Genomic DNA, 72,089 nt, shown 5'->3' with positions numbered 1-72,089 from the left:
ATTATTACAACACTTGCCGTATTGAAGTATTTGAATATATTGATTAAGAAGGTATAGAAGATTAATGCACGCACACTATTATCCACCACTGGCCTAAATAGTTAGTCCGCAAACAACGAGGGTCATAAAAACCCAGCACTTTGAACACAGCCACCGGCATGCCGCATGGTGTGAATCTGAAAGCTTCCCACTATCCATTTCTACCCATAGAAAACTTTTGCCTTTCATTTATCAAAAATGAAATATGTTGATATTAATGGTATATAAGAATTATTGGGGAATTCAAACCATTCCTATTGTAAGTGATAAAACTAAATTTATATCAGGGTGATTGAAATGAGGAAAAAAAAGGGGGAATCAGGAGTTCAGGGCCTCCTGTTTGGGAAAAGAATTGGTTGATTATATATGGAATCACTGAGTCATGGCAGGAGCAGGCCCCTCTTAGGCAGTCGGTGGGCCCCACTTATGAAAAATTCTGGATCCACCACTGTGGTCATGGTGGTCTTCAGTTGTATTATCTTTTAAAAAAAAATTACACCTGTATAGTGTATATTCTTTAGTGTAAATCAAGGGAAAATACTGTGAACTATCTGTGCATTGGGGCTTATTAAAAGGTATTTCGGGGGGAAGAAAGAAGGGAGGGTGAGTCCATGGGAGGTAATCCCCACCCCTTTCAATTTGAGAATATGCTATTATCTTGTAAACGGTCCAGATCCCCATCCCTAAACCATATATATTCTTGAATGGGACGATAAAACAAATCAAATGAAATTAAAAGGAGGTCTTTGGGGGTTACCCCACTCTGTTCAATTTGAGAATGTGCTATTATCTTGTGAACGATCCAGATCCCCACCCCTAAACCATATATATTCTTGTCGGGGACAATAAAATTAATAATGAAATAAAATAAAAGTGAAGTCCCACCCCCTCTAGTTTGAAAACTTGTAAACGGTCAAGATCCCCACCCCTAAACCATATTTATATATTCTTGTATAGAACAATAAAACAAATCAAAGGAAATATAGGGAGAGTCCATGGGGTTCACCCCCACCCCCACATGTTTGAGAAACTTTTAAATGGTTGAGATCCCCTGTCATCCAGTGGTTAGGTGAAAAAATTTCAGGATTCCTGATCCCCACCGTCAAACCATATATATTCTTGTATGAGACAATAAAACAAATCAAATGAATATAGGATCATCCCCTTTGTCTTGGGTTGGGAACCCCCCTTTTTAAAATGGCTGGATCCGCCCCGGCATACCATCTAGCTAGCTATAAAGGCTTTAAAAATATGAAATCAAACAAGGAAATTAACAGTGTAGGCAACTGTTTTGAATTTAAAAAAAAGTCTTTTACATATATATAACAATGTTAAATTTTTTGTGCATTTATTTTTGCTTATCGTATTTTCAATAATAGACAAAATTGCATGATTGAATATTGTAATTTAAGAAAAATCAGCATACATGATATAAAATGGGAAGTGGAAACTGGGAATTTGACAAAGAGACAACAACCCAATCAAAGAGCAGACAACGGCCGAAGGTCACCTATGGGTCTTCAATGCAGTGAGAAAAATTCGGCACTGGTCTTCAGCTCATAAATATGTATCAGAAATGAAAACGAGATACAGCTTTCAGTTGTATTAATAAAAACCTCACAATAAGTTCTGAATATCAAAATATACAGTATTGCAAGATTCTCTCAAAATGTACACATAGAGCTGAAAAACTGTCAGTGACTGTAAAATTAATTATGCTTACATTAAAGTCCATGGAGTCCATCTTAATATGCATACTCTCGTAAAAAGGAATATAAGTATGCAATAGACATCAAGTTTTCAAAAATAAGAGTATCTATGCCATTAATTTACGACAAGATCTTAATCAAGTAATAATTTCGGTTTGTTTAAATATTTCGGAGGTTAGTATGACCTCCTCTTTGGTGATGATGATTTCGTTTTAAAGTTGGAAAAATTGTTTGTACATGTACCAACAAAAATAAAAACACAAATTTAATCTAGAATTATGTTTTTATCATTTTTTTATGTTTAGGTTGTCAGCAAGATGAAAAGGACAAGTATGCAGTTCAAAATTCAAAATGTGGATAAGTTGAGGTTCTAGGTCTTACCGTTGCAGATTTTCATATTTTGCATGAATGAATTCAAAGGTTATATGATGGACAGCAGAGAAAGAAAAAAACAACTTTTCAATTATCCTGCTCCTGGATAAATGTAAAACATCTTGTTTTTCGGTAAGTTTTATGCTCTGTTTTGATAGTGTTAGTGCATTCATCTTTCCAGTCTTTCCTCTAAATTGTAAGTTTTTGGTGAGTGTTCACCATGAATTTCAGTAAGTAACTTGTGGATTTACATGTATATACTCAAAATTTAGTACTAATATTAATGGGATTTTAGCATGACATCCTGCCAAATGCTTGTTAATCATGTTTATGTTCCAGAACAAACAAGTAATTGGACTGTACGCATACAGTCTGCCCAATTTTAAGAAGTTGATCAAGTTTATTACAAACAAATGTACAGTACAGATCAACATAACTGAAATCTTTAATAGATTAATACAAAAAGTTTAATTGCAGTTAAAATAAAAACACAGGTTTGGTTGAGCTGGTACCAGACAGTACAAGTATACTTAAATGGTCTGACTGTACACATATGGTGGGACTGTAAGTTCTGGACCATAAAAGTAAGATCCGAATACTGATATGGTCTGGAACATTTATACATGTCTTAAAATTGATATCAAACACATTGGTGTTTTTGAACTTGGTAATAAGTTATGTGATAGAACTATAATGTGTTGGGATATCAAAATCAAAAATATCCCATTTTTACTTTTAATAAAGAAGAAGATTATTGATGTATGTTTAAATGTATATTAAAATGAGACAGCAAGCCAACAACACAAAAAAAAGAGGATAAAACATACATATTTTGTTTGTATCAATGTTATAATTTCCAATATGTTCAAGGTATTTTTTCATTGAAATAAAACACAAATTGAAATCTGTCTGAACTTCAAAAGCTTAAAGAAATATTGTTTCTGTTGTCTGCATTTTGTATAATATATTGCAAATTCTTGTGAATAATGGAATGTTATTATAGTTGTCTAAAGTTTTAACTTTTAACATTGATCTTTATACTGTAAAATTCATAAATTATTGCGTGCATTTATTATTGCGATTCTGTCATTTTAGACTTAAATGCGATTTTAAATTTTACGATTTTGAAAAATCCTGTTTAATCCATATAAAATATTTCATAATACGAGTTTAAATTATTGCGTTTACAACTCCGTTGCATTTTTCGCAATAAAAAAAACTTGCATTAATTCCGAATTTACAGTATATATATATATATTATGTATATAACTTGGGAAAATACCCAAATTTTGTAAAGAAGAATAAATTAATTGATTGTTATATGGTATTAGAATAGGAAGATGTGGTATATTGCTAATTTGACAACCCTCCATCAGAGACCAAAGGATGTAGGCCGTTAGCAACTGATGACACTGGACAACCTTTAACAATCAGTAAAATCCATACCGCATAGCTATTTTTATTGAAAATCATATTATTGCTACATGTATGAAAACAATTTTGTATAATCCATTACTTTAGATTTTATTGGTTCTTTTTCAGAAGGATTGAAATTCACCACCTAAAATAAATGGAGAAAACATAGAAACAAGACCAGAATAAATTCAAAGAAAAAAGTTGGATCAGTTATTATTTTCATCACTCAGTCAATGATTTGAAGTTCTTTTAAATTCAAAAAAATATTGAAACCACAATAATATCAAAGTTCTGTGCTGAATGTCCAAAAAGTGGACTATACCATCAAACAATGCTGGATGATAAGAAACTATTAATGTTTTGTGTTGAGGGATATTGTGAAAAAAATAGATTTACTTAAATAGCTACTAGTATGTTAAGCCTAACAATAGAGTTTTTATTGATTTCAAATGGCAAATAATTGTGTTTCAAGAAAGTATTCTATAATTCATGAATAAACATATATTGATACTTACATTATCTGCTTTGTTGTTTAAAAGTTTAGTTTTGAACAGTTAAAGAACAATATGCTAAAATAAAATTAACATTTCCCAAGAAAAAAAGATATTCAATTAAAAAGATTCATCTTATAATAATTTACTACCAAATAGAATACATTGTAACATACACATTACTGTTTATTTATATCTATATATTTACAATTAGAATCCCATAGGATTTTAATTTGTCCCATGGGATATTAAAAATCCAATGGGATAATAAAAATCCCATGGGATTTTTTTTGTCCCATGGGACAACAAATATCCCATGGGACTACAATAATCCCATGGGACAAAAAAAAATCCCATGGGATTTAACCAAAATCCCATGGGATAATGGTAAATCCCATGGGATTTTGCCCTGTCCCATGGGATATTGAAAATCCCATGTTTTTATAATTCAAATTGCAAAATAAATATGAAAGTAACTGTAGAAAACCAATGAAATTATTGAATCCCATGTAATTCTGCACATTTTGGTTATATACATGATATTGTAGCTCTTGTTTGAGGCGGCGGCGGATTTGCAAATGAGTGTTTTGCAAATTAAAAGTGTCCAGTGTTATAATGATGAATAAAAAATAACGATTGTTTAAGACAACACAGAATTAATAATAAAATATAGCTACACGGATGCATTACTCCAAGAGTTGAAAATAGACTATTTTCAGATCCAACAGTGCGATACCCCATTGGAAGCCAAAGTAGTTAAACACCACCCTAGTAGTATTTACAGGTGACTGACTTATACTCTAGAGAGCAAGATGTATCGAATGGTTACCTACTCTGGTACGACATTGTGGTGCAATTTAGAAACCAATTTAAGGTATATTCATGGTATACCGCCATCTTTGATTGTACAATCACAGTACAAAACCGATCTAGTTATTTGCCCATATCTACAAATTTGGAGACGTATTTTCAATTTAATGGTTAGACTTTTTATTTATATAAAGAAAACTTTGTGATTATTGAAATATTCAAAATATTTAAATGAATATAATTTTTGTTTGTTTTTAGAATCATTTTTTCAAATGAGCAATTTAAGGGGAGATAACTCTTTTAGTAAAAAAAATATACTGGAATAATATAGATTTGTTTTAATTTTTACTTGTAGCAAGAAAACAAGTGACACCAATTTTTCTTTTATTTTCTTAAAACATATAATAAACCCTATCTTCTCACAATTTATTTCAAAAATCTATCTCATAGAATTTTTTTATGCACACATATGTGTTTTTTCATGAACTAACCAAATTTTGGCAATTTTCAACGACTCAATGAGTCATAGCTTTAAAAATAGCACCGTGACCCATACTTTTTATTATATTTTTGAAAAAAAGCATAGTAAAATCTTCATTTTGGCAAATTATATGAAAATTCTGTCTCAAAACGTCTATACTTATGATCTACCTGAACTGTTTCATGTTATCTACATACGACAAAGCCATCAGAAAACAGTCCATATTACCAAAACGTTGCACCAGATGTTAGATTGAGTTTACTTCTTTAATTAGTTCTTTCTTGACAGAATACTAGAATATTCCTACATAGTTTGCCATGTCTTTATTCGAAAAAATGTATTTAATGTTTTGTTCCTTTTGACAATTAGCTTTGGTTTATATCAGAGATACATTACACAACTCCTGTGCTTTGTTCATTTTTTAACATACACTATAACAATATATCATTCTACCAGACCACGGTTTGCGGAAGTAGTCAAGAAGACAATATTATGTTTTTCAGGGGTTGACAGGATACACGTGATCGTTGTTAGTTTCAACTTCAATATTATTATGCAAGCAGATGTAATAAACAATGATTTCATACATTATTTTTTTTGTTTACACTCTATATAGGGCTTTATTTATGATCTTATTCCAGAGTGCACAATTCTTATTCTACATATTTCACCTTTATCAAAATTAGGAAATCTGTTTGGTCGTCCCATTTTGTTGTAGGGATGTTTAGATTAAGTGTCGAGTTAATATGTATATTATTTTGTGTTGTCTGCGAGAAACAAATCATTTTTCTGATCTAGTAACTAAATTCAAAACCAATATAGATAATGTTAACATATATATTTTATTGAACTGTGTAAATTAATCGGAATGCGAATGACAACATGCACCTACAATTCTTTTGTGTGTTTCCCGTCCCGTTTCGGTAACACATGACATTTGCGCGGGAACTTCTTACATAAACATCGTTTTTGGATTATTGAAACATGTGATTTTTGGAGGTAATGTGATATTATTTATTATTCAATAGTACATAATTTTACGTCAGGTTTGTACACATTAAGTCTCTGGTCAGTGGCGGATCTAGGGGAGGGGGGATTCCGGAGGTTGAACCTCCCTTTTTTGTTGACGATCAATTCATTTGGATAGGGATATCAGTTGGAACTGACCCTTTATCCTGGGTTAGGATCCCCTTTTAAAAATGGCTGAATCAGTCTCAGCTAGTCAAGTCAGAACCGAAACACATTAATGGCAGATCGAGCCATTTTGAAAGGGGGGTCCAACCATGTCCCCTTTAAATGCATTGATCACCCCACAAAAGGGGCGATTCCAACCGGGAACCCTCCTGCTGGATCCGCCACTGCACACTACTCGGACCTATGTTATTTAGTGAGTGATGCGAAAAAACTCAATTTACATTAGGTCCCCCTTTTTGAAAAATTACTAAATCCGCCTCTGCTTATCCTGGGTGAGGCCCCCCTTTTAAAAAATGGTTGGATCTGTCTCAGTTACTCTAATCTAAACTGAAACACATCAGTGGTGGATCCAGCCATTTTGTGAAAAGGGGGGTCCAACCATGTGCCCATTCAAATGCATTGATCACCCCAAAATAGGGGCGGTTCCCACTGAAAACCCTCCCCTGGATCAGCCACTGCACAATACTTGGACCTATATTAGTTCGTTACATGTAATTACTTAAGTGATGCGAAAACAACTCAATTTACTAATAAACTTCCTTATTAAAGAAACTTATATAAAAGTAAACATGTTCATTATATTTTGCTGTGTGAAATTGCTTATGCGGGAAAGACCCATTACAACCCGACCATAGAGGAGACAACAGCTGAAGGCCACCAATGGGTCTTCAATGCAGGGAGAAGCTCCCACACCCGGAGGCGTCACAACAAACCCGTTCTAGAAATAATTTGTGAATGAAATTGGTAAATACAGTTATTCTTGATCTTCATACAATTTAAGGGCATTTCCAAAAAGTCCTAAATATAATGCTTTATGCATCTGAAAAGGGTTGAAAATAACACTGGAAAATCATCGTTTTTCCTCTAGCATAGTTTGTACGTGCAGTATAGGTGTATTTTAAAGGCACAACAGTGAAGCCGCCGTATAATACTTCAATCGAACCGATTTACTTTTTGAAGGTCAATTACTATACTATATAAAAATATTAATTTTCGCAAACCATTTACATGTAGGTCACGGAAATTCCAAAATATGGCATCAGTAAGGAGAGTTGTACAAATAATGTAAATACACAGAAACCCCCATCCAATTCATCTTTAACTAAAAGTATTCATCATTTTCTATTTTATATGTACTAACAATATTCCATTTTTCTATAATTTGGATTAAAATGTGCAAAAATCTGAGTTAGAATAGGTCGAATGCCCAAAATAAACATTTCCTGATTGGTTGAAGCACTGTGGTGCCGATGTAAAGCATAGCAAGCCTCGATATAAAGCACACGCTTCACAGGAATAATTGAGGAGAGTTTTACAAATAATGTGAATACACAGACCCTCAATCCAATTTCTGTATTGCTAAAAATAATCAAGTGTTCATCATTTTCTGTTTTAATTCTGCTAACAACATTCTATTTTTTCTATAATTCCATTTGAAATATGTGAAACCCCGCAATGAAAATAGGTCGCCTCAATGATGTAAAAGCAACCCAAACAATTTCCGTTAATATGTTAACATCTTCAACTTCGACCCTGGGTTCAAAGGGTTAATAAACCGATTCACAAATAGAGATATCCTTTAGCTCAAGTGAAGTACAGCTGTATACAGGCAACTTCGTTAACAAAAATATATACACACTTTATCAGTAATATATTGTCATGCTTCTGCATATCCAGGTTTTTTTGTATGCTGAACTTCAGTCAAATTCAATTCTATACAAACTTTATTACATAAAGCAATAGGAGTAAGAATATTTTTTGCACCAATTTAACCGTGACCAGCATCATCGTCAGTATCAAAATTGTTTATCGTAATCATTGTGAAATTTCACTGACATAGGGTTTATTAATATAGAGTAATTTTGGTAAGTATGGCTTATTTATGTTAAAGTTCTCCAGATGTGCTTCTCTAGACATCTTTGACAGTCAGTTTAATCCCATTTATCTCAATATTATCCCCGATGACAGAAATGTCAACCCGACCTATTCATGTCAAAAGTGAAAATCTAATTTTTTGATGAACTAATTTCTTCTAAAAATAAACATGCATTATTTCTGTATTATTTGATAACCAATCACATTTGCGTTGCATGATAATGGGTACTGTTTGAGCGAACTGTCTAGTGTACTGCAAGATCGATGCAAATTGTGACGTCAGTGAGTGATCACGTGACATTATTATTTGTAAACAAACCAGCTCCTCATGTAACACGTGTCTCAGTCTGAACTATACATTCAAAGTGCAATCAATCTTTCAATCGCTATTTTATGATATTTTTGTGTCTGTTTTTTGGTTTGCATATCAGTAGTCGAAGTAAACTCGAGGTTATATATAAAATTATTTGTCTCTTTTCGTCTGTAGTACATGCGTTTGAGGTCCGGTTTAATTTGTACGAAATCGATAGTCTAAAATAGCTAGTGATAGAACCTTGACCAGATAAGCAACTGTCTAGGGCCAAGTAAGGAAGGTGGAAAAAAAACAGTGTTGGTACTATTACGCAGAACCATAAACAGATGCATAGACAGACCCAGGGGGTGGCAGTGGCGGATCCAGAACTTTTCATAAGGTGGGGCCCACTCCAGTCATGCTTCAGTGATTCCCTATATAATCAACAAAATTTTTCCAACGAAAAGGGGGGGGGAGGGGTCTGCCCCCTAGATCCTCCTATTGGTGGGAAAAATTTAGTTGATTATATAGGAAATAATCAAAGCTTGACAGGAGTGGGCAGCCCTTTGGAAAGTCAGAGGCCACCCCTTTATGAAAAGTGCTGAATTGCCACTGAGATTTGCAAGTTTTCTTTGTAAAGATACCTTAAAATATCAACAACTCTGACTGAGTACACAATTTGATTCATTTTAGCTCATTAGCTAGGCTCACTCGCTAAAAATATTCATTGCGGCTCACTGGCAAATATCGTACGATACTCATGTGTAGAAATACTGATAATCTATACATGTGTGTGAGGAGTAGTTAGCTTAAATATAGCTAAATTTGGAAAATTTGAAAATGACTTGGGGAATGAAGATGTAGTAAAGACCGAATATCAGTTTTGGTCTTATATATGTAGTACTTTAAAATTTTAGTCTTGCATGTATATATGTGTACAAATACGTCACTGTTTCAGTGGCAATGGTAAATAGACACTGAAAAGTCTTGGATAACATTTTATAGTTTTGAATGTTTCTTCATCAGTTGACTTAAATTAGGTGGAGCCAGGAGGTGTGTTCTTATTTCCAACAGAGGAGCGCTCAACCTATATCAATTTGTGCATGAAGCAAATTGATAGTTGCTAGATACTGAATGATTATACCACAAGAAAGTTTTAACCTGTGCATACTTAAAATACGATAAAAAAAAACATGTCTTTTTCAGGACTTCTGATCCAACCATGTAGTATGGCATTTTATTGAGATATGGTTTTGGTCAATGGATGTTTATGAAGAACCTGCAGTACAAAGTATATCACTGGATTTAGCTCTTTGTCTAAGTGTATTATTAAAGTACTTTGCTTTGAGCTCAGTTCATTGTTATGCAATTCATTCTTTGTGAAATAAAGATTTGACAGACAACTCTCATGTACAAGGATTTGTCAAAGTAGTATCACCTCTTTCTTCAATGTAAGTAATAGGGAGATAAAAGGCATATATCGATTTGAACCAAACCATTATATGTCCTTTGACCAAATTTTATAAAAAGAACAAATTTACCCGACAATGCTACTCCCGCTACTAGCAATATGATGCTAGGTTGTTTTAATGCATCTGTACTGCCTACTGATGACTTGGTCCTGAGTGTAAATGGTCATTCGATTATGTTTAAAAAAAAATTTAAGGCCTATCTGGCCTAATTGATTTCTAAAACTATGTTTCATTGTACATGTTCAACATTTTTCATTGTACATGTTCAACATTTTTCATTCAATTGTTTATTTCTAATAAATTTGTGTGAATTAACATTGTAACAGTAAATGTTAATTACTACACTTTCATACCACAACAAATACTGTACATGTATTTGTGGTACATGTATCACTTATATTTGTATCTATATAACAAACAAAAATGAAAAGAGAATAATTTTGCAATACCTTTTGAATACTATAACTTTTTAGATATTTAGACATATTAAGACTTATCAAGTAGATGTTGATAATATCCACTTGACATGCTTGAAATTCTATTAGATTACTTTTGGAGCAGTTTTGAGTCTTTAAAGCATGCTCAAAAAAGTTCTTTTGGTGAAATCATTTTCATATTTGTCAATTTTTTTTTGCTTCGACCAGCTTTGGAGGAAATATTATTAAAGAATTGATAAAAATCAGCACAGAAGTTTACTTCCTATCTCATCTAGCCCTAGCATCTTGTCAGGCATTGTCATTACTAAAAACCAATAAATGTATTCTAATCTGAGGAACAATTCGACCTTTTAACAATTTTTTTTACTAATGATACTGACGATCTTCCACAAAGTAATATAAATAGAACCATACAAATAGTAAGCAAATACATATAAAAAAAGATGTGGTATGATTGCCAATGAGATAATGCTCCACAAGAGACCAAAATGACACAGAAATTAACAACTACAGGTCACCGTAAGGCCATCAACAGTGAGCAAAGCCAATTCCGCATAATCATCTATAAAAGGCCCTGAAATGACAATTTAAAACAATTTAAACAGGAAGACTAACAGCCTTATTTATGTACAAAAAATAAATGAAAACGAATATGTAACACATAAACAAACGACAACCACTGAATTACAGGCTCCTTATATCATGTTCTCAAATCTAGATATCATCTCCCATTTACAAAAAAAACCACATGAAAATATGAACCTAGAAAAATGTATTATGTGTTGCTCTCCTAGCTACAAAATGTATCCAAAATCAAAGATGTGGAACATATTCTATCATAATCATTTGGTAACTAATGCAATTAATGTCTCTTCCATGCCCGTCTTGAACATAAATACTAAATAATAAATAAACAACACTCCTAATGCTCAGATTGTTTGTCATCGTGCAACACAACTAATAACACCATATAGGAAAAACATAGAACTCCTTTTGTCATAAGACACTGTCAAACATCCAACCATACTATCCACACTCATATGTGTCCACACTTGTTTCTAATCACAAAATGGTGTTTTTTCCTGTATAATCCATACAAAATGTGTCATTTTGTCACGTCCTATAGCTTGAGAAAATGCGCGATGACCTATCATTTTTTTTATATTTTTCAACAGATATCAATAGATACTATGTTTTGGCAAAGTATGAACGGTTACAATCCACTTCTCTTCACTCATCTCCTGGAGAGGAGGTAAGTGGATCGTAACCCTTGGCTAGCGAAGATGGGGTTAAGGAGTTTTCCCGTGTTATTTTCTTTACCTTTCTTACAAAAATCTGGAATATAATTCAAAACTCACAAGTCGAAGAGATAAATTTCAGCAGTAATACACAAACTCATAAATCATAAATATGCTTTGAAGAAAAATACGAGATCATTAAATATTTGTTTAGAATCAGTATATACAGTTAATGTTTTTAATTTTGATCTGGTTTTTTTTTCATGAGGGCATGCATTGCGCGGGTGATACGATGCTTTTTGTCCGCAATTTGCTTTTTGTCCGCTTTTGCTTTTTGTCCGATAATTTTGCAAACACTAGGTGCATCATTTACGTGCACTGCATGTGACAAAGGGTAGCATTCTTAACATTTTATATTACGTTTTATTTAATTTGTTTAATAGTTTATTATTATTTGGCAAAGCAATAACATTAACAGCAGAAATTAAATTTTGTAGTATTTTTTTTTTACTTTTATGCTAATGGTTTGACATGATACATTATTAATTCACATTTAATACCGTTAAAATAGTTTCTGATTTTTATACATGATATGATATCAATATTTTTACGACTTCGCCATTTTTTCTCCACATAAATTGGAGTTCTCGTATTTTTACGATTACATTTAAATTAACATTTGTAAAAAATGAAACCACGGTTCCATATTATATCATATATCGTAACTAAAACTTCCATCGTCAAATTGACTACAAATATTATTAAAGATGAAAAATCCTGATAAAATCCTGATATCATAAATGTGTCTGAGGGCAAACTGCATTTGACCAATTAAATTTATAGCCGTTTGATGACCATTTGTTAGCGTGAAGTGGCAAATCAGCCTCACAATCTAATGTCTCACCATAACCTGTGGCTATTTTGTTCCGGATTGACATAATTATTAGGTAAATCCTCGTTAATAGGTATATTCATGTAAGACTCATATAATTATATTTGTATAATACGAGTCTGATAATAATAAAAATAATGATTATGGAATTAATAATAATATTAAATGTAATAATGAAAAATTATTTGTTTTTATAAGTTATCTAAACCGTTACCTTCTATATTTACATATAAGCTGACACATTCTTTAAAGACAACAATTATACATAAACAAGAGAATGTTAGATGAGCAAAAAATACTGAAGCCGAGGAGGTTGCATAGATGTTTACATGATCGAGCGCGTCTATTCACAATATATATATGCATATTTTTGTTTAGGGGCCAGCCGAGGCACGCCTCATGTATGGTGCGGGATTTTCTCGCTGTATTGGAGACCCATTGGTGACCTTCGACTATGTTCTTCTCTTTGATTGGGTTGTTGTTTTTCAAGTTGACACATTCCCCATTTCCATTCTCAATTTATCCACAACTCGAAGAAAAAAAAACATATAAAAAGTCTTCATTGTTTTAATGAAACAAGGAACTGGAATTCAATTTCAACTTTAAATAAATGAACTTTATGGGGGAAAGTCACAGATAAATGAAAAAAGGGGATGGTGGATTTTAGATATCAAGTTTGATCTAGAATATATTTTGGAAAAAATTTGTATTTACAATGTGATAGCATAATTTATACGATGGCTTTAAATAACATTTGTACACATCTATTTAAAATTTACAAAATGTATACGGTAATTTCAATATAATTAAGAATGACCAAGGGGAATGTGTCAAAGAGTCAACAACCCGACCTAATGGTAGAAAACAGCCCTTGCAAGTTCATCAATGGGTCTTCATTGGGCCTTCGGAGACAGGTTTAAGTTGTCCCCTAAACAAAAATGCGTAAATATTTCAAGCGATATATAACAACTACAGGTGATTATACTGCCTTTCTGTGAAGTCTTGGTTAATCATGTTGCCCCTTGGTGGAACCAGAGACATATATACACATATATGTCTCTGGTGGAACATAGGCCACTAACGATATTTCTCCACCTTGTTTTGTTGTTTGCTAGCCTCTCCACAACATTCCACGTGTACCCTTATTTCTCCATCTTGGCTCAAACGTTCCTTCTCCAGGTGTATGTTGGTCTGCCCCTGTTCCACTGTAAGGTTGGCCTTGTAATGTTGTTCCACTGTCTCTTTTTTAACTCAACAACTGGAGATTGGTTGGCCTTTTCCCACATATCTTGATTTGATATCTTCTCAGTCAATCTGATGTTAAAAATGCGCCTGCGAAAGTTGTTGATGAAGACTTAAAGTTTTTGAAGCAGGTTTTTTTTTTTCCAAGTCTCAGCTCCATATAAACGTATTGTTTTTATTACATTGGAATTGAACAATCGTATTTTGTTCTTGAGAGTGATGTTTCTTGCTTTCTAATCTCCTTTATAAATTTTACGAAAAAAAGTTTCTATCTCAAGCAAATAGGATTAGTTTTTCTGTGTGTGTTCTTTTTACACTTGTCGCACTATATTTATTTATAAATCTCTGTAAGCCAAACTAGAGTAAACAAGTTGAATGTTAGAAGTCAGCTAGGGATGGATAGAAAAGGGTGGGATTAAAAAAGCCATGTGGAAATCTTTATGAATAATCCTGTATTCATTCAGCATATCATATTAACATTTCAACTTGCTTACTCTGTTTTTGCAAGTGATAAGAAAAAGATTTTTGCATGTACACTATATTTTTTAGATCAAAGTTATACTGTAAGATTTTTTAATGTTGGTTTCACAATTCATTCTCATTTTCATTCTTATTATCCACGTTTATTATTTTCCAACGAAATTGTTTTATTGACATCTATGGCTCTTACTGTAGATGCATAACAAACGAACTTTGACTAAAGTAATAGCTTAAGCGGTTATGAACTGAGAGCAAATACAAAGCGACAAAAAAAAATCTTCATGAAACCAAAGGGCTGACGATGTTAACTTACATAGGACAGTTACGGCTTCTTTTTCATAAGCTTTAAAAGTAACCGCATAACAAAATGTATAAGTAAACAAAATGAGACAACTTATTACCTGATTAATACTAAAAACAAGATTTAACAATGGCCATTAAAATTGAGAACACAGGGAATGAAATACGATTCAAAATATTTCATTGCAAAACTTTTGTAGAAAAGGATGGTATATCACGTTTTATGCTTCCTTATAAAAGCGGACAAAGTTGTTCATTCTAAACGATATCTTATTGATTGAACAACAAATAGAATTTGATAGATGGAATACATTTATTTGAAAGTGATGTATCATTTTTCAATTGATTTGTGTAAAATAGGTTTGGTTTCGCATAGAGAACATTCTAAACACCTAATTCTACGGTTAAATACTCTCGAATCTATAAAATACCGTCACAATTATATTGCCATTTTGAAACATTAAATATTTATCCCTACCCCTCTGGGGACCGGTGTTGAAGGGGATGGGTCGATTCGCGTGAGGTAAACTCTCTTACCACGAAATACTAATAATAAACTTGCGCTTTCAATATGTCGATGGCTATGAATTATTAAGGGATTTGATTGGCTGAGCGTATCCTTTCAAATTACCCTACTATTGAAATTGTCGTTATCTACCCATCATGGCAACATAAATTCTCGGTAAAATTACTTAAGTAGTCAATTAAAATTTGTACAAAATTAATGAATTCTAACTGACGAGTATGCTTGATTTTCGATTTATCCCGTGGGACCTGAGTTTGATGTGAAATATATACCAGGAAGTACCATCCCCGTGAAACGACATCAGACTGGTTCCTTTTTTTTTACCGAATACAATTATGTATATGTAAGGCTATTGTTTAATTTCTAGAGTTAATTTTTAAAAACAGACTATGAATCAATAAAAAGAATTAATAATTGCCCCATTTTTTCTTCTAAGAATTAATAATTCCCCTTCTTTTTCTTCAAAGAACTAATAAGTGCCCCGTTTTTTCTTCTTCAGATAACTGTTACACTACAATAAGCCGAAAAAGCAGTAAACCATGATAGGAAAAAAAAAAACCCAAAACTATTGTATATTTGTTATGCAAACGACTACCTATATGCATCTTCGTTCGTCATAGAATAAATGTTTAATCCATATACTTCAATAAAATATATTTGCCAAAAGTAGTACTGTTTCATGGAATATGAATTCATGAGATGTCACGACTTCCAAAACGTTTCAAGTTCTTCTTCTTTACTATGGTAAATCATGTTTTTAATGATATACTTAATAAATGATTAACTGGGTTGCGTTCAATATTGTAGCAGCTACATAGTGCTATGTAGTTGGGTTTTTTTTTTTTTGTCTATTGAACGAGTAGCTAGCCTTCCTGCTATCAATATCTATGTAGCAGCTAGTCTATAGCTACACGTTCAATAGTCAAAATGTACGTAGCGCTGTGTAGCAGCTACGATATTTATTGAACGCGGCCCAGCTAGGCTAGCTACACGTGCAATAGACAGTTATTTAGTCTGTATCTACGTAGCCCTATGTATATAGCCGCAACAATATTGAACGCAATCCCGTACTGAGTATCGGATCCTGCATGTTAAGCGAATATTTGCGACCGTCAACTCCATATTTACACCGACAGAGCTTCACAATACATTCGTGTGGTTCGTGTTGTTTATTCTTTAGTTTTCTATGTTGTGTCGTGTGTGCTGTTGTTTGTTTGTCCTTTTCATTTTTAGCCATGGCGTTGTCAGTTTGTTTTAGATTTATGAGTTTGACTGTCCCTTTGGTATCTTTCGTCCCTCTTTTACTATAATTTTCTTTATATTCTATTGCAACATTCTAAAAAATGAAACATTTGAAACACACCGGAAACGTTACCGCTCTGTGCGGTGTTGTTGTCAAGGATTGCGACTGAGTCAGTCACATTTAACTAAGATGTATATTAGCAGAGTTTTCAATTTTTAAAAACACATGTTCCCTTGAAATATTTAATCCTAAAACTATATTGACTAATAAGTGCATTTGAAAAGAATACGTATAATTACTTTTGGTTTCAAGTTCTGGATACACTTTCGTTTAAAATATTTAGCTTTTAACTTAAAGTATTTGACTAATAGATTTAATTCTATTCAGAGAAATTTTATCAGTTACATGACTTGTATGTGTTATTAAGTAATCAAGGGATAGTATTGATTATGCTATATTCAATGTCGAATATATCTGTAAAAGTTTGTTATCCTGTTGATTAAATGTTTTAGATGTTTCCATAGCGTTGGAATATCCAAAAGTACTATGGACCCAAGTATGACTACAAGAAATGCAGCTCCAACATATCCAATTGACTTGGCAACTTGTAATATTAACAAATTTCTAATCATATTGATACATATGTACATAATATTTTTTATATATATTAAAAAAATATATTCATAGCCCTTATAAATCAAAACTACAGCCGAACTAACATATTTTAGGAATGAGAGCTATACATGAGGGATATATTTTCCTTACTTTCATGTGTTCTCAAGACTTTAATATCTACAAGACAACAATATATCCGTATTTGCATTCCAGTACCAAAGTATAAGTTTATGGGCGTACATACAACAGTAAGTTTTACAGCCATAGAAAACAAACAGGGGGAAATCATTTATATAATGGGAAATACTAAGAGTATCGTTAAAATCAAATTTCAATAAAGAAGGGTATTTAAACTTTAACTTACTTTTCGTCGTGATTAAATTTAAATTCATAGCTATTTAGCTTACAAGTTATTCCATTTAAAATGCTTTTCATATTGCAGTGTGATCGATAACTCCATAGTTGATCAAGTTTTGCAGAAATATGACACTCACAATCAGAAAGATACCATATTACATGAGTTTTCTTAGTAGTGACACTGTCCTCCAAGACGCGTTTCTGACCTTGAACCGACCTCTCCTAATTATGTCTGCTTAATAGCAACAAATATCAAATTTTAAAACGTGTGTACCACTCAGCCAAACAATAAACCGACGAACGCGCATACTAGAAGATAGTTTACTATCTTGCATTATATAGTTTCTAAAAATTAAAAAAGGAATGAAAATAAAGCAGGAAGAAACTTTGAAAAAGGAATATAAAAAATTGATTTGATAATTTTAGCAGTTTTATCATATTTTTTTCGCTAATTTTATGATTGAAAAAATCGATTCATAATTCATCATAATTTAAAACCGCATCTATTTCGGAAAATAACATCAAATAATTGCAATAGGTAAAGCAGTCAAAAAATATAGGAACATGTGTAATCGAAGGGATAGAAATTAACTTTAAAATTGGTTTTTATTATCACAAAGCATGTTAACTTTTTATAAGAAGTTTTTTATGGAGACAACATGTAATAAAAAGTGATGTTACGATATATGACTATTTTTGTCTATGTTGTGTCCATAGCTATATAGCTTAAGTGATGATTTCAATTTTAACTGCCACTGGACGTTAAGCAACCAACAATAAATCAATCAATTTTAACTAATAGACAACATAATATTTATTAAGACTACACTTGTACTATTTCAATAAATGGTTATAGCAATTTACAAATTGAACGAACTAATACGAAATATAAAATTTAATGATAGAGAAAAATAATATTTATAGTTGTACACTACAATACATCAAAGTGTCCGCTCCAGCTTAAAACCTTCACGTTTAATAAAGAAATCATTATATAAACATTTTGCAGTTATTCCAGTTATTTATTTTCTTTTTTCAAATAAACTTTTACATTGTTACGTATCGGAATCAAAACTTGAACTTACCGCTGCCATTTTGTTGTTAAAGAGTGATACGAGGTTGAAAAAGATTAAAACGAGAGCGCCAATTCGAACAAGCGGAGACAGGTTTCACTGTTTTCTGTAAATCGAATAACCTACTTTCATGAAATAGTTTCAGTTACGTGGAAATTTCTTTGTATGATTATAGCCTTTGAAATGTTATCAAATCTCTTAAAAAAGGCGTGTCTGTTCTATGTTTAATATTCATGTATAGGTGTAAGCGCATTTATCTAAACTGCAAATTTAATCACCATGCATGTCGTCTACTTCATGTAAATTGTGCAGATTAGAATAATCTAATAACCTATTTTGATATTAATTTTGTTCAGTTCTTACAATATATATGTGTAAAAAATGATTCTTTAAACGAGAAGGTTTTTTGTCAGATAGGACACTACATTTTCAACCACTACGAATCAACAAATTATAATCCTGGTAACTTTGATAACTATTTACACCACTTGCTCGATGCCACTGCTGGTGGGCGTTTCGTCCCAGGGGGTATCACCAGCCCTGTTGTCAGCACTTCGGTGTTGACATGAATATCAATTATATATGGTCATTTTTATAAATTTCCTGTTACAAAACTTCAATTTGTCGAAATACTATTGCTTTACTAATCAGAGGAAAAGATAACCTAAGCCGTATTTGGCATAACTTTTTGGAATTTTTAGTCCTCAATGCTCTTCAACTTTGTACTTGTTTTGCTTTATAACTATTTGATCTGAACGTCACTGATGAATCTTATGTAGACGAAACGCGCGTCTGGCGTATTTTAAAATTATAACCCTGGTAACTTTGATAACTATGTACACCACTGGGTCGATGCCACTGCTGGTGGACGTTTCGTTCCAGGGGGTATCACCAGCCCTGTAGTCAGCACTTCGGTGTTGACATGAATATCAATTATATGGTCATTTTTATAAATTTCCTGTTACAAGACTTTCAATTTGTCGAAAAACAAAGGTTTTTCTTATACAAGGAATAGATTACCTCAGCCGTATTTGGCACAGCTTTTTGGAATTTGAGTCCTCAATGCTCAGGCTTCAACTTTGTACTTGTTTTGCTTTATAACTATTTTGATCTGAGCGTCACTGATGAGTCTTATGTAGACGAAACGCGCGTCTGGCGTATTAAATTATAACCCTGGTAACTTTGATAACTATTTGCACCACTGGGTCGATGCCACTGCTGGTGGACGTTTCGACCCAGGGGGTATCAACAGGCCTGTAGTCAGCACTTTGATGTTGACATGAATATCAATTATATGGTCATTTTCATAAATTTCCTGTTACAAAACTTTCAATTTGTCGAAAAACAAAGGCTTTTCTTATACCAGGAATAGATTACCTCAGCCGTATTTGGCACAGCTTTTTGGAATTTTGAGTCCTCAATGCTCTTCAACTTTGTACTTTTTTTGCTTTATAACTATTTTGATCTGAACGTCACTGATGAGTCTTATATAGACGAAACGCGCATCTGGCGTATTAAATTATAATCCTGGTAACTTTGATAACTATTTATACCATTGGGTCGATGCCACTGCTGGTGGGTGTTTCGTCCCAGGGGGTATCACCAGGCCTGTAGTCAGCACTTCGATGTTGACATGAATGTCAATTATATGGTCATTTTTATAAATTTCCTGTTACAAAACTTTCAACTTGCCGAAATGCTATGGCTTTACTTATCCCAGGAAAAGATTACCTTAGCCGTATATATTTGGCACAGCTTTTTGGAATTTGGAATCCTCAATGCTCTTCAACTCTGTACTTTTTTGGCTTTATAACTATTTTGATCTGAGCGTCACTGATGAGTCTTATGTTGCCGAAACGTTGACAGTGACAGTTTTTTATGTTTCTTTGTTTTTCGCCGTCACTTAAACAAATTGCTTTGCATATTTGTTAAAAAATTCATTCAAACCTTATGATTACTTTAAGTATAATAACCATTCTCTGAATAATTGTTTATTTGATAATTTTTGTTGTCCTGAATATGAACAAAAAATAGCGAATGAACGCTGTACAACAACAACCAAATATAAGGGTGTTACCATCTGAGTTATAAAAAAAAGCAGGATGAGCAACTTTACCAAAATATATATGATAATTTATGTGAAGATTGTCAGGATTAGACTAACATAAAAAGGACCGAAAAAATAAAATAAAAATAAAAAGGCAGAACAGAGATTACATCTAAAAAATGCAGGCATTTGTTTTATCCTAAACCCCTCCTCCTCCTCCTCCTCACAAAAAAAAAATCAAATGATTGCTCCCTAATCCTGCATTCGCCTAAAGTCTGGTTATACTAGCTTTGTGAATGTATTATCAATAAACTTTTCTTGTCTTCATCAGACAGTTCTCTTTGTGTGATATCTGAAATGTAAACATGTAAATTACTTGTTTCTTTGTTGTCACGACGACGAATGTCCCTATAATGAAAACTAAGTGATTTGTACTTAATAAAGATACATAGATACACATAGAAAATAAGTGATTTGTACTAGATAAAGATAAATAGATGCATATATGTGTGCATATGCGTGTAATCGATACCTTGACACATGTTTTGTCAACCTAGAGAAATAAGCCATTCTCATTTCAGCAAGTTGGTATTTAAATAGAATATTAAATGATGTTAGTATATCACTCTAAAATGTGTTAGAATAGCTTAAAAATTCAATTTATAGTTTAGGTGAATTTAATAGCAGCTTGTATTTATATATCGGTTTGGTGTTGAATACGACGAGCTTTGTCAATATCTTTACTTTATTAAAGAATTAGAATAAAAGCATTCTTTGACTCAATTACAGTTTTCTATTTGTTGTTCTTCTAATTTCATTGTGTCACATAATTCTTTATTTGATTAACCACAAAAGGTTCAATAATCTGAATCTTAATAAACAAACTCTATTATTTTTTTTTATATATGATATGGGTTTGATCTGTACCTTAATGAATCATTTGAAACAACCAGCACAGTGGGTAGCTTGTATGCAAATTTTCGTAAAAAAATCATTATTGGATCGAAACTGTATCGTATGCCCTTAACATGCTTAAGGAAGATGTCTGTTTGTACTGAATTAAAACCAGGTTCAAATTTTTTCTTAAAATATCCTGTACAAAGTCAGGGACAGGACAGTAGTTATCAAATAGTCAATTGTTTTGTTGCACTGAAATGTTTCTGTTTTTCATTCGTTTTCTTCTGATTGTTGGTTCCCTCGGTTTGTATTTTTTAAAGGAGTTTCCATTGTCACCAACAGACCAGCATTATAGTTGGATGATTTAACGACAATTTGAATGTCAATGTCCCCATGTCTAGAAACGTATGTAAATGTATAAGTGCATGTAAACCCCCGAAAATGCATAGAAAACATACAACAATTCCTTTTTTGGATGGTTATATAATAAACATTTTATAAATAGAAGTATTAATAAATCACATTTCAAAGTATTTGGACAACCACAACCACCTAGGTATACATTTTCTTGTTTGATATGCTTAAGTTAATCTATATTGCAATGAAAAATATATAACCGGGCGTTTTCCGTGTTATAGTGATTCAAAGACGGAATACCAATACTTTAAACTTTATTAGCAAGGTCCGGACAGTACCAGACCTAAGACCTAAAACTGACTACAAAATAACATACAAAAGCATATATAAAAAACAGTTACTATAGAAAAGGATTAGTGTCCAACGGATTAACTTGTCATGGTCAGAGTGATTTCCATCACGACAAACATATATTTAACAATAGAATTATTTAGACACAAAGAAATGTAAAAGGTTTGATAAAAGGATTAATAAATTGTCACTATAGCACTTAAAATATATTGTCTGAACTTGATTTATATCTAAGTCCTAATTGTCCAAATCTTCCTGGTTATATTCGCCACTACTCCACCTAAACTCGGTCTCCGAGTTGGCCGAATGAATTTTGTTATCGTCGTGGGTATCCTCCTCCACGCCGATGATGTTGCTGCGAATTGCCACGCGAGCAAATTGCAAGGGTCGAACGCACACCTCGGTTTGAATGTTTTATATCTAGATGTTGAATCTCGTGTCTACTGTTTACGTTCTCTTCCCTCAGTCTCTGAATTTCGCCTTCCATATCATTTAAGATGCGATTGTAGTGCATGTCAGTATTTTTAAACTCCATTGTTAAGCGTTGTCTGGCGTTGGTTAAATTTAGGTTTTCCTCTTTCAAATGCACTATTTCCTTTTCAAAATTTTCAGTTCTACTTGCATGTTCGGCTAACTCATGTTCGATCTTTTGAATTATCCGGCCATGTTCTAAACGTTCCAAATTTACTTTATCCAAATTGTTCCTTAATATCACATTATCTTTCACTACGGTATCCAATTTAGAATGTTCAGACTTGAGCGCAGCGATTTCTTTGATGTAGTTTCGGTTAGTCACTTTCAACTTGTTTATGTGCTGTTTCGTGGATTCGTCCTGTATGGAGCACGTAAATGAAGCGATTTCCTGGTCCTCAAGTCCTTGAAACGGAAATTGAGACATTTGCTTCTTCTCAATAAACGTTCTCATACGGTCACTGTCTCTCTGAATTTTGGATTTCGACTTTGATTTCTTCTTCGGTTTTTGGTTTTCACATGACTTAACGTGAAAATTGCACATACGGGCAAAATGCCCATGATGTCTGCACTTGTAACAATAAGCGTTAACTGCATAACACCGATGGTAGGTAAAAACATTCAATGTCTTACCGCAATATTTGCACAGAAAGTCCAAACAGGTATCGGCTTTTCTCAACGGAAACGGATGTCCATTTCTGCAAGGCTGGTAATTCCAGGATCCTTCCATATTGCTTCTTCTGGAGGTATTTATATATACTAGTTTGGGGGAACTAGCAAGATCGTGCCGCGGGTACCTCAACCAATATATAACCGGGCGTTTTCCGTGTTATAGTGATTCAAAGACGGAATACCAATACTTTAAACTTTATTAGCAAGGTCCGGACAGTACCAGACCTAAGACCTAAACTGACTACAAAATAACATACAAAAGCATATATAAAAAACAGTTACTATAGAAAAGGATTAGTGTCCAACGGATTAACTTGTCATGGTCAGAGTGATTTCCATCACGACAAACATATATTTAACAATAGAATTATTTAGACACAAAGACATGTAAAAGGTTTGATAAAAGGATTAATAAATTGTCACTATAGCACTTATAATATATTGTCTGAACTTGATTTATATCTAAGTCCTAATTGTCCTAATGTTATAAATACACAAACAAGAAACATTTGGATCTGTTGTTGAACATGATGGTGTTTGGCTTTATTAAATACTATATAGCTATTCATAGTGAAAAGATGTTTAATTCAATACAATTTCAATTACAAATTTTATATGTTCACAAGTACATAACATAGATTAAATCTTCCAATGTACAATCATTAGGTGAAATGGACATCTGATGAAGACAGGATATAAGTGCGCTGCTTTCACAAAATGCATTTATTTCTTACCTTAGTATATTAATTCTAACAAAATAGGGGCATAAACCTTGGATTTATTAACGAACCAGAATGAACCATGTAATACCATTTATCCATCTTTATATCTTACAATATAGTAAAATGAACATCCAAGGCTCTGTGTTGAAGGCCGTACATTGAACTATAATAGTTTACTTTTATGAATTGTTATTTGGATGGAGAGTTGTCTCGTTGGCACTCACACCACATCTTCCTATATCTATCTGATGGGGATGCAAGGGAAGTTGTTTCCACAAAGTTCAGACTTTTCTAAGTTCAAGGGACATAGTTTCGATCATACTCTAATGAGAAAATATCCTCTCTACTTTAAAGTTGACACATCATATTAATCTATACCTATATTATGTTTGTGTTGATGTATATAAAAGACATAAAAGTGAGGTTGGAAATACGGATGGACAGACAGACTAAATAAAAAAAAAAAAAGACTGGTAATTAGTCACCTTCAAGTATATCTTTGGTGGGCTTCAAATAAAGGAATAATAAAAAAAATGAATAATAACCAAACAAACTGAAAAGAAAAAAAATGCGTAAATTTCTTAAAATTAGACGCATATACCCAAGGTCAATGACCGTGAAACATAAAGGTTGAAATTTTTGTCCGACATATCCTGTTATCAAGGATGAATATTTCATTATGTATTAATTAATAATACTTAGATACATTACTTAGAACTTGATATAAATAGAAGAAATTGACATTCGTTTGCCTATGTTACACCAATGTTGAATAAGAAGTTTACCAATATGGAGATTTTAAAGCACATGGATGATGGTCAAATTGAAAAATTGACTCCGAGCTTAGTGTTTTTGTGTAGCACATTACTAGTTGGAATTCCAGGAAATTTGATAGTTTTACTTATTTATCGACAAACCTACAGGGAATCCGTTTACAGAACACTTATTTGGAGTTTGGCATGGACAGATATTCTCTTTTGTATGACTGGCACACCTTTTAATATAAGCAGAATTATCCGATTTTTTACGTTCACGGAGAGATGGGCTTGTCAATTATTTACTCTAATTTTCGTATTTCTTGTCATGATTTCTTCAAGCCTTTTGATAGTGCTTTCGATACATCGATATCGTCAAATCTGTATACCTTTCGGTCGACAAATCACCTTAAAGAATATCAAATATTTCGTACTTGGATGTATTGTTATGGGATTATATTTTTCCATTCAAGATGTTATGTTACAGCCTACCATTGAGTTAAAATTATCACCGAATCTCACCGCCTTTCATTGCCCAGTGAACTCTAGTAATACAACGTATGGATCTGTACACGATTATCTTCTTGTAGCATATTTCATCGGGTGCCTTTTTACACTCGTAATACTGTACTCCTTGATAGCAAGAAAACTGTATCTTCAAAGGAAAAAGAAAGAATTGTATATTGGTATGAACAAAAGTGTCCAAGAATCAAAGGACCTTTCTGTTAAAATGACAAAAATAACATTTACTATCAGCGTTATCTTTGCAGTCAGCTATATACCTATTATAGCAATAAAAGCCTTCGGAAAGCATTTGGACTGGACAAGTCTCACACAGTCGGAAAGTTTGACCATTGAGTTGTTTTCTCGGACATACGTTTTAAATCATGTGACGAATCCATTTATCTATGCCTTTTTCGATCACAAATTTCGCAGACATGTAATCGATACTTTGTCTTGTCGAAAGTTTTCCAAAGATGATTCAAAGGAAATCAAAACAGAGAGCAAAGGTGGAGCGAGTACATCTGTTGATACAAATACGAATAATACCTCCGTTTAATTGGAATTTGATCTCAGCTTAAAGACTTTTTTAATTTTCGTATCATAATTGAATTAACAAAAAACTAAAAAAATGCTTCTATTAAACGTCTCATATAAAGCACACACACATACACACGAATACACAGTTCAACAATATATTGCATCACCCATTTGTTACATAAAAATTATGAAAATAATTCTTTCTAGTTAAATTGCAATACTGGTCATTCATAAAACAAAGTTACATGTTAGTCTTGACATATGAAGAGAAGTTAGTATTTCCTTCTTTAAACGCTTCATAGTAAGAAAACCAGATAAATCCATGATCCATTCCTTTATAGTTTTCATGTTTTACATCATGACCGATGTTTCTCATCCTAGCTGCTAAAATATAGCCTTCATCTCTTAATCCGTCAATATCGCAGGTCATAATTAGAGTTTTTGGTAAGGTTTGCAATTGCTTGTCTGTCATCATTAAAGGCGCATAATATGGATTAAGTAGTATTTTCTCAACGTTGTGCACATTTGGAATAGAACTTTCTACGTCATCATTTGGAACAGTTTGATATTTTTCTGGAAGAAGTTTCGGATCAACCAATTTTCTATACCGTTTCTTTGATGCACTTGTCACGTGGCTATTGTTGACAAACGAATCGGTGTAGTTTAAATGACCAAATGCGTACATATTCAACCAAAATATCATCAACCCTTTTGTGACAAGGGTACATTCTTGTCTTGCAGGGATATCAAATTCTTTGAATGACGATAAAGTTAAATCTAAAGCTTGTAATGTTGGGTAGATAAGAACTTGGAACCGCAAGGGAGGTAACTTTAGTTGTTGTTCTCCTATCTTTAACGAGACAGCCATTGCTAGATTACCACCTGCACTGTCGCCTGTTTGGAAGAAAAAAATCAGCATTAAAAAAACCCATTAATTATCCATAGCTACAAAGTTCTGTTTAATCAAATAAAAATGTTTTTAAATTCTATTTACTTTCTTTAAAAAAGAAGAATACTTAATTGGATTGCTAAATTAGAAGCAACTGTAGTTGCCATGATCCAAATCTCATAAAATCCGTCAAGATGATACACATTACAATTAAAGAAACTGAGGGAGTTGCATGAACATGTTCGTTTTTTTACCTTTTCAACATGTGTATTAGGGTTTTTTTTTTTTATATATTTGAACCTCAAGAATTATTTAAGAGGCATTACTTGTCACAATACGCATCTGGTGCAGTTGATTAAGGTCGGTGCAGTTAACCGATGTTCAAATACAGTAAATCGATTAAACAGAGACCTGTTTTAATGGGAAGAGAACATCCTTGCAAAAGACGTCCGTTTACTTTGGACATACAAGAGCGTACATTTGTAAGGCAGTTATAACACTAATAATACTGTTAGGGTTTGTGAGAAAAGAGAGATTGACCGGTAGTCACAAATTATAATTTGATAACATCCATCTGTATCCTTTTTCTTTAGGATTTTCCAAAATTTGGGAAATTTTAAAAAGATGATAAAGACGCTGCCGGTTTTATTACAATTTACCTGCTAAACCAATTCTTTTAGAATCAACTCCATGGTTCTCGCCTTTTTGCAGTAAGTAAAGTGTTGCCTTTACACAATCGTCAAAGGCAGCAGGGAAAATGTGTTCCGGCGCTTTTCGGTATCTACAAACAGGTAAGAAAGGTGTATCATTATTACAAAAAGGCAAACGATACTAAATGGGTTTTCAAACTCATAAGTTGAAAACAAACCTGCATATGCCAAAACGAAAAATGACAAAAACCCAACCATGGAGTACACAAATAAAGACATAGAAAACTAAAGACTAAGCAACACAGACTCAACCTAATGCTCAAGTGCTCCAAAAGGGTAAGCAGATCCTGTGGCACCCATCATTTTGCACATGTAAGAACAAATTCGTGGATAAGTCTAATTCGATTAGATAATTATAGATGATACAGATATTCCAAAAACGGACAACCAGTCTGTAATTTATTTGAATGGACGATCCCATCTTCACCACTTTGAACTCTTCGTTCAATATTTTCCATGCAAGCAGCAACCCTCTATTAAATAAATTATGATTAGAAAATCGTATCAATTCGGAGATATATACTCCATATGCATATCCATGCTGCATGGAATGTAATTGCACTGAAATGGAAAGTTCACAAATAATCTCCGTGGAAATGAGATGTGCCAATGCTTATACAACTGCATACCAAATATGATTGACCAACGATTTGATGATCATTATGAACTAGACCTAATCACAAACTAATACATTGTTAACGCCGTCGCCGACGCCGGAAACATCATAACTATGTCTCGTTTTTTGTCTCCGTCAAGGCGAGACAAAAATCATACAACTCTAACAAGAGCCAGAGGCCAATGTCAGAATAGGTAACAAAAGAAACTACAAAATGACAATGATACATAAATTTACAAAGGTCACGGTCTATTGACTTCTAAACTTTTGCTTATTTTACATCTATTAGTTTGTGTGATTATGTCAGTTTATGGGGAACCACAAGTAGTAGGTCAATGATATTTGTTATGCAGTTGTATAAGCATTGGCATATCTCATTTCCATGGAGATAATTTGGCTCCGCCCTCTTAGTCATGGTCTATTGACTTTGAAACTATTGCTTATTTTACATGTATTAGTTTGTTATTATGTCAGTTCAAGGATCACCATTAGTGGTAGGCCAATGTTAACTGGTATTCAGTTGTATAAGCATTGGCACATCTCATTTCCATGGAGAATATTTGGCGTCGCCCCTCAGTCACTGTCTTATGACTTTGAAACTTATCTTAGTTTACATGTATTAGTTTGTGATTAGATCAGTTTGAGATGAAATGCTAATGTTAAGTCAGTGATATTTGGTATGCAAATTTATTGTCATTTGCAAGTATTGTTTCCATGGAGATTATATAGCCCCGCCCCGTATTCATGGTTCATTGACTTTGAAACTTTTACATAGTTTATAAAATAATTGTATTTAGGTTTGGGAACGACTTATAATAAGTCAATGGTATTTGGCATGCAGTTGTATTAGGATTGCACATCTCATTTACATGGAGATTGTTTAGCCATGTTACTCGGTCATGGTTCATTGACTTTGAGTATTTGCATAACATGTGTATCAAAATAGCAATACTTTAACATCTTACAGTGTAAGATGTTGTTAAAGTATTGCTATTTTGATTTCAACATTTACATTATCAAAATTACAAAAAGGCGAGACATATCTCTGTGATAACAGTTTATTAATTTTAGTTTCTTGTGTATAAATTCGGAGTTTGGTATGACGTCCATTGTCACTGCACTAGCATATATTTTTGTTTAGGGGCCAGCTGAAGCACGCCCCAGGGTGCGGGAATTTCTAGCTGCATTGAAGACCCATTGTGGCCGTCGGCTGTTGTCTTCTCTTTGTTCGGGTTGTTGTCTATTTGACACATTCCCAATTTCCATTTTCAATTTTATCTAAATGTGCAAGATGTTTTTTTGAAAATTTTGAATTCTTTCCTATTTCAGATAGAATTACAAGCTTAATATAATTGATTTTTAAATTCATACCAAAATCCTGAATAATTTAATTGAATATTTAAGTTGTGTTAGATGATGACACTATACTTACTCAACGAATATTGTGATAAACTCAGTGGTAGTTGACAATCTTTCCATTACATTGTCATATTTATCTGGAAAAGACATTAGACGCATTTTCATCACGTAATATTATATTTGACTACTCGAACTAAGAATTCCCAAGATAAAAAACAAAACATCAACCGTAAAAATACGATCTTTCATTGATCATTTAGTATTGGCCTTATAATGAAGGTAATTAGATAGAGAAGTTAGAACACTGGCTCGGTCGTCGTTAAATATTTAGAGGTCCAATCAATGTAGATGCAAACACATTTTGTGCATCTAAAGTATTTTCATGATTTACCTGTATCAGGAACGCTCATACATAAAGATTTAAAAAACAAAGAATGAATTTATGTAGAAAAACTGAATAAAGGCAACAGTAGTATACCGCTGTTCGAAAGTCATAAATTGATTGAGAGAAAACAAATCATGACTACAAACTAAAACTGAGGTAAACACATCAACTATAAGAGGAAAACAACGAATCAACGAAAAAGGATAATGAAGCTAATACCAAATTAATCAAAAGGCGTCTTTATCTGAAATAGAACTTAAAAAATGATTTCAAGAAAAAGTGAACATCAACAATGTTATAAAATATTGTAGTCTGATTTCAAAAATCCTTTACACTATAAAAAATCCTAAAGGACACTTGTTTAAATCAAGGCTTGGAGACACAAAAACCAGTGATACTTTCTTAAAGATAAATTATGTGAAATGTGAAAGCCAACTTTGTAAAAAAAAGTAAAATCACAAAAAATACAGTACGCCGTGGAAAATACAAAACGGAACGTTGCTAATCAAATGGCTAAATCAAAAGCTCAAACACGTCAAACGAGTGGAAACAAATCTCCTATTCCTGACTTTAATTATGGAAATTTAGAAAAGTAAGATATTTTAAAAACTATCAAAAGTCGAATTTCCGAAATGGGAACAACTGGTTATTGATACAAAGTGATGTTTAAAATATTTTTTATGATAATCAAAAGATCAGATGATGAGTTTATCTAAAAACCTTTCAATACACATTTTTACAAAGCAACTTATACTTTTTGGGCAAAATTGAATGAAAAGATTCCAAGTTCTGTTTTTTGCACAAGAAACCATTGATCACTTGTTTTTTGAATGACCAATTAGTTTTCAAGTGTGGCTTTCTTTTATAAATGATATAAAACTTGTTTTTTTTTGTAAACTTTGTTCTCAACATAGAAATGATGTTTCTTGGTTGCAAACATAAAATATTCTTATTGAATCTGTAAGTCGTTATAACTTTGTATATACATAAATGTAAATCAAATGAACAAAAACCAGATATGGTTGAGTAAATAGAATAAAGAAATACCAATTTCTTGAATTTCAAATTGCAAGGAAAAATAATAAAATTCAAGTTTGAGAAAATATTTGTTCCCCGTTACATGTTATATTTAACTAAATATTGTCTCATATTATCCACTTTTAAGCTAAGTGAAATCAAAATAGTTCTATACTATGTCTCAGTATGAGCAAAGTTATTGCTTATTAATCGATTTATTTCACTTGACTGGGCGGAGTTTAATAGGTTCGCTCATAATAAACCAGTCCATCTATAGATAGGTGTTTTCAGATAAACTCATCTATGAAGTGTCCAGTCATTCTTTGATAAATTTTTGATGACACTGATAGGTAATTAGAAATCAGTAATACTTATAACGGCAATCATCCTAAACACACACATCTTCAAATAGGCTGGCCTTATGCAAATTAAAACATAAGCTACGCCCGATCAGTTGAAATAACATCGGTAATACCTTCTACATCATTTGTTCATTTTGGAGACTTGGCACTTAAAGCGGAAATGGTATGTTTCAGTTTTCTTTTACATTTCAACCAAAGAGCAAGAAATCAATCTTCCTCTCTGAATCATATAATTATTTTCCATCTGTTTTGAGAAAATGCAATGAATGTCACTCTATTCATATTGTAGTATTTAAAAACATATCAGTTGACAGAAAATGCATAGGAAGTCCACTATTCATGACATAATATTCGAATACCATCTTAGGAGGTTTCGCAATATTAAATCCCCTATTTATACTATATCAAAGATGTGGTGTGAGAGCAGTCCTTTTATCATGTTGTAGTAGTTATGAGCTTTTGACAATTATGCTTTTTTTTATATGATCTTATGAAATGTTTGTTTGTGTATATCAGAACGTTCCTCTCCCTTCCGTTTATTTACTATAGTTATTCTGATTGTCTCTATATGTCTTAAAATTTATGAGTTATACCGTTATAATTCTTTTATGATTTGTATATTAGGAAATACGTTGATATGATCGGTCGAGAGGACTTGCGGTAGTTGATCTTGGTTATTTTTCGATAGATGACGTTGACCGAACTTCTTTTCGTAACCAAGGTTACCAAGATGGCGGCGATAATAATATCGACGTTAATAAAATTGATTTTCACTGCACTTTACTGGTTAAATTAAATAATAAACACAAAACAAATGATAATAAGTTTCTGTAGTTTATTTTTATCATTGAGAACATATTTTTGCGTTAACCAACAAATATATTCATGCGCCAGGTCTATTCAATGTCATACATATACAAATATCGTGTAATAGAGGTAACGAGTGTGGTAAAATATATTCACAATCTCCAATTTTAAGTCACTCACAAACATATCATGAAAGTCCTTCGGACTTTTATTCATTTATGAGTGAACTGGTCGAGTTTATACACCAATAAATTCATTTAAAAAGGCGTTTAATCCTATAGTGAAGGTAGTGAAGCTACACCATGAATAGAAGGGTTTATGCATTGTATGATATCGCAACAGATCTAAAATAATATACTAGCAAACTGAATAAAGGCATTTACATTGCATGTTCTCTCAAGATATATAAAATAATATAGCATGAATTGTTGACTTACATCTTATGTTCTCTCAACAGTCCATATCAAAAGAATAAAGGGACTTACATTGCATAGTCTCTCAACAGATACAATATAGCATGAATTGTAAACTTACATTGCATGTTCTATTTAAGAAATGAATTATTTAGATTCTGATGGGACAAATACGGTCATTAAAAAACTGAAGCGAGGGTGGTTTTGCTGTGTGTGTGACTGTTCTATTTTACTCCCGGTTAGACAAAGCTCAAACATTCTAATAAGTCTGTAGCTTGCATGGATTATTTCGTGAATAACCGCTAGAAAAAACATCTGTTTTATACTTTTAATTCTCAAACCCAACATTCGCCATTTTTTTCTTCTTCTATTTTTCACAGATTAACAAAGACTATATGTACTATACAAACAATTAATAATACGTATCTCGAAACTTTAAAAAATCATAAAGTATAACGTTCTATTACCCCTTGGGAAACCCCGTTTGAACTAAATTCCAAAAGAAAGACATTTTTTGACATTGTAGTTTTTCGGTCTTACACATCGATGTCACCTGGAATCTGAACACAGTCAATGTACACACATTTAGTATGTTTGTTTGAAAAAGTAATGGCGAGATCAGCTGTGAATATTTGACTGGATTAATTATTCTCTTTAAGTCAGTGAAATGAATGAACTAAACCAAGGTAAGGAAATCTTATACTGTCTTTGCACAACCTTAACTGCTTTAGATGCACTGACATAAAACACATTCGTTGTTTAAAATAATACTTTTTTTTTGTGATAAAGGAATCCTGCAAAAGTAAATGAGAAAGTATTGTCCTAAATTTCAACTTAGGCAGCCAACAACCATTTGATTTTCTGTAGGGGTCGGGGGTGGTGGCTTTTGATTGTTTTGAAGAAAAAAAGTTTGTTTCCAATTTTTGGATAAAAAATAATTTGTTTTTGACCCTGAGAAAAAAATGTTTGTTTTATCCTCAGCTGCCATTAAATGAAATGCTAAAATTGAAAGAGAAGAATTGTTTTCAACTTGTCTGGAAAAAAATCCATAGTCCCCCCCTCCCTGAAAACAAATGGTTGCTGCCTCCAAATAGTCTCTTTCAGAGTATCATTTTAATCAATCTTATTCAAAGCATTATCATACTGACATGAAGTGTGACTTAATTTTGACTTGTGATTTAAAACATAATTGTTGACTTAGCCCCCAGAAACTGCTCTGAAATACTTTTATATAAATGTAAAAATGCATAGTTTTTTTAATGTTATTATTATTTTTTTCAAATAGAAAAAGAAAAATATTACTAAGTCTATTTTGTTCTTATTTATTTTCAAGTTCATGACCAGCACCATTTATTTATTGGTTTAGTGTGTTATTTTTATAATTTGAGTCCATTCATTAGAACTATAACTTGCATGAAATCAATGAGACAACATGGTTATATTTAGTTTGTTCATACAAGGATTGCAAACTAATTTTCCTTTTATAAATTTAAAATAATGAAGATTTTACATTCAGAATACTTTCATTATGATCTCTTTTATGTTTAAATGAAAAAGGTAGGACCAACTTGCAAGTGTCAGTAATGAAAAGGAATTCCTGTTTTTTTATCATTTTAATACTATCTTGATCCATTATTCATGAATATTTAGACTACCCCTTGTATAAAGTGAGTAGACATTTATATCTGTGTTAAAATAATTTGGTTGCAGCAGTAAAAATACTTACCAAAACATGAATATTAAATTAACTCTTGGAATATTAAATTAATATTAAATTATTAACCCTATTATGGCACATAGGGACACATAGGGCCTATTTCACAGGGACTGAGTTCTGAAAAGTGATAAAATGTGTTTCTCTATTTTTTGGCACATGTTTACAGTATCAAAATGTATTTAATAAGATAATTTTGAATAATATCCACATGTAAATAACAGCATATTGCTTGATATAACAATAGTTTGTTCATGATAGTGTCAAACAAAGGGACGTAACTCGTGAATTACCGTCGGCCCCGCTTCGTTAGAAATATCGACACATCTAACTGGCATATTTGAGTATCTTTGCATATCAACTGGCACAAATTTGACACATCGTAGTCCAAATTATGTTACATAACATAATTTAAATTCAGCATAGCTTCCCGAGAAGTTAAGAAAGAAAATTACGATTTTAATTTTCTGTGACCAATTTTTTTCGTCAACACCTTGACTTTGAAGACACATTTTGAGAGAAAAAAATGAGTTTAATCCATAATTGAGTTGAGTAATATATTTCTTATATACTCAAGAATGTTCACTTAAAAGGAAATTAGTTTTAATTTATGCAAAAAACTACAAATTCCAAAAAACGAGCTTCACTTTTTTTGGTAAAAAAAATGCCCATATATGGTAATCACATGACGTCCATTGTTGCTTTAAGAAATGGGGTCAAACCGGGGTCAGCTTTCCGACTGGGTAAGCTACCGTAAAATCCAGAGTTGACATTTCTTAACTAAGGAGCCGCCATGTTGACATGCAGAAATCAGTAATTCTATTGCAATTATTTTGTAACAATTGTTCTGATTGGATGACAGCAAGCGTAAAATTCTCTATCTCCTTGTCTGTAACTAAGGAAGCCGACATTTTGAATTTCGGAATGTATTGACATGTTATTTCTACAATAATAAACAATAAACTCACTTCTTGCGTCTAAAAATCTTCTTTTTATAAAATTTTATTACATTCTGAAGCGGCACAAGTAGCCAGAAAACGCCCGTTGTTTATGTTTGACGCCGGAAGCATACCTATGACGTCACGTAGTGTAGGGACCAAAGAAGATAACATTTTTTCGCGGAATTTTTTTTAATGAAGATTTTACACTGAAATTATGATTGAAATTTAATTATGAACTTGTTTTGCATTAGAATAGAGATAACTGTATTGTATTTGAAGCTTTGCGGACGTCCATCGGTAGTTTTACTGTCGCAAATACCCGTTTACCTGTCTCCGCTCCGCGTCGCCAGGTAAACTAAATTTGCGACAATAAAACTACCGATGGACGTCCTTAAAGCTTCAAATACAATACAGTTATCTCTTAAATATACGAGAAGTGTAATAGAATAGAATTATAAAAAACAAAACCCACCTCAATTATCAATTTTAATATAACATTATATGAATTTCGATTGTTCACGTCACGGAAAACATTCAACTCTAGCGGTTTCATTTGTATGACGTCATATTTTGAAATGACTTAAATGTGCCAAAAACATTAGTAGACTTTCGCGGAATTTTAATTTATTTTGATTTTTTTGATTTCCCCGAGTTCTTGTGCATTTAATTTAATTCTTTTTTATATGCATCCGAATAAGAATAAAAGTTCTTTTTGTCTTTTTTAACTGCAATTTTTTAAACAATGAAATCGACAAAGGCTTTGCAATCGGGTTCCAATACATGTGGATTTACGTCGTAGGTATCTTGTAACATCCATTATTGTGTATATATCTGAGTCTGCGCTTAGTATAGATATATCTAGAATTTTATTACGGTGTTGTTTACAAAGCGAAAGAAGCACGTCATATTAGAAATAGTATTAGTTATTTTTACATACTATCGTATGACTAATGGACCGACATCGTCTTTTCTCCCAAGATGACTTTAAATACTATAAGAAGAATAGAGTGACTTACCATGCGTTTTCTCGACAGATCTTCAAATACTAAAGCATGAAAAGAGGGACTTATATTACAGATTTTCTCAATAAATCTTTCAAATTTATTCACCAAAGGTGTGTAATACATCTTCGCTAGCCAAGGGTTACGATACACTCCGTGGAGATAACGTGGGTGGATAGTAACCCTTGGCTAGCGAAGATGTGTGTAATCATACTATCTCTGACTCAATAAACACATGTAATGAAGGATTAACATACCTGCATCTAAAAACACCCAGCCACCTCCATGGAAATATACAACAGCGGGTGTCAGTTTTGCTTCAGATGCTCTTGGATAGTATAAGCGAACTTTAACTCCATCAAATACATCATCTACTAGCTATTACAAATAAAATAATAAATATATCATTTCTAAAATATTATCTCTTTAGTTAAAACAAGACAGAAAAAAAGATACCGCATATATATAGATGCTACTGTCCTCAAAATATTTCGAGAAATTTTAGGATCTTATTGAGAAAATTGAATAGTCATTTTAACTAAAGCCAGACAATTTAAGTTTAAATGGATATTTAGAAATCATCCTCAGTTTTAAGCAGGATTCGATTTCCTTAGTTTTCTATGTAGTGTTTTGTTGATTGTTGTTTGTCTTTTATGTTTGTCTTCTTTTGACATGGGAAAGTCAGTTTATTTTTGACTTATGAGTTTGATGTCTTTTTGGTATATTTTACCCTCTGTTTTAGACCCCAAAAAATAACTGAGATCAAGCGATACATATTGAAATTTTGAAAATAAGTAACCGTTCAGAGATAAATTAAAATCCGTTAAAAAATACACAAGGTTAGGACCAACAATAGTTTACCGATGACCAATGCTTATAGATTTAGTGTGAAGACACAACTTAAAATGTTTAACAAACCCCAAACAATGATGGACTCACGAACAAAGATTATGAACGCTTAGACGAGCAAAACCGGGTGCGTCGATAGGGTAAACGTCACATTTTCATTCGTGCATGCAACAAAATAAATATTTATCATTGATGGTCACATTTTTACAGGTAAAACATATCGTTTGTCGCGAAAATGTTTGTTTTTCGTGGTTAATTTTTCAATAGAGTGAAGTGGGGCAGTTGGAATAAATGTTATGAAACAATTTGAAAGTATAAACTAAAATAACAAAAATAATGAACTCCGAGAAAAATTCAAAACGGACCGTCCCTAATCAAATGGCAAAATCAATTGATAAAACACATCAAAACGATTGGACAACAACTGACTTGGTACCGGCATTCAAAATGAATTAGAAAATGGTGGATTAAACCTGGTTTTATAGCGCTAAACCTCTCACTTGTATGACAGTCGCATCAAATTCCACTAACTTACTCAACTCATCTGTTTTCTAAACAAATCGAATCTCTCATCACTTATTCAACAAGTGTGTCATGAAATAGACATAATACAAATTCAAAATCGAAGTGATATTCTGAAAAAATAATTTCCTGTTGAGAGAATATTGAAGTGTTTGTAACTGACGAAATAAGATTATAGAAGAGAGTCGAAAGATACAAAAGTGACATTCCATCTAATTAGGCGAAAATAAACGTATAACGACGTGGCTAAAAAAGACAAACAAACAGCAATACAAAAAACAAAACATAGAAAACTTAGGACTGAGCAACACGAACCCAACCAAAGACTGGTGATCCGGAGGGGAAAGCAGATCCTGCTCTACATATGGCAACTGTTGTGTTGCTTATAATGTACAAACCTGTCAATAAGCCTAATTTGGTAGATCAACGTGGTAAAGGGGACATGATTGTAGTAACGAAATTTGGCACATGTCAAACTATAATATGTGTTCCAATATTGACAGATATAATGGTACTTCTGATAACAAAGTTGTCGATGGATCTTATATTAGGCGGAATAAATATTCGTTTAAAATTAATGAATTTTATGTATTTAGTTTTATTGTTGTTTTATTTTTCATCAAAATCATTAATGTCAAAATTTATTTTTTTCTATTAGTTTTTAATAGTACATGCGTTAGATAGCCGTCTGGTTGCCGTTTACCTCACCTCTCACATATTATTCATATGCGAAATTAAAAACAGCATTGTATTTTCGTTCAAAATGTATTTATTTTTAATTAACTCACCTTGATATCATAAATTGGCTTTGAAATTAACCAGTCAAGTAATGGATAAAATCCTAATCCACTCCTTGTTACATTAATCTTGGAAAATCCTAATACACCAGCAACCCTAGCCTGGAATAAGATATATAATTATTTTTATAAATATCGGTTGGAGGTGATTTAGAATTTATAATATTTTTTTCGTGTTAGCGTTGGTAGATATAAAAAATCATCAAAATACAAAGCTGATTACTAGGTACGACAGACGCATGACGTCTACTCCATTTAGTTTCACTCGAAACGAAACAGAATATGACTAAGACCAAATCAAATACGAAGAGCATTTGTGACCAAAATTACCGAAAAAGACGTGTCAATACGTCGTAGGCTATCATATGCCTAGATAGAAAAACCGGAGTGTTTCCTCACATAATGCATTCAAAGAATCACCCGAGTCACCGAACATACTGGACAGTACAACAGACAACCAACATCAAACAGAACGGTTTGAATTCTACTTGTTTTAACATTCGTATACGACATTGTCTAGCCGTTTGTCAATTTAAAAATGGCTATACTTTAACTATAAATCTTTTATGAGGCACTGTCTAGCAGTTCGAAACTTACAAAATGACTGATGTCTTAAACTTACAATCAATATATTAAAATGCATTTTCTAGCCGTTGCCACTCACAAAATGGCTTCTGACCTAACAGTTATAGAAAGATAGTTGCCTTAATATCAATTTACTGTAAACCAACTAATTTTAGCGAGCGATTTAAAAAAATAAAGGGAATATAAATCGTCTCAAACATGTAAAACTAGGATCTTTCCTTTTCAACTACATCAAGTAAATTTGAAAATCGCGAAATTAGATCGCCGCGAAATGGCCTAGAGGGAACTTAACGCTAAATAAAGTATCCGCGAAAAATAAGTTGGTTTACAGTATCATGTGGCATTGTCTAAACGTCCGTTGCATACATAATGCTTGCTTTATTATGCAAGGATTGACATTTGATTTAGTACAATGAGTTATATCATTTTTTGTTTTATAGTGATTTAGATTATAAAACAATGTTGACTGCTGTACTTTATTTTTGACATTATAAAATACTGTATAGCGGGTTCTTTTCGCGAGGTGCAAATTTTCGCTTGTTTTCACGGATGGAACAAAATCGCCAAAATAAATTCCGCCAATTTAAAACGGCACATGCAAAGGTATTAAAATAAATTTGAATTTGCCAAAAATAATAACCGCCTAAAATTCGATAAAAATCGCGAAATTTTACACCCGCGAAAATAACCCGCTATACGGTATTTTGTCTGATGCAATTGTGAGAGGTTTACCAAGCTATAAAACCAGGTTTAATCAACCATATTCTACAAAAGAAAATTCATGTACCAAGTCAGATATATGAAAGATGTTTTATATTCGTTTGATGTGTTTTAGCTTTGATATTTCCATTTGATAATGAACTTTCCGTTTTGTATTTTCATTGGGATCGGTATTTTTGTTATCTAACTTTTTCATCAACCCAAGTTCTGTCTTAGCCATCATGTATTTAGTATCAGTCTTTGATTTGTGAAGTTTAAATGTTCCATGGATATTTTTTTGCCTCTTTTCATAATGTCTTTTAAATGTTCATATCAACCTTATAAACTAAAACAGATTTCTCAATTCGAGTTAATCCTTATTTGTTATACTATTTTAGCTGGCTCTGGTGTCCTTTCCCTTGCTGTTTTAAAATCATACGTCATAGTGTTATAGACCTTCCTACCATAACAAAATGTTACTATGTTTTTCTTTTTATTTGTTAGGCTGGACTACAACTTACCACATCATTTATAACTTTAAATGCAGAATATGTAAATCGTTGTTTCCATGGTTCAGCTGCGTTTTCCGGAATTGGTATGTATAAATAGTAAGCAATACAAACTATTATTACTGTACAGGTCAGCCAAGATTGCATTTTTTTCTGTAAAAGAAAACCAAAATTAAACAAAATATATATGCTTAAAAAAAAATAATCATATATACGAGATACTGAGCTTTGAGTATGAAAAAATTTCAAACATGATTTCTCAAACACGAACAAACATTGTGTAAATCATGTTAACGACATATTTATGAAGCGGACACTAGATTTTTCAATGGACGATTACATTTTTATCAGAAATTATGCTAATTTATTTTTCATTTCGTATATATTTGTAAAGTGTTGGTGGATACATGTCATTTATTGAACACATTACGACGGTTGTATTTTTGCTTTGCCTGTTTTCGTGTGTCAAATAAATATCAACTGTTTGTATTAATATGTGAACCTTATCCGGTATACATGTTTGGGTATAAGTTATAGTGTATGCGTTTCCGACATTTTCAACACATAAAGAAAAAAGTACACTAAAATATTTTGTAATAAAACTGACTTACCAAAATGATATTAGATTTTTCAAAACTAATCAGCTTTAAGCACACATGTTCTGCGACATACTTGTGTACTTTACGAGTTTTAATAGTAATACGACAGGTAATTTTTTCGTTCAAGGTAATAAACTAATTGCTTATGTGCAACTACCAAGCCACATCCAGAGCTGCATTCATACTCCGTTTTTTTCGTAAATTACAAGACATCTAAATATAAATATACTCTAGATGCATTAAATGCATAACATAATGCACTAGTATAAGATAAACAAACCTTGATATTGACAACATAAATTTTCCTATATCATCACATGTAATGTTATACGGTACGACACGATGAATTAAATTGATATTATGTATAAAGTGAAAAACTAGTTCAGATAAAAATTACTCATTAAACTACCCTAATTTATTTCACCTTTCTCGTCATATCTGTTTTGGAGATAATTTGCAGTGTTAAGTAAATAAACCCAAGTGTAAATGAACTGTAGTCGAACAACGCATATTAGATGTTTGTCTACAAGCGACATATCATACTTTTGTTTAAAGGGGCACTAGCCACGTGATACACAAAACAAAAATAAATATGATTTTTGTTTGGTTCAATCATTAATAAAAGTGAAATAGTGAAATATTAATTCGCTACTATCAGCCAGTAAGTATGGTTATATTTTGTCAAAATAAGCTAAGAAACATCGATGAGGAATTATTTACGTGCATGTGATTAATTCGACCTCATTGAATCCGTATGCATGTGAACTTAATTTAACCCCTTAGGTAGAGCTGGATTATGCATGATTGCCTTGGTGCGTGTTAGACTATTAAAAGAAAATAAAGGAGTAGGTTCAGTAAGACCCCTTTTTGGCCCCAACATATAGCAATTTTACAAAATTGTGAAAATGTAATCTGTTAGCTGTTTATTGGAAAGTATAATGCTTCTGCTTCATAAATATGGGCTGTGTTTGAGAATACAATGCACATATATCGGGTACTAGCATCATTAAGTCATGCTTAATTACTGAAATCTTCACAATTATAGCAATTTCGTTAAATTTTAGATGCTTTCCGTCTTAACTGAAGGTGGTCGCATTCGTGTTCATTCATAATATTGTAATCTAAGTTGTATTTAATGGTAATACATAACATATTTAAAGGTTGAGGATGAACACGGATTTGGCCACTTTCATTTTTGACAAAAACCATCTGAAAAGTGACGTTTTTTTGCATATTTGATAGATTTTTCATATTTAAGCTTGAATCGGAGCGTTTTTAAAAACTAAATCAGTTAAAACTTTCACAAAAAATAATCGAATCAATTGAAATAGACACTAACGTGTTTAAAAAGTGTCAAAAATCTTTCCTTAAATGAACCTAAAATTTGAGGCCAAAATCGGCCCTTACCGGACCTACTCCTTTGAGAATGGAAATGGGGAATGTGTCAAAGAGACAACAATCCGACCATAGAACAGACAACATCAGAAGGTCAAAATTGAAAGTGAAACAAAGGTTAATCATGTGATTGACTGATTCGATCCACAAAAAAATCATTCTTAAGACAATTAACTTATTTTTCTAACCCTAAATTTGTAATTTAACAGACATTAAAAAATCTGTTCGCCGAGATCCATGTATCTATTTATATTTATGTTTATGTTTATATAGTGTTATGTGACCGTTGGTTGATTTCGGGGTCATCTCGATATGGATCAGGATCTGCTTACCCTTCCGGAGCACCTGAGATCACCCCCAGTTTTTGGTGGGGTTCGTGTTAATTAGTTTTTAGTTTTCTATGTTGTATCTTCGAATTCGGTACTATTATTTGTCCGTTTGTCTTTTATTTTTAGCCATGGAGTTGTCAGTTTATTTTCAATCTATGAGTTTGGCTGTCCCTCTGGTATCGTTCGTCCCTCTTTAAAATAGATGGTGTCTAGACTAAAATACATTTGAAACGAAGCTACATATTATCGAGCCCATGCCCTTTAAGTTGTTTATTTTAGACCTTTTATAATTTGAATAAATGTTTTGATTGCTACCTTAGTTTGCTATTAATAAGTATTGAAATGTGCATTGTTATTAAATGTAATATCAGTATTTAGTTCAAATATAATCTTAAATCAATCCTTATTCTATCTTATTCATTCAAATATGACGTCATTTTTCATTTTTTGATGATCTGTTTTACAAATTCAAATGTGACGTAACTTTTTTGTCATTTTTTTACAATTTCAAATATGACGTTAGTTGGCGTTGAGGTTTAAACTTATTCGGATGTGCTGCATTTCGTCGGGTCATGTAGTGTATTTCGGTTGTTTACTGTAATTAGTTAATTATACTTCAGTTTTATCATATATATATCTTTTGTATAGTCATTTTATAAAATTTACTGTTTGCAAAGGTATAAACTATTCTAAATAATAGGGATGTTCTGTTACCTAACAGAAAACTCTGTCCGTTTTTTGGCACACCTTTTTTGAACTTTTGGTCCTCGATGCTGTTCAACTTTGTACTTGTTTGGCATGCCACAAAACCAGGTTCAACCCACCATTTTTCCTTTAAAAATGTCCTGTACCACGTCAGGAATATAGCCATTGTTATATTATAGTTTGTTTCTGTGTGTGTTACATTTTAACGTTGTGTTTCCGTTGTGTCGTTTGTTTTCTCTTATTTTTGAGTGTGAATTCACATTACTATAAGACGTGTCACGGTACTTATCTATCCCAAATTCATGTATTTGGTTTTGATGTTATGTTTGTTATTCTCATAGGATTTTGTCTAATGCTTAGTCCGTTTCTGTGTGTGTTACATTTTAATGTTGCGTCGTTGTTCTCCTCTCATATTTAATGCGTTTCCCTCAGTTTTAGTTTGTTACCCCGATTTTGTTTTTTGTCCATGGATTTATGAGTTTTGAACAGCGGTATACTACTGTTGCCTTTATTTGCATTCTTATCAATCTAATATGAGAATTTGAGTCATCGATTTAGTATTTGACGTTGAACAATGTATGTTTCTCACTGAAATATGTCCTAGAACTACCGAGTTACCTAAGCAGACAGTGGATACATGTTCGTCATTGATGTGCATGACAAATATCTGATAGATTAGTAGCGATAAATAGATTCAACTCAAAAATCTTCTGATAGCTCTATGATTATCGTAAGTTTAATATTAAATTCATCAGAAGCTTGTTAGTTTAATATTTGTTCATTATTGCTATGATCTTTAATGTTCATAATATCATCATCGTTGCCAATTATAATATATGATCGTTAGTTTAAAATGTGTTTGTCGTTTTGCTAAGCTCTTAAATAGTCATGATTGAAAGGCTTTCAGATGTTCGCAAGTTTAATTTGCTCTATACGTTGCTTAGTTCTCAAATGGCCACGAGTACAATATGTGCATCGTTGATAAGCTTTGCAACGGTGAATAAATTAAACTAATGAACATTTAACAATTTTAAAGAGCTTAGCAACAATGAACATGTAGACAATTTATTATCTGAGGACGTATCAAAGTATCGACCATCTTACAGCTTGGCAACGATGAATAAGAAACAATGAACATATTAACTCAGACTTTCGTTTGATGTGTTTGAGGTTTGATTTTTCCATTGGATTACGGACTTTTTGTTTTGAATTTTTCTCGGAGTTCGATAGCTTTTGATTTCACCATTTGATTACGGACTTTCCGTTTTGAATTTTCTCAGAATTCGGTATTTTTCAAACATATCTATTAATACAAAACTATTATTATGATAATGACGATATCCCCCTTAAAAGTTGCAGTATTAGGATATCCCTCAAACAGTTCTTTAAAAAGGTTTCCAAAATTAGTTTGGGATTAAATGATCTTGTGGAATATTTGATATATACAGATCCTTCGAGATTGATAATATCAAAAATAGAAAAATAGAGTGTGAGCCAAGGCTCCATGTTGAAGACCGTTCTTGGACCTTTAATTGTTTACTTTTACAAATTGTGACTTGGATGGAGAGTTGTCTCATTGACACTCACACCGCATCTTCTATCTATATAAATATCATAATCGCTCATAAAATATTTATGTATACAAGCACATCAAAAATAAAAGTATTCAGATTGTCTGAACCAATTTGATGATTTCTATTTATTATCTGAATGGTTATAAAACATTATCAGTGTTCCTTTATACGTCTATGAGTGAAACCGTAGATGGTTCCTCAATTCGCAGTCCAACAGATCCGTCCCTAAAGTAGTGAATAAACGGATTGTCAATGGTAATAAAACGTCCTGGTCTTATGCCGGACCAGCTGAAGAATGGAAATGGATTGTCATAGTCCAGGTAAAAGGCGACATATGTTTCCTCCCCATTTTTGTCCTGAAAATCATCAATCATAAATAATAATATAATGCATTAATTGTTCACTTTATGGTTCAAAACTAGTACCTTAAAAAATGCTGAGCTTGAAAATAAAAGGGAAAAAGAGAAGATTATGAGATGACGTTTTTTCTGTGCTATTTCTGAATACGAATTATCCCTCGAGTGTTGGTAATGGGTAACACGATGAATGCCGACAGCTTAGCAGGGACAGTTTACGGTCCCCCATGATATTAGCGATGATCTATCTTTAGTCTTATTGTATTACTTATTGGACTTTGGTTTTTCTTTTCTTTTTTTAATCATGCAGGTGTCACACTTTATTCTGACAATATTGTTTTTGATTGCCCATTTTGTAAATGTCATCATACCTTTTTTTACAACAATCGCAAAGGTAAATAATGAAAATCTGAAACGGAAGTTACCAAAGGAATACAAACTCATAAACTGATGAAAATCTGAAAAGGCAATGAATAAAAAGGAAAAACTACAAAAATACAACGCAACATAGAAAAACTATAGACAAAACAATCCCCACAAAAAGCTGGGGTATTTTCGTGTGTTCCGGAAGGGTAGGCAGATCCATATCATTATGTGGCACTAGTTGTGTTATTCATGTAAGTACAAACTCGGTGTTGAGTATATTCGATGATGTTACATTCGAGGAAAAGAGGAAGGAATTTTTTGTCACTACAATCGAAGCATATCCGTCATCATTAGCGAATGAGATATTCCATAACGATCAACTAATCTGTAATGGCGTTTGAAATTTTTTCGACGCGATGACTTTAAATTTTGGAACCCTTTCTTTAGTAGCTTATTTGTAAGTCAAATCAGTTAAACTTTACCAGCAGCGACATACCACGCGAAATTTGATATATTTAGATACGCGTGAACCATAAGAAGATAGTATTATCCTTCTTTTACCGTCAAGCGTTAAGGTGGCACGGTAGTATTTGCATTCCAGAATTTAGGTTGCTCTTTTGTGTACCCTACCTAAGTCAAATGTTATCTGAACAGTGTGATTGGAAAAAAAAATACAGTATCAACTGAACATACATGTACTTTCCCAAACTGAGGGATGAATCAGGTGTAGAAAATATGAAATAATTTTACATACAGATGAAAATAAAATTTTGTGAATTTTTTTAAATTTTGTATTCACTGCACGATAACAGACCTAAAGCCTAGTGGCCTTAGGTTTTTAAAAATAGCAAAAAAAGTAAACGATCATGATACACATTCAAATTCATTTCTGAATAGTAAAATGAAAGTACTTCAGTTAACTGTGAATGTAGAATTTTTTGCAGTGTTAGATAGTGGTGAAATTTCTAAAAAGGCTATCATTATCCCTTATGGGCAAGGAAATACTACCGTGCCACCTTAACTCTAAAGCTAAAAAAAATGTTAACACATAGCCCGTCAATTTTCTTTGCTAAAAAGTAAAAACTTCACTAAAATTGTAAATTGTCTTAATGTGTGATGCTAACTCCATAGATCAATCTTTAAAACTGAAATATTTGTGGTGAATTGTAAATCTAACGTTTATCAGGAATAAAAATGTCGAATTATTGCAATAATTTTTGCTTGGAGATACACATATAGAAAGAAGTCAAGTATTTTTCGACAATGGTTCCATTTTTATTTAATAGACCTTTTCAACAATTGTCTACACCTACAGTTGAGCAGGACTACGACAGGTAATTTGTGAGGGGTCGTCTCGAAAATATAAATTAAAAAAAATACTTTTGTTTACTATCACGGCTGGTAATCTACACACGCAGAACATTTGGTTCTGCAATGAAAACCGTGAGAGGATTTTCCGGTTGTGCTTGAGTGGAGTAATTGTCCCCACTTCAAAAGGTGTGTACATTTCTAAATCGCAATTTTCTTATCTAACTCATTAAAATATTGAAAATCGGAGAATGCTATGATGTGGTGAATACTTTAACGAAGAGATACATGTATCATTTACTTCTGTACGTGGAGTTAAACTCCTACAAAATCAGTTGCCTCAACAGAAATGGCCTAAAAAAGTGACATTTTAATATTGAAATGGTTCTATTTACAGACCTACAAGTTCAAATTTACTTTTTTTTCGTTCAATGGATATGAATGACGTTTTGAGCGGTGTGTACGTTGTCCGGTGTTGATAGACATCTGAAAAAATCTATAAACCTCATATTTTCAGTATGTCATGCGTGAGGGGATCGGTTCTGATTGAGGACATCGTGAATGCGTGAGGGGACGTGAAATCATATCTTTGCATCCAAGCTATGCCCTCGGAGTCTTTGAAAGTTGCCTAAATGTGGTTACATTGTTCATGAAAAACACATTTGTGTGCATAAAGAAAAATTATGCTAGAGAATTTTGAACTACAAAAAAATCCCTAAGTTTTCTTTTTATGAAAAAACAGTCTAACAAATAAATTGCAAATATGTCTCCAAATTCGTGGATTTGGGCAAATAATTGGTCTTGTTTTATTAATTAAGTTTGTAATTTTCGTTGTTATTAATAAATGTTATATCAGTATTAAAAATCTAATCTTGAACTCTTTCTGGAGTCTCTCCAATTTTTGGGATTGTTTTTTAGACATTCAAATGTGACGTCACTTAGTGCGTTGATGGCTTTGGCTAACTCGACTGTGAATTTTTATGTATCCGTTTTTATTCTGTAATAAGTCACCACTTCGATTTTATCATGACTTTGTTGTATATCTATTATATAGTCATTTCATATAAAATTACTGGTTGCAAACGTAAGAATTACTCTTAATAATAAGGATGTTCTTATCCCAGGCAGAAAGCCCTAACTTTTTAGAACTTTTTGTCCTCATTGTACGTTACAATGTTTGGCTTTCGAAGTTTTTTTTCATTTAAGCGTCACTGATTAATCTTGTACGAGTGTCTGGGGTAAATTTGTTTAAACCTGGTACCTTTTGTTAGCTATTATTAGTGTGTTTCTCTGTCCTATATGTTCTCTCATTTATTGTTATTGTAGTCCTGTCATGAAATGTTATCATTTGAATGTTACATTTAATATTGCCATTAAAGCGGGAGGTTTGGCATGCAACAAAACCAGGTTCATCCCACCATTTTGTTCTTGAAATGTTTTTAAAAGTCGGGAAAATGGCCATTGTTATATTGTAATTCGTGTCTGTGTATGTTACATTTAAATGTTGTTTTTCTATTGTGTCGTAGTTCTCCTCTTATATTTGATGTGTTTCCCTCAGTTTGTAACCCGGATTTGTTTTTTTCTCAATCGATTTATGAAATTCGAACGGGGTTTACTACTGCTGCCTTTATTGGAGACATATTTGCAAATTATTGGTTAGACTGTTTATTCATATACAGAAAACTTGGTGATTTATTGTTTAAATCAAAATGTTTAAACAAAATATTGAATTTTGTTTTCATAATAAATTTTTTAAAGTAAGCAATTAAAGGGGAGATAACTCTTTTGGTAAACGAGATATATACAGGGCTGATATGAAATTTATTAACTTTTATTTGTGGCAAGACACAAATCGTTGACACATTTTTTTCTTTTTATTTTTCGTATAAACATAATATAAAAAGCTATATTCCCACAATTTTGCAACTTTCAAAGACTCATAGCTTGGATGCAAAGATATGATTTCACGTCCCCTCACACATTCACGATGTCATCAATCAGAACCGATCCCCTTACGCATGACATACTGAAAATATGAGGTTTTTAGATTTATTTAGATGTCTATCAACACCGGACATCGTACACATCGCCTAAAACGACATTCATTCCCATTGACCGAAAAAAAAAGTAAATTTGAACTTGTAGGTTCACTAAGTCACTTTTGAAGGCCATTTCTCTTGGGGCAACTGATTTTGTAGGAGTTCAACTCAACGTACTGCAGTAAATGATACATGAATCTCTTCGTTGAAGTATTCACCACATCATAGCATTCTCCGATTTGCAATACTTTGATCAGTTGAATAAAAAAATTGCGATTTAGAAATGTGTATACCTTTTGAAGCGGTGAAAACTACTCCACTCAAGCACAACCGGAAAATCCTCTCACGGTTTTTATCGCAGAACCAAATGTTCTGCTTGTGTAGATTACCAGCCGTGACTATTGGATTTATTGCTTGAAATTTATTTGATTGGCAATGGACGCAGAGTCCAAATGGCATGGATTTTTAAAAATTTATAATGAAGAAAAGGATTATTTTTAAGGTTTAAAAAAAGAAGAGAAAAAAATGGGGGAAAAAAACCAGCGATCTCTGATCGACTAAAAAGGAATCAAATACAAAAGTGAAGCATAATGTCAAATTACTTAGTTAACTAAAATATCAACCGTGTGAAGGCCATACAAATTACCAACATTTTCAGGACTTGGTTCAGGCGCACAAAACTTGGGACGGGGTTAACTATTTTAATTGGGAAAAAAACACTCCCGTCATAGACGAAATTTAGAATGAATCATATTAAGTACGAAAAAATAGAAAAGATTATAAAACCGGCAAAGCTTTGCCAAGGAAAAGAGAAACAGAAACAGTTTCTGACCCGTTGACAAAAAAATAAATATAGCACAGTGTAACATATAAAACCAACGATATTTGATCAACACGGACCCCATTAAAATCCAGTGCTAATTCTGGTAAGAAACCCACAGGTATTTTTTTTTTCGAAAACTGGAATATCATGGCTCTACGATAAAGAGACAACGTATGTTGTTTTTCGGAACACGGGCAATTATATTGGTCAATCAGTTCGTGAGAACTAACATATAATTAAATGACGGATAACCTAAGTCATTAGACTCTCCTTGACTAGCACTGTCCAAAAAGAATTTGCAATGACAAAGCTCTATAGTAACTAGAGTGTTGAATTATAAATTCGATACGCAGGTATGTTTTGCTTAAGTAATGATACATTGGAAAGAGATGTCAATTTAATCCACACCTTATTCATGAAGGAAAACATCAACTTTAACACGGTATCTTGAAGCCGCGTAGTCCTTCGTTGATAAAAATGGTGAATTTTGAAATAATATGTTTTTACCTCTCCCGAAATTGAATATGTTACAGTACATCGGGTACGGTTTTGATCGTTTGAGAAACACAAACTCGACCGTGTTTACAAGTGTGTAACACACGGACAGACAGTCCAGTAATTATGTTTCATATTTCTGATAGATTTTCAGAAAAACTTGCAGACACATTTAACGTTATTGGAATGCGGCAAAATCATAAATGTGAAGAGAAAGCTGATTAGGATGCGGAATTATTGCAGTTTTATTTTAATCAATGCAACGTGAAATGTCGTGTAAATACAGATAGAGAAATATATTGTTTTCCTTTTTTTATATATATATATAATATATATATCTTCGGTAGCTATATACATGTATAGCCGCCAAATCGAATTTGTATACGTTATAATAGTCAGACGTTTTTGTCTTTGAGACGACTTCTCCATTTTACCTGTAAACTGTATGTGTCATAAGTCGGTGTCGAGAGTTGTTGAAAAGGTCTTATAGTTCATTTTTTTACCTACCTGTATATAAATACAATGTCGTTGTCTGTAATGATGATATCTGGGAATAAAAGCAACAAGGACGTCGTGCGTTTGTGGACGAAAGAAAATGTTTTCAGTTTGAACTTCTTCTAGCAAATATAAGATCTTTTGGTGTGGAAACCGAGTCTGCGCCAGTTTAATAGCTCCCTGGTATTTTTCGTCAGTAGTTATTGCAGTCATGGATAGATGTTCTTGCTGTGGAAATGACGAGAACGGATTAAATGTTGAAAACCCTGCACTAAAAGACGAATGATATTCGGAGTTGCCTTCCCGATTTAGACATGTTGATTTATGATTTTTCCAATCATTTTTCTGACATGCCTTTGAACAATAAAACACCTTTTTGCATCTTGAGCATTTCTTATCGGTGCTTTCCTCACAAACAGAGCATGTAGTTTGATAATTTTCAGTTTCACTTTTAATTGCTGTTTTGATCGTTGACTGCGATTTCTGTTTTTGACTTTGGGGCTTCATAATCTGTTCTTTAGCTTTTGTGTGAGACTCGTGTCCCCCAATTTCTATACTTTCAATATCCATCGATGTATTGAATTGTTCATTTGATACATTTTCTGTTGAGTTGTTATAAGTTTCTTTTTCGCTACTGGTGGTTTGTATATTTGTTCTATTGCATTTGAACTGATGTTCAACCCATCCTGCTCTTTGACAAATCTTCGAACAATAAGAAACCATGTAACACCCAGTGCATCGTTTTAAAGCTATTCCTGATCTCTGACACCTGGTACACTCCATCTGCATAAATAGGTTTACTGTATGTTTACTGTAATAGAAAAAAAATCACATTTTTAAACCAATGTTCTACTCATAAACATTGTTCTGCGCGTTATGAGTAAACGACTACGCCTGTTCGGTATTTGTTAAGGAGAAAAAGTAGGTTTAAATACTTTGATTGGGTCTATGCCCCTGTTTATGGAGAATTTTTACCCGAAGCTTTTACCAGCCTAGTAGTCAGCACTTATGGGGTGACATGAAATATAAATAAACTGTTTACAAAACTTACGTAATGCTAATGATTTTCTAAAATATTGAAAAGATTACATAGCCATTATCTGTATATGACAAAACCTTTTTATTTGGAATGTTGGGTCCTTAATCCTCTTCATTCTCGTACGTCATTTGGCCTTTAAAACGTTGTGAATATAGCATCACTACTGAGTATTTTGTAAACAAAACGAGCATTTGGCATACACAATTTTAATCCTAGTAATCATGAGTTTCTTTACAATCACTTGGTTAATGACACTGCTGATCGATGTGTCCTCCCTGAGGATATCTGCACCCCAGCAGTCAGCCCTTCTGATTGCCATAATATATCATTGATAATTATGTTCATAGTCATAAAATAACTGTTTACAAAACTTTGATTTTTCTAAATATGTATATTAAGATTGCTACCGCAGCAATAAATTCAAACGCATTTTATGTTTTGGATATTATAATTAACTATTTTTCGTTTGTACAAAAGGTGCCAAAATAAAAAAAAAGTGAGTTGTGAGAACTTCTACATAGGTTATAATCGAGGTGAACTGTACTGATTGAAATGGACAATAGATGTCTGACAATGAATGGTGGTCACTGCTTTGCCTTAAAACTTTTCAAGATAGACAGGTGTGTTTTTTCTGTACTCGGAGTAAATGTTGAAGTAAAACAGCAGCCATTTTGGCCAAAATGTTCACATAAATCTGAATAAAATCAAAACAGTTGGTGTTTACGTCAGAAGAAGCACACAAAGGGACAACAAAATCAAAACAGTTGGTGTATACGTCAGAAGAAGCACACAGAGGGACAACAAAATCAAAACAGTTGGTGTATACGTCAGAAGAAGCACACAAAGGGACAACAAAATCAAAAGAACATTTATATTGTACATCTTGTGTTTCATATTAAATTATTAGTTTACCGTCCAATCTTTTCGTATGTATTTTTACAAATATGATAATGAATAACTTACCTCATATAATTGTCAATGTTTGACGATTGGACTGACAAGCAATAACACTCACGGGTACATGAATTTTCGAAAAATACGTAAAAGCGAAAGTAAAACTAGATACTGCATGATAAGTTTTCATGAATATATTTATTTATTTTCTTTAATATTTGCTGATTGGTTTCAGTCCCAATTGCATCGTAGATTCGCTTAGGCATTTAATTAAAATTTGAGAAACAAATATCATTTGGAAAGAATTTCGCCTTAGATGAAGACTTGTTTTTTATTTGTACCAGCATGATATGATCTGATATGGCGTACGGTAGATTCCTCGTTTACAAAATGTATTTAGACCTTTTACAAATAACTTTGTTTTGTGATAATATTTTATCTTCAGTAGGAAAAGTGTTGTTGTCATCACATAAATCTTAAAACATATATTGTTTATCCATTCTCTTATAATAATAGTTCCTAATCTTTAATGCCCGATTGGCTTGTCTTTTCGTCTGACCGAAAAGTGCGCTTATAAAAGTCACTTATTCTCATTGACAGACATTGGACAGACATTGGACGTTAGATGATAAACACACTTATGTTTTCTTCAAATTGCGATTAAGTCTTGACATTTTTAAAATTCATATACGGGTGATCTAATTATACACTTAGTAATAGACCTTTTCAACATCTCTCGACACCTACAGTTGAGAACGACTACGACAGGTAAAATGTGAGGGGTCGTCTCAAAACTTAAAAAAATTGAAATCATTATTGATTTTATTGCTTTCATTGACAATGATACAGCTTTCCTACAGAGTCTAAATAACATGGATTTTTTTAATTTATTATAAAGAAAATGATGGACTTTAAGTCACATTTCATCTTTTTACACGTTGAGCTTCTAGCTGTCCTGGTGGAATTTGGGAAATAAAAAGAACAAAGCATGTGTAATTGTAGTTGATATTTAATGAATCAATGTTTTATCATAAATATGTTGACAAGAGCGGCACATGTTTCCACAATGTCTGTTAGTTTTGGCTTTGGGTGCCTCCATAATGTATTTCAAATTCACCAATTTGGTGTTCCACTTGAATTCTGTATTCACCAATCACGCGATTAAATTTTCTGCTCTTTCTCTCAAATGTTATGCTTTACGATTAATTTGAGGTGTTGTAAATGGTGTAACTAAAGGATGACGATTTGGATAAACTTTGTCTGTTAGGAGAACTGGAAATGCAGCGGATCATTTCTCCCTATTTTGATCCAAAACCTCCCGTATGTATGTTCATAGATGAGATTAAGGTACAAAACTTTGTTCCGGAAATTGGATTTAGAGAAACAAATTCTGACCCGGTGAAAACAAAACAAAATATAGAAATGACTGTGTATAAATAAAATCAACGAAATTTAATTAACTTCTTGTATGAAACCCAAAGGTCATTTTCAAGGACACAATGACGAAGGGACAAGGTATGTTTTTTTCGGGACATCAGCCGTTGGTCTCCAAACCACTGATTAGCAATGTCCATTTTGATTTTGCAATGTCAACAAGCTTTATAGTAATAACTAACAACCCTGAATATAAATTCCATAAGCAGGTATGTAAAAAAAATGCACTGCTTAGATGTTGTAACATTAAAACGAGAAGTCAATTATATTTTTTTTTTCAAAATTTCAAAAATCATGAAAAACATCAACTCTAGAGAAGTCCGCCGTTGATAAAAAAAAAATAGATGTGATATTTTCCTAAGACCTTCAAAATCAATATCATGTGATTATCCCTCTAGAAATTGAATATGTACATCAACTAAGACGAAGATCGGTTGAAAAATATCAAGTTGGTCTTGTTCACAAGTGTGATACGGACGTACGGACAGTCCAGTAAGTATTTTTCATAAATGGAAAATTTCATAAAAGCTTTTACACCAACAAATGAATCGTTATTTACATGCGGCAAATATTTGGTAAAAGACTCGCTTAATCATAAATTTGAAGAGAAAGCGGATCAGGATGCAGAATGGTTGCTGTATTTGTTTTAATCAATTCAACATAAAATGTCGTGTAAATACATACAAAATAAGAATATTATATGACAGAGACATATATTTATTTATTTATTTGAGGCTATAGTCAAGACAGTATATAACCGCCAATCCAATATGTTACGTATTGATAATCATGATGGTTTTTGTCTTTGAGACGACCCATCCATTATACCTGTAAACTGTAGGTGTCATTAGTCGGTGTCGAGAGATGTTGAAAAGGTCTATTTGTGACTTTCATTTCCAGTTTTCATGTATACTATCCATTTTGTTACCAAAATGCATGACAGAAAAAAAATATCCAATAGAATTCATTGAGTTTGAAAAGCCAGGAAAGTAATACATGCTCGTACCAAGACGGGATTAGAAGGACTTATTATCACACACGAAATAAATAGAGATTAATACATGGCCTTTTCCATATCAGCCTGGGTAACATCCCGAGACCCCCATATCCACCAGCCCGAGACAGAGTCGAGGTGCTGATATTGGTCGAGGGATTATACCCAGGCTGATATGGAAAAGGTCATGTATCAATCGCTTTATCATATACTTCCGACAATAGTTTATGTAAGGCAAATAAACAAATGCAATAACTAAATAGTCAAAAACTTTATAAAGAAGTTAAATTATGAATCAAATATACTATAATCGTCCAACAACAGCATCACTACCTTCATATATATTTATGGTAACATTTCCTATAGAGGCATTTTGAAACATTGAAAATTTGGAAGAGTTTTATGATCATTATTACTCCATGTTTGTTGTACTATAAAATGATTCATAATTGTCAATGGCATTTGTTAGCAAGTACTAAACTATCCCCACAAAAGTTCCCGTAAATTTTGACGTCGTCATAAAAAATATCTGACGTCACAATGGAAAAGTAAACAACCGATACCGGAAACACCGGAAGTAACTTGCACGAGAGGCACTATTATGGGTTTTGTGCGCGAGATGCACCTGATATGGGTTATCAGCCCGGGTGGGAAATTATGGCTTGTGTACTTCCACTCATTACACATATGCAAAAACTATCATATCAATGCCAAGCCAAGTATATGATAAACACTTATAAATTACATTGCCTTTTGGTATCCTCTTTGAAAGTAAAAAGCATAGAAAGCATCTATGATGATATCAAAATGTGTATATTGACAAAAGATACTAAAGGGCAATCACAATTCATAACTTGAAGAAAGACAGAAAACAAAATGACTAGATAGTAAAAGACGAACTAAAAAAAACAAAAAAAATCCACACAACTGTAAAGCTCGAACGGATGCCTAAAGCCTCGGTCACACCTTACCAGATAGCTCGAACGGACGCCTAACGGATAACATTTTTCCAATCCGTTCATGTCCGTTAGACGTCCGTTCTTATCCGTTAGACGTCCGTCCATATCCGTTGCATGTCCGTAAGACGTCCGTTTTGTATGGTACTCGTCCGTTTCGTTTCCGTTTTGTATCCGTTACGTGTCCGTTATACATCCGTTGGAAGTCTGGAAGATATATTCACCAACGGACTTCTACCGGACGTTTAACGGATAAAACGGATGTTGAACGGATGAGAAACGGACTTCTACCGGACGTATAACGGATAAAACGGATGATGAACGGATCTGAAACTATTAAATACCTATCAAAAATTTCGCGTCAGAAATGCCAATTAGATTTCTTAAGGTTCATGAATTCTTATTATTTATAATCGATCTTAGAGTAAGGGCACATCTTCACAATCACCAGCTGTTATTCAGGCTAGACACTGCCCTTTGGCGGCATTTTGAAGAACAAACCAAAACCAGTTACACAGAACATTTTGAATATTCATGCGATTTACATGTATTATTATTGTCGCATTTAATTTTTTTCGTATATCTTGTTCATCCTCCGTTTTATCCGGTACGCTTACGTTACATGTCCGTGTTATGCGGTACTCGACCGTTGGATGTACCCAAACTCCCCGGCAGTTCCGATCCGAATACGGGTCCACATACTACTCTACACTAATTGATGGAGTAAAGGAAAAAAGTTCCGGAACGGAAACGATCACTGTACGGAGTTTGAGATGTACCTTCGACATCCGTTCTGTCCGGTACGTTTCCGTTTCTCTTACGTTACATATCCGTTGTGTGTCCGTTATGCAGTCGTTACGCGTCCGTTTTATTTGGTCAGTACATCAACGGACTTCCAACGGATAACAATTTTGTCAACGGACAACTTTTATTTTCATCCGTTAGGCGTCCGTTCCTGCTATCCGGTAAGGTGTGACCGAGGCTTAAGCTTTTAATCGAGCAACATTAACCTGCAAAAAAACAAAATAAAAAAAACCCGCTAGTGAACTCAAATGTTTTAAAAGGGTTCACTAGTGATGCCAGTCGTATTATTCCTTTAAATATCCGTTGGTGAATCATTACCGATGACAGACCATGAAACAACAGCATACATGTCTTTTGTCTCAAAGAAATCCTTAAGACAAAGACAAAGATATAAAACATCGGAACTATGCTGACATAGACGCTTGTCTGTGAAAACAAATACCAATATACATCAAAGTAACACAAGGTACCAAAATGATATTGTTTTGAAAAAAATGACACTCCGTCGTGAACTTTCGTTATATTACCCGCGCTTTTCTATCCCACTGAAACTTGTAATGTCGTAGATCTGTATTAACTTTATCTACACATTAAATATGTATATATTTAAAGTTCAGGAGGTGTGGTATGATTGACAGCTATCTACAAGAGTTCAAAATTAATAAAATGGGTGTAAGTATGAAAAATTATTGAGTTGACCAATACAATTTTTTATCTTCAGAAACAAAATTGATGATGTATGTTCGGGTTCTCCTTTTATAATCTGTTGCTTTTCTCAGATATTTCATATTTTGTTAGTTTCTAAAAACTCGAACTTTCACAATTATATTCCATGATGTAATTTTTTTTCCAGAAATAAAAGTTATAAGGTCAGTACTTTTTATTCACTACAACATCTTACAAAAAATGAAAATCAAAACACACATAATCGTGACAAAAAATATAAATGCATTACTGAAGTAATCTCCATCTACGTCAATATAATGAACACTTCCTGTTTCATTTGTACGAAATCCAAACTCGCCATCTTGGAATACTGTAAGTGTTGGGTTTTTCAGTGCCACGAAGCGTCCCGGTCTTGTTATACCAGGCAAACAGAGTAACTCCAAACAAAGTTCTCCATCGTTAATGTCCTGGAAATGTAAAAATATATTTAATTTATCGCATATTTTTTTCAAAACTAATAAACTGTTAAAGTCAAACAAAAATATAATTTGCAGCTTTTACGTATTTACATTCAAAAAATGTCAATTACACCTTTTTGACATTTCCGGTATCTATAATCTATAATACTAAAATAACGAGGTCCAATTTGTCAGCCGTCATCACGTAAAAACGACGAATCAAAGAATTCAACTTTATATATAACTAATATAGTACAAAGGTGTAGATTAAAAATAACACCACTCCAGGCCCTTTTGTTTTCCAAGTAATTAATATTGCCAATAATTAAGAAGTTCCGGGTCGAGTCTGATACCAATACCAATAGTATATTCACCTGTTACCTATTACCTTATCTGTACGTTCCGCATCTGACAAGAGGCACCACCAAACGGTGTATTCAGGATTAATATGCTATATATACACGGGCCTTTTGTTTTCCAAAAAAATAATATTACCAATAATTGATAAGTTCCAGTTCGACGGGTTCAAACAGAAAGATTTGAAAGCAGAGAAAACTGTGTATCTTATAATCGGCATGACTTTATCAGATGACAATACTAATACTAAAATAAGGCTTGCGCATAGTTATATACTTTAATTCGGTCACGGACCCGCGATATCACGGGTGTGTTCTAGTTATATATAATAAACCGCAGCATAAATTGCATTCATACATTCAATGCTTTTTCTCTATTGATTTATTTGGTAAAAAGTATTTTCGTACTCCTAACAACAAAATTCATTATATCTAAATTTACCTGTGTACGTTACATTATTTAATGTCATTTTGTCCAAGGTTATTGTTTGTCTTTTTGACATTGTTTTACATCTCCTTTTATTTTTAATTTTTTATCAATATTGTGTTCATGTTGTGTCGTAAATTCATTCGATCAGTGTATGTTACTTTACCTGTTTTTGTTAAAATATCTCTTTGAATTAATTAAGTCATTTCAATAGATATTTATAGTGCGTCTTTCTAAGTTGTAATGTTACACTACTATTTCAGGTTAGGGTGCACGTTGGTGCCTGTTAAAACCTACTGCATTTGTTTGCACATGTCCTTAGTCTGGAATCTGTTGTTCAGTGGTTGTCGTTTGTTGATGTGTTTCATAAGTGTTTCTCGTTTTTCGATTTTTATATAGATGAGCCCATTGGTTTTCCTGTTTAAATTGTTTACACTAGTCATAGCGGGGCCGTTTATAGCTTGTTTTTCGATGTGAGCCAAGGCTCTGTGTTTAAAGCCGTATTTGACCTATAATTGGTTACATTTTACACATTATGACTTGGATGGAGAGATGTCTCATTGGCCCTCATACCATATCTTATTTCTATTAAAATATTTGTAATTTTAACAAATAACTTTTAAAACATAAGTTTGTTTCGGTTAATAAAATATTGACCCCCATCACCTTCATCACAGAAAGATTTGTTTTAAGGTACCCGTAGCTATCCCTATTTAACTAAGTTACCCTAATTTTCGTATGTCAGTCCACAATTCCCACTATGCACACATGCTGACCTACTCTCAGAACCTAAACTGGTTCTTGAACTTTTTTGTATAGATAGTCATTCAATACACATATGCATGAACATTGTGTACAGAACCAACGAAACCCTGTCGTTATTCTATCAGTAATACATATAGTCACATACCATCACATATAACACAATGTACATGTACTAACCCGAACATAAACCTTCTTATTCACTTCGGAAATCCTGTGTATCCTGCCAAGCAATATCGAATCATCTTCTACTGTTCTCAGTAAAACTAGTTCTGGTAACACGTGTGGATAACGTGGTATTAAATGCAATATTTCGAATGTAATATTAGAGAAGCATGTAATGATCTTGCACCCAGGAAAGACGGTAGACACCTTTACTCTTGCCTTTTCAAACACACTTTTGTTGTGATCCTTTCCTTCATATACATTTTCCCTAAAAAGATCCCGTCTGTAGTAATCTTGTGGTTCGCTCTCTTGATGTACTTGTTGGTTCTCTTTTCGGACATTGTTTCTGTTTTGACTGGATGACTTATTGTGTGCAGGCTTTTGCCATTGAAGTTGTTTTCGATTTCGCTTTCGAACCATTTTCACCCGAAATATGAAATTTGTCTACCAAAGATATAAAACGTAATTCAATAAAAACAGCGAGCTAAATGCGTTCATTGGTTATTACAGTTTGTTCCTTTGCTGTGTTGTTACACCACTGTTCAATGTTATGAAAGTCTTAAACGCACACAACGGACATGTTAACCGTATGGAATTCTTTGTGCCAGAGAAGAGAGATGCAACAGATACCAGAGGGACAGTCTAAAATAAACTGACAACGCCCAGGTCAATAGCATGTAGTTCAGTGGTTGTCGTTGGTGCATGTATGCCATATGTGTTTTTCGTAAAAATAATATAATATAATAATTTCTCGTTTTAAACCTTTTAAAGCCGACTATACGGTAGTTTTTTTTTCATTACTGAAGGACAAACGGTTATCTATCATTGCTTATATCCACTTTATTTGAACTCTGCTGAGTAGTTTTCTCATTGGTATTCATACAAATGTTAACATATCTTTATTTTTATACTGTGTTTTTTTAAAATTTATTATTATATAAAAAAGGTGTGGTATGATTGCCAATGAGACAACACTCCACAAGACACCAAAATGACACAGAAATTAACAACTATAGGTCACCGTACGGCCATCAACAATCAGCAAAGCAAATACCGCATAGTCAGCTATAAAGGGCCTCGAAATGAAAATGTAAAACAATTCAAACGAGACAACCAACGGCCTAATTTATGTACAAAAAAATGAACAAAAACAAATATGTAACAGATAAACAAACGACAACCACTGAATTACAGGCTTCTTACTTGGGACAGGCACATACATAGAGAATGTGACTGGGTTAAACATGTTAGCGGGATACCAACCCTCACCCTAACCTGGGACAGTGGTGTAACAGATATATAACAATATAAGAACAAACCATAAAATCAGTTGAAAAAGCCTGAACTCATCAGATGGATAAAAATATAAATACAATTGTTGAATTGTTGAAGAAGGAGTCAAACAAGTCCTTTCTTTATAATTAAAAATCTTTATAAATAAAAAGGAAAAACACATAGATTTGAATTAAAGTAGTGGCTAGAGTAGCTATCATGACGTTGCGAGACCCAGATCTGAGGAGAGGAGAGGCCTAATTGGGGCCCGGACACAGATCTGAGGAGAGGAGAGGCCTAATTTGGGCCCGGACACAGATCTGAGGAGAGGAGAGGGCTAATCTGGGCCCGGACATAGATTTGTCTCTCTAACATATTGGAGGCTTACTCTTTATAGAGTTAAAGTACATCTCGGATGATAGTATAAAGTTACACTTATGAAGCCTCTGTCACTGTATATTTTTATAGTCTCGTATGGTAAAATGTATTTAGGTCACTATGAGATATATTTTTTGGCATTCCCTTAAAATACTAAGTAAATAAGAATAAGAATGATAATTAATTATTTATAATTACCTCATTTGGCTAGTAAGATTAGTTACATGTATATCATGAGATATCTATCTGCGCTACATGTAGTAAACTATATTGATAACATTATGTTTACATACAAACTTTAAGGTTTTATATCTTGAATGGTTTTCTGAAAATCGACTCAAGTATTTAAACAAAACCCCGATCGCGAGACGGTTGATAATTAAATGTACACTTTACTGATGTAATCTCACTGCAATATATACCATACACTATAATAAAAAATATTAATACACTAAACAAATATATATTTGCCGACTGCCCAACGTAATCTAGAGCACACCGGATGTATTACGAATAAATAAACTTGATAGCACGTGAAATATAACAGCATGTGTGATATAACCATAAAATATAAATTACTGTGTTGTTATTAATAATAAATGATAATAAATTACTGTGTTGTTATTAATATTAAATGATAAAAATTTCTCCATCTTTAACGATCCCGCCGGCCAGGAAAAAAAACGACAAAACCTGTGTCCAAACCATTTGCTCGTAAGACCGTTTCTGGAGTCATACTGGACAGTATACTTTAAGATATGAATATGACAACAGCAAAAAAAAAAATATAAAGGGGAAACATGAAATTAGAATAACCCTGTATTATGCGCATCAGTACATTCAGCAGAAAACGTAAAGTTAATACATGAACAATTACAATGCACTAACATCATAAAAACCTAATAAAGATCGAACTCTGAAATATTGTAATATCGTTTTATGACGCAGATAAATTAACGAGTAATAAGGTAAATCATGAATCAAACAAAAGTAGATCATGAGTGACCTCTGTTTTTAGCTTCTGTATCAAGAAATGGATGCTTATCTTGAGTTGTCTCTCTTTGGGGATCTTTATGAAGTAAACTTCTAAAGCCTCTCTCACACATGGTCTAGATACTCGGTACAGCTACAAAAATGACATGAACCTTGCTCTTTGTCTATTTAGATCACAATTTATATCCTAAAAGTAGATAAAAAAAAACAATAAATAGCATGCATGCATAGTACTGCTACCATCATGATCAACGCTGATATGTACAAGAAAAAAAAGACGGCAAATTATTGTGTAAGCAGGATAAAACGATCTTGTTACTACAAGAAGGTAGTTTAAACATCCACAGCCAATGTGTGTATAATAGCGATCGAGAAATCAAAATAAAACAGGGAAAAAAAACCAACAGGCCTTATGAAGTGTCATCATCAATTTGATTGAAATCGGCAGTATTAGTGAGAAACAGATTTTTTTTTATATTTTAGCAATAACAAAAACCATATGTCTAATCGTAGTCAGATGAATGTGTTTGGGTGTGAGACCTGTCTTTTTGAAGACTGTTACCTTGTAAAGAGACGTGTTGAGACATGTCTGCCTGTCGACTGTTACATTGTTAGCATGTATGATGACACGATTTCGTATAAACGGTTATCTAGCTAGCATGAATGGTGACATGTATTTCAGCACACTGTTACGTAGTCAGTGTGTGTTGTGACATGTCTTCATGTAGAATGTTAACATGTGCGTTGACATGTCTCCTTGTCAACTATCGTCTTGTCAGCATGTATGGTGACATGACTTCACGTTTACTACTACTTTGTTCAAGTGTATGGTGACATCCTGTAGACTTTTATCCTATCGTCATTTGCGGTGACATTTTTCTTTACAGACTGGTACCGTGTAAGTGTAAATGCTCTTTTGTTCTGACGTTGGAAAGTTCCGAGCGGAAAGAACTAACTAGCCGAAAAGTTCCGGAGGAACTTCTTAACTAGTTACTTTGTTCTTCCTCTGGTTTAAAAGTTCCACCGGAACAATGGACTATTTGAAAAGTTCCAACGGAACATATCAACTAGTTAGAAAGTTCCTTTTTGCCAAATTAGTCAAAACTAGAACTAACAAACTAGCACAAAAGTTCCAACGGAACTTTCAACCAGGCAGAAAGTTCCATTTGGAGAATGATGCAAAGTAAAAGCGCAACATATTATGTTTGAGCCTTTCAAAGGGAAACCAAGATACTGATTACAAAAGTCAAAAGGAACTCATCAACTAGCCACAAAGTTCCTCTTTGGCAAATAAGTCAAAACCGGAACTAACAAACTAGCACAAATTTTAAAGTTCCAACGGAACTTATCAACCAGTCACAAAGTTCCATTTGGAGAATTGATGCAAAGCTATAAAAGCGCAACATATTATATTTGAACCTTTTAAAGGGGAACCAAGATACTGATTACAAAAGTCAAAAGGAACTTATTAACTAGCCACATAGTTCCTCTTTGGCAACCTGGTCCATCTAGACCAAAATGAAAAAAGAAATGTTAGAAAGAACAGCATGTATGAATATTTCTGAAAATTATTTGACTTGTTTACTAGTGTTGAATTTGATATTAAATATGATATTTTCCATTGCATTTATTCAATATCTTTAATACAATGAGTTATTAAAGCAAAGTGGGAACACGTTCACTTTTCAGTAACACATTTTAGTTTTCATTTGATATACATAACTATGAAGTACATATTGTCCAACTTATTGTTTGTTACGATGGAACTTTCCAGCTATAGTTGGTTTAAACCGAGTGTAGTGAAAAGTTATTATGAAATGCTGGAATAAATTGACTAACTGATTTGTTTCGGAACGATGTAATTAGTTTTTCTTTTCCATCAGAACTATTCACATCGTTCATGGACTTTTCAATTAGCTACTTTTTTCCGAAACTTTTCGACTGCACTCGGAATAAAACCACTAGTTGGAAAGTTCCATCGGAACGAAATAACTAGTTGAAAAGTTCCGCAGGAACAAAGTAACTGACGGAAAATAGTGGCTATTACATAAGCGTGTCTATATAGATATAAGAATATGTGGTATGAGTGCAAATGATGTCAAGTATCCCTGCAGACTGTTACCATGACAGCGTGTATGTCGACATGCCTTCCTATAGACTGTTTCTTAGTCAGTGTGTGTGGAGACATGTCGTATCGTAAACTGTTACCATGTCGGAATGTATGATGACATGACATCGTTCAGACTGTTACATTGTAATCGTGATTGGTGACAGGTCTTCCTGTAGACTGTTACCTTTCTGCATGCTTTCCTGTTAACTGTTACTTTGTCAGCTTTTGTAGTGACATGTTTTCCTGCAGACTTTTACCTTTCAGTATGTTTGTTGACATGACTTCCTGCAGATTGGTATAACCTTAGCTTTTTTGATGACTTGTTGTCCTAAGGACTGTTACCTTGTCAGCATGTGTGTGGTGCTATATTTTCTTTTAGACTGTGGTGATATGTCTTCCTGTAGAATTTGTATTCATGAGCAGAATTGGTGTCATGTCTTCTTGTAGTCTGTTATCTTGCCAGTGTGTTTTATGACTTGTTTTCCTGCACAAATTACATTGGTAGCATGTGGTGTCATGTCTTTCTGTATACTGTTACCTTGTCAGTATGATTGGTGACACGTGTGTAAGTGTGTGTGTTTTCATTTCTTTCTATAGACTATTTCCTTGGCAGATATGTGGTGACATGTTTTCCGTAGACTGTTATCTTGCCAATGTATTTGTGGTGAAATGTCATTTTATAGATTGTTACCTAATGTCTACCTGTAGACTGTTACTATGTCAGTATGTGGAATACAATATAATTCTGTAGTCTATTATTTTGCCGATTTGTGGTGGCATATCTTCCTGCAAATTATAACCTTTTAAGCACGTGTTGTGGATACTAGCTAGACCAGGTTTACATTACGCTAAATTAATTTCCATGTCCTCCTTGGACTCAAAGTAACATGATTTTTTTTATCACATTAATTTCATTGCATTTGAAAGTAGGTCAGCACATGAACAGTCAAGTCTTTTTTCATATCAAGACTTAACAATGACTTTTGGGGTCAGTAAAGAACTAAACTGTAAGACAACTAAGATTATCTATTTTCCTACATTGAATTTTCCATATATATATATTGAAACAGTTTAGCAGCACTTGCATGTCGAGTATATATCTTCCAGTCTAGAAAAAGCTCACGAGTTCGCATATTGCTGTTAAGAGGTAGCTCCGTACAAAAAAGCTCTACTAAATTAATTGTATAAATGTAACAACGCGAGTGACAAGATATATCAATTACATTAATTTAAAAAAAAAAAAAGAAAAAAAAAGAGACATTAAATACTGTAACGTGTTTGGCTTATGAACTATATGTTCGTATCCGTTTTCACAGAATCTGAGACACTCCAATATCAATCTTTTAATTAACTCAAAAACCCAACTACAACTTGGAGGCTTTACTTAAAACTACAAGACCAACTTTGAAACTTAATAAAGAAATAACACTATTTACACAAATAACTTTGTATCAAAAAGTAGTCTGAAAACTAGAACCTCAATTTATCCTTGATCCTTTCACTGACTCCGAGGTCCCAACTGATTTGACAAACAATTATATTAAACTTAAGAATAAGCTTCAAAAATCCTAGGTTCCTGAAACACCTAGTTCTGAGACACCCAGTCTCTGAGACAACTAGTCTCTGAAGCACCTAGTTCCTGAGACAACTAGTTTTGAAGCACCTAGTCCCCGGAGCACCTAAGTCACCAGATTATTACAAGCTATCTGTTCGAGGGTCTGCGACCATTCCCGAGAGAAATTACAGTTTCGGAACAACGCGGTAGCATGCAATAATTGTAAAGACTTCAAAAACCGCTTGCTTCAAAACCACAAGCTTTCAACTCAAACTAGGTTTACAAACTTTCCTTTTAAACTACTTTATTGGCTGGTATTCACTTTCCGATGTTCATCCGTCCACGGCCAATTAAAAAAATGAGCGACTTGCAATGAATCGGTGTCTTTATATACCAAGAGCGCGGACCTCGAAGAGAGCACCCTAGCAACAATTAACACGTCTCATAACAACCAAGGATAAAAGACTGATTTTATATGTATTATTCGTTAACTCATTGTTCAAACGGGTAATTTATTATGGATAACAATTCAACGATAAATTACAAATATTGTCTTATGCCTAAACTGCATTTTTGTCACAATACGATTTTCAAAGTGAAAACTATCAATATTGACCTACAATCAATTTACTAACACCAAAGGGCGTGTGAACAACTACAGTCGACCTTACGAACAACACACATAACGTAGGGTACGTTATAAAAGACAAAGAGTAAAACAATACAACATAGAAAGCCAATGTTTTAATTTATTCTACAACAATGAATAATAAACAAATGACAGATAGCATCCAACAGCAACCATTGGATTACAGAAATCTGGCTTGAGCCAGTACACCTCGATTTGAAAAAAGCATGAACATCTGTAACGCCAAAATATTAGTATCGACAACATAGTAAAAAACAAGTACACACTCGTGATATCGCGGGTCCGTGACTGAATTAAAGTATATAACTATGCCTAAGCCTTATTTTAGTAATTGGTATTGTCATCTGATAATGTCATGTCGATTATAAGATACACATTTTTCTCTGCTTTCAAATCTTTTTGTTTGAACCCGTCGACCTGGAACTTATCAAATATTGGAAATATTAATTATTTGGAAAACAAAAGGTCCAGGCTATCCAGGAATGGAGTGTTTTTTAATCAACAGCATTGTCCTATATTAGTTATCTTAGAAAGTCTTGCTGATTGCTGAATAAAGCTACAATAGGGAAAAATTTGACAATGATTGAATTTAGTAGTGTCAGCCCTTTGATTATGACCCGTGTATATAGCAAAATCCCAAATACACCGTTTGGTCAAATGCGGAACGTACATATAAGGTAATATCTAACAGGTGAATATACTATTGGTATTGGTATCGGATTAGACCCGGAACTTGTTAATTATTGGCAATATTAATTATGTGGAAAACAAAAGGGTCTGGAGTGGTGTAATTTTTAATCTACACCATTGTCCTATATTAGTTATATATAGAGTTGAATTCTTTAATTTGTCGTTTTTACCCGATGACGGCTGACAAATTGGACCTCGTAATTTTAGTATTATAGATGTATGACCATACGTGTTTATCCTTGGACACAATTATACATGTTCTAAACTTATTATACAGTTTTATATCAAATCAATGTCAGAACCGATAGAGACAATATTCAAAGATCTTACTACAATGCTGAATTGATTATCGTTTAGTTTATAAATCAATTGATGCTGCGGAAAATACTTCTAAATGTAATAAATTATTATTTACAAGACACCATCACCATAAAAGAAGATAATATATCAAATGTTTATATGGCTTTATAACTGTTTTGATCTGAGCGTCACTGATGAGTCTTATGTAGACGAAACGCGCGTCTGGCGTATTAAATTATAATCCTGGTACCTATGATAACTATTATAAGATTATAAGGTACAGTTAAACTTCAAACTTGTAACTGTTTAAAATCCTTTATTGAATTAGTCATTGCGGAAACTGCTGATTAATATTTACATGATTCAATCTCCAGAACGCGTTTGTTTTTATCTTAATATGGTATTTTCACTTTTTAGCGTTTTGTTTGGGTTTTCCTATTCTAATTACGAAGAGACCCATTGATTTTAATATTTAATCATAGATGAGCCTGTGTAGTATGATAAATTAGAAGTAAAATTTGCACGTGTTCTTCTTCGGTGCGAAAAACATTAGAGGCACTAATTTATAAATGGTCTACTCATATTATATTAACAGAAACGTCATTTCACGAAATGAATTACCAGTTATTTGAGCAATTGGTTGGATAACATGTGTTAGGATATGTAAATTAGTCCTATAGACTTATTATAATAATACTGTATCCCACAGTGGGTATCATATGTCTTATCGATTGTTTGAGATATCCCCCTGTAATTTTAAATATTGTCTCATCGTCAAGAAACCTGAAGTTAGAAAAGTGACATTTCTTACGTAATACATCAGTAACCTGAATAAATTAAAAAAATATATAAAATTGACTTTCTAATCATGCAAGACTAACAAAAACATAACTGAATAACATCTCAGACTATTAAGGTGACTATGTGTGTCAATCAGACATCCATTTATTGTAAAGACTGTATAAAAATGCCATTTATTTAATTCATTTTTAGGATTTCAGGAATATAGTTGTGTAAGGGACATTTTTTTCAAGAACCGTTTTGAAAATAAGCATTAATGTTTCGTGTTCATTGCATTTATTAAGAAATGCTTTACAGATTGATTTAATGTGTTTGCTGTTGAAGTTTGTATGTTTATCTGGTTGAAACATAGATTTTATGTAGAAGCTAAAGCTCCCGAAGACAATATAAAATATAGAAGGATTATTTAATGAGCGTGTTTACGGCATCAAATAGATAATGAAATAAAAAAACGAGCATATCTGGAATACTGTCTGAAGCTACAGTAAAGTATTGACATCTTGTAGAGTGAGGTTATTGATATTTCTGTTGAACGATTAACATCAGCCATTCTAACAACATTATAACAGACCATATTTAAAATCATTGATGTTAAACATAGTATGATTGTCTCTTCTATGCTAATCCTTTTCAATGTCGATATCGGCTGTCATTTAAAATTTCACATGGAGATGACTCTATTGGGAGTAATGGAGGATTGCTGTTGTATTCGTCTGCAGAATGATTCATTCTTAAAATTACAAGTAATTGCTGTGTAAAAACATCATTTGCTACTCATATGTATGTTCGGTATACATGATATTCATAAAATGCAATTGCCTTTTCTGTGATTTGTGATTGCGTGTCAAACTAAATGTCGGTAGAAATAGTTTTGAGGATTCAATAACGTAAAATGTCGACTTTATCGCCATTTGATATAAGTGGGCTCGGCAAAGGTTTTGGATTATTTAGGCCAAGGCGGCCTAGTTATACATATGCAACACAGACGACTGAACTAGCATACTTAGGTCAATATGGCCGACAAAGAACAGAGAGTTACAGATATGCTGTTCGAAAAAGTACAAGTGACCCCGAAGAGCAGACGGATTTTATTGAGGGATTAGTAACAAACAGAAGAAATCGCAAAGAAAGTTACTTAAATGCACTGAAAACTGATGAAAATTCGTTGACTCTACAACAAGATAAGGAACCTATCATAGGAAACCATATTCCCAAGGTAAATATTGATGTAGCACCCAGACATTCAAAAGAACATATCAGTGAACTTAAAACAGTTATTGCCAAGAGAACATCGATATGCGAACCACTTTCGGTATGCGTCTCAGACGAAGCAAAACACGACGAAAAAGCGAATGAAATTCTTACTTCCGGTACACCCATGAACATGCATGGTAACAATGTGAACGAATTACAACGAGAAACTGAAACCCCTGTGTCAGAGCTAAGTAGTAACGTGCCATCTGTAGTGGTCTTCACATTTAGAAAGAATTTAGTGTTTTTATGTATTAGTTTTATAATGCTATTTTCAGCATTTAGAGCAATCCAAAACTTACAGTCTTCCATTAATACAAAGGATCATCTAGGCATTATATCAATGGCATGTTTACACGGGACGATGTTCTTGACCTGCTTGTGGGCTCCTAGCATGATTAACAAAGTATCTGCTAAATGGGCTATTGTTTGTGGTATGTGTAGTTTTCTCATTTGGACCGGTGCTAATATTTATCCAAAGTTTTATACACTTATTCCCTCTGCAGTATTCTGTGGTTGCGGACAAGGAATACTATGGACGGCTGAGGTTTCTTATGTTTTAAAATTAGCTTTTGATTCCTCGAAAATAACACGTAACGGTTTAGATAAACAAGTGTTTAGATTTCATGGCATATTTTTAGCTTGTTTTCAGACGACACATATTTGGGGGAACCTATTGTCGTCGTTAATATTTCAATATTTTGAGGTACCGGCTACCATAGACCTAGATTACGGTCAGATGGCAGATTCAAACTATTCTGACGTCACTAAACCATGTGGAGTTCTTTATCCGTGTATCATATCAGAATATGATCAGCAAACTGGTAAGTATATTTTCATTTTTTTTCACATTCCTTTTTCTTTTATTTCTAGTATGGAAATACGTATGAATAAATCTTTAAAAGTTTGGCGTAAGATACCAGAGGGACATTAGAACTCATAGATAAAAATTAAACTGACAAAACCATGGCTAAAAAGAAAAAGACAAACAAACAGTTATTAAATTATATGTATGGACCAATCATACCCAAAATAAACGAACTTGCTTTAAACAACAGAGCCTGATACAGTACAACTAATTCTTACCGCTAATTAGTCCAACATCGCCAGATAAAACAGTTTCTTTGACAACTAACTACCTTCTGGGTCAAGTGTTTAAAAAAAAAAGGTCATCAGTAGTGAGCTGAGGAAGGAAAAAGTAAGAAAGCAAACAATTCGAAATTTGTAAAGCTGATGAAACAAGATTCGTTAATGTCATAAAGTGCTTTGATTAAAGTGTTTACGATGTCTCTTTTGAAAGTTAAATGCACTTTACATGGTTTAAACTCGGCCCAATGTGGTTTCAACAGGTTTGTAACGTCACTAAATAAAGGCAAAAGTAGTATACCGCAGTTCAAAATTCATAAATCGATCGAGAGAAAAAAAAAAACACAAATCCGGGTTAGAAACACAACATTGAAATGTAACACACACAGAAACGAACTATAATATAACAATGGCCATTTTCCTGACTTGGTACCGGACATTTTAATAATAAAAATAAAATAGCAGGGTTGAGCCTGGTTTTTTGGCATGCCAGACCTCCCGCTTTTATGGTTATGTTAAATATAACATTAAAATGACAATATTGCATGATAGGACTACAATACAAATAAATTAGAGAACATATAGGACTGAGAAACACACGAATTATAAATATGAATTTTAATATTTATTATTTAGGTGACTTATAGACCTATTGGGTCGATAGTATATGTATATATTATGTTAAACTATGTTAATTGACACACTACTGTAACTACACAAGTCACTATAATGAATAATCTACTTACTTACTTACTTTCTTATAGCTAACAAAAGGTGCCAGGTTTAAAATGTAATACGCCAGACGCGCGTTTCGTCCAAACAAAATATTGTTTAATTTCATAGTCTATCTGGATTGGAACAAATATCAATAAAGTCTATACTACATGTGTTTTATTTGTAACTGTCGGGTTCACGTATTTTTGATTTTAGAATTAAACGGACCCGATTAACACTATAGGTGTTTTTGAAGTTTCAACGGACCCGATTAATACAGGTGTTTTAGAAATTTGAATGCGTTGTTTTTATAACCGAAAGATAATTTTATTCAACCGATAAACTTGCATGATGAAAGTGTACTGCGTTGTATTAGGCAAGTGGTCCCCCTCTCATTTAATTGTGTTGAAAATAATATCTCATCTGCCGGCCAATGAAATACTTGTCACTTATACATTAATATGACTTTCAGAGTCGATTGAATTTGTAGTTTTGTCTGACCACGATCCATTGCTCGTGAATGCCATTTTGTCTTAACTGCTTTCATCATCTGAAATTATCTTAACTATTTAAAAAAAGTCAGATTATTTTCTATATTTTTTTTAGATTTTCATTGTGTAAATTTCATCAAAGTTTAGATAATTTGTATGCAGTTGATCTAAATAGTATTATCATATAGAGATTTCCGTATAACAGAAATGACTATGTTTTTGTTACCATCATTCTAACTTTTTGACGGTTAAACTAAATTTAATGTTTAGCCCTTATGTTTGTTGGTTGGCTACAGGAAAACCTAGCTGAACCACATG

General features: G+C 33.0%; 3 protein-coding genes and 2 long non-coding RNA genes across 7 annotated transcripts; 2 read left to right on the top strand and 3 right to left on the bottom strand.

Annotated features, from left to right (window-relative positions):
• The first annotated feature begins 26 nt into the window (after positions 1-26).
• On the top strand, positions 27-4,052 carry LOC143067167 (uncharacterized). The gene is made up of 3 exons (XR_012975866.1): positions 27-51; positions 2,054-2,252; positions 3,663-4,052. It is a non-coding gene; the product is annotated as an uncharacterized LOC143067167 (long non-coding RNA).
• A 21,899-nt stretch (positions 4,053-25,951) lies between these two features.
• LOC143067169 (arylacetamide deacetylase-like) lies at positions 25,952-41,001 on the bottom strand. Of its 2 annotated transcripts, none has more exons than XM_076240263.1 (7): positions 40,922-41,001; positions 40,055-40,195; positions 38,241-38,351; positions 36,339-36,459; positions 29,515-29,578; positions 27,416-27,537; positions 25,952-26,761 (listed from the first exon to the last, which is right to left on the bottom strand). In XM_076240263.1, the coding sequence occupies exons 2-7, from the start codon at positions 40,187-40,189 to the stop codon at positions 26,109-26,111; spliced, it is 1,206 nt and encodes a 401-aa protein (XP_076096378.1). In that variant the 5' UTR covers positions 40,190-40,195; positions 40,922-41,001; the 3' UTR covers positions 25,952-26,108. The 2 variants fall into 2 exon arrangements, with proteins under 2 accessions (XP_076096378.1, XP_076096377.1); XM_076240262.1 differs by lacking the exon at positions 40,922-41,001 and adding an exon at positions 40,654-40,793.
• A 3,751-nt stretch (positions 41,002-44,752) lies between these two features.
• On the bottom strand, positions 44,753-51,373 carry LOC143067166 (uncharacterized). Its single transcript, XM_076240260.1, has 2 exons — positions 50,539-51,373; positions 44,753-45,000 (listed from the first exon to the last, which is right to left on the bottom strand). Exons 1-2 carry the CDS (start codon positions 51,313-51,315, stop codon positions 44,809-44,811), a joined length of 969 nt encoding a protein of 322 aa, XP_076096375.1. The 5' UTR covers positions 51,316-51,373; the 3' UTR covers positions 44,753-44,808.
• Positions 51,374-57,509: 6,136 nt separating this feature from the next.
• Positions 57,510-62,734, bottom strand: LOC143066312 (uncharacterized). 2 transcript variants are annotated; one of them, XR_012975544.1, is made up of 3 exons: positions 62,687-62,734; positions 59,497-59,925; positions 57,510-57,780 (listed from the first exon to the last, which is right to left on the bottom strand). It is a non-coding gene; the product is annotated as an uncharacterized LOC143066312 (long non-coding RNA). The 2 variants fall into 2 exon arrangements; XR_012975543.1 differs by lacking the exon at positions 62,687-62,734 and adding an exon at positions 61,330-61,445.
• Positions 62,735-69,411: 6,677 nt separating this feature from the next.
• LOC143069865 (UNC93-like protein) lies at positions 69,412-71,213 on the top strand. Its single transcript, XM_076244669.1, has 2 exons — positions 69,412-70,304; positions 71,203-71,213. Exons 1-2 carry the CDS (start codon positions 69,608-69,610, stop codon positions 71,211-71,213), a joined length of 708 nt encoding a protein of 235 aa, XP_076100784.1. The 5' UTR covers positions 69,412-69,607.
• Positions 71,214-72,089: the final 876 nt, after the last annotated feature.

Source organism: Mytilus galloprovincialis, chromosome 3, assembly GCF_965363235.1.
Source record: "Mytilus galloprovincialis chromosome 3, xbMytGall1.hap1.1, whole genome shotgun sequence".
Lineage (NCBI taxonomy): Eukaryota > Metazoa > Mollusca > Bivalvia > Mytilida > Mytilidae > Mytilus > Mytilus galloprovincialis.
This window is presented reverse-complemented; position numbering and strand designations above follow the sequence as displayed.

Bases quoted from the DNA above. Each gene is read 5' to 3' on its own strand.
- LOC143067169 (XM_076240263.1), bottom strand. From the start codon at position 40,189: ATGCAATCTTGGCTGACCTGTACAGTAATAATAGTTTGTATTGCTTAC. The intron at 38,352-40,054 runs GTAAGTTGTAGT...ATCTTATTCCAG, and splicing joins TTAAAGTTATAAATGATGTG to GCTAGGGTTGCTGGTGTATT. The intron at 29,579-36,338 runs GTATGTTAATCC...TGTCTTTTCCAG, and splicing joins CTGGGTGTTTTTAGATGCAG to ATAAATATGACAATGTAATG.
- LOC143067166 (XM_076240260.1), bottom strand. From the start codon at position 51,315: ATGCAGATGGAGTGTACCAGGTGTCAGAGATCAGGAATAGCTTTAAAA. The intron at 45,001-50,538 runs GTAGGTAAAAAA...GATGATTTTCAG, and splicing joins GACATTGTATTTATATACAG to GACAAAAATGGGGAGGAAAC.
- LOC143069865 (XM_076244669.1), top strand. From the start codon at position 69,608: ATGAACATGCATGGTAACAATGTGAACGAATTACAACGAGAAACTGAA.